This window comes from Cibotium barometz, chromosome 5 (genome assembly GCF_041138505.1).
Source record: "Cibotium barometz isolate CiBa-2024 chromosome 5, ASM4113850v1, whole genome shotgun sequence".
In the NCBI taxonomy this organism is placed as follows: Eukaryota; Viridiplantae; Streptophyta; class Polypodiopsida; order Cyatheales; family Cibotiaceae; genus Cibotium; species Cibotium barometz.
In genome coordinates, this window is record NC_141050.1 from 27,735,204 (window position 1) to 27,807,292 (window position 72,089).

Genomic DNA, 72,089 nt, shown 5'->3' on the forward strand with positions numbered 1-72,089 from the left:
AGCTAAATAATTTTGTTGAGCTTTGTCCAACTTTTTACTTTCAAATGCAATAGGTTTCCCCACTTGCAAGAGGATTGTGCCTACTGCATTGTTACTTGCATCCATCTCTACCACAAAGGGTTACTTGCATCCATCTCTACTACAAAGGGTTGATTCAGATCGACCACTTTTAGAACGAGAGCCGTAGCTATAGCTACCTTAAGTTTTTCAAAACTTCTTTGCTAGGAATCCCCCCAAATGAAGGTCTTTTCCTTTCCTTTAAGCTGATTTGTCATCGGAACAACTATCTTAGCATAATCTCGAACATACTTTCTATAGAATCCACATAAACCAAGAAAAATTTGTAATTCTTCTAAGTTTGTGGGATGTGGCCATCTTAATATGGCTTTGACTTTCACTGGATCCATATGAATTCCATCTTCCGAGAATATGTGTCCCAAGTATTAGATTTCTTTTACAAAGAATTCGCATTTGCTCTCTTTGGCATAAAGTGAATGCTTCCTCAGTAATTCAAATACTTGCCGTAAAGTGTTCGAGATGTTTTTTCTTGGTGCGACTATAGATCAGGATATCTTCTAGGAAAACCACAACAAATTTTCCTAAATAAGGTTTCAAGACATTGTCCACATGAGCATCATGAATGTGGCCAGAGAATTAGTTAAACCTAAGGGCATGACTAAAAACTCGTAAGTTACCAAACTTAGTTTGAAAAGTAGTCTTTTGGACATCCGGTTCCCGAATTCTCACTTGATGATATCCAGATCGTAAATCAATTTTTGTAACATACTTTGCCCCTTGGAGTTGATCTAATAACTCATCTATTTGTGGCAAAGAGTACTTATTCTTAATCGTGATTGCATTCAAACCACGGTAGTCTACGTACAGTTTCATAGACCCATCTTTTTTCTTCACCAATATAATTGGTGAAGCCCAAGGCAAAGTGCTTGGTCAAATGAATGCACCTTTAAGGTATTCTGTTAACTGTTATTCTACTTCTTGTGCTTCCTTAAAACTAAGCCGATAAGGAGGCTTACTTAGTGGCTTTGAGCCAAATAATATGTCAATTGGATGCTCAACATCTCCGATAGGCGGTAATCCTTCCAGTTATTCATTTGGAAACACATCTTTAACTTGTTATATAACAATTGCTTTAAGGATTCATCAACTTTTTTATTTTTAACATGCTTTGGTTGAAATAAATCATGTAAACACTATGCTCACTTAAACCTCTTATGTTTTCAGATGATGTGGAAAAATAAAAAACATCATCAAGAATCATGTAACACAAAAAGAGATCTTCTACTTCATTAGCTTTTACAAGTCAATTGAGTTACATAGAGCATATGAGAGGTGAGGAGGGTACATCATGTTCACCTTGCAAACACACTTTATTACCATCTACTTTAAACTCAACAGAATTATGTAAATAACTTCTAGACAAAGATGGACCAATGTTATATGACCACTCTTCGCTCGTGACCTAGAATAACATCTGCTCGAGTGATATGCATAACGTGAAAATCCAAATGCATCTCATGACCTTGAATGACCAATCCCATACATCTTTATCATAACTGCCGTTAATAAAAGAAACCACATACTTATGGTCACTTGAACTTTTCAGCAACTTTAATTTCTTGACTAAAGTATAGTTCAAGAAATTGTGCATGGCACTATCATCAATCATAACTTATACCTTTTGACCCTTAACATGACCATACATTTAAACCAACTCATGTGGTCCAAACGTTGGCACCTACATCGATGACATGACACAACACTCATGAGTAGAATTAGCATGGTAAACTTGAACCTCTCTAAACTTTTGAGAATTCTCCAAAGGGAGCACTGAATAGTGTGCACTTGCTGCTTGAAAAATTTATGTGGTCCCTTAGACTTCTTAGATTGGTTGTTCTTTTGGTTAGGTCCCTTCCTCTTATTTTGACCTTGATGCTTGGAACCCTTGGACACATTAGGTGTCCGTTGTGCAGTCTGCGCACGGTTTTTCTTTTCGACGGTGTCATCAAAAATCTAGGCAAACTTAATTTTTCGACGGTGTCATTGAAAATCTGGGCAAACTTAATTGCTTCTTCTAAAATTTTCAGCTCATTTTGCTTAACTTGATTCTTATAGTCCGAGTCTAGTCCGCGAATAAATCCACGAATCTTTTGAAAGTCATCCATTCCTTTCAGCTTAAGAATTATTTCTCTATAATTGGAGATGTACTGAGTCAACGTGAGATTCCTCATCTCACAATTGTCCCACGCTTCCCAATTTACGATCCATCTCATTCTCAGGATGAAATTCTTTCATAAACACACTTTCAAAATCAGCCCATGTAGTAGGCCGAGTTCCGGACTCTAGGCTCATCCACCACTTATATGCTTTACCTCCTAGAGTTAATCTTGCTTCAAGTGCACGTATCTCCTTTGGAGTTTGGCGCAATCGATGCAAATCCTCTCTAGGCTCCCTAGTGCACACCACCACGTGTCCTCTAGCTTGTCTGGATAAGGCCTTGTATGGGTAGAATGGGTCCTTGTGAGGGTAGGATGAGGCCTTGTATGAAAATTAATTGTGTGTCTGGAATAGTCATGGAGATACATTATTTACAATAGTTAAATTAGTTAAGAAGTAAAATGCTATTTAGAGATCGAGGACATTTATTTTGAGAAATGGGATGTTATGTTGAAAATCAATGCTCGAATCTTGTCGTGTTGACTGCATGGGTGCATACCAGGTTATCGCTACATTTTAAGGCCCCATTTATAAGGAGAAGCCGATGTGTTATAGAGTAGGCAAGACCAATTTGGACGCCAAGGGAGGCCATATGTGGCTAGATGGTAAAGAGACAGCTTTGGTAGCTTGGCCAAATGGTAAAGAGGAGACACCCTTAGTTAGGCTTAGCATATCTTGACATGTAAGTGTGTGATGATATACCCATATCAAACTGCACCAAGGGTAGAGGGAGATCTTCTTGGGACACATTGTCCTCGGGTTGTGGGGACAACCCACATGACCTTGAAAGGGTACGTCAAGGACATTGGTCTCTTGTTTAGTCTATTATTACCCTACTCAGGTAATGTCATTGATTTGGTTGAGTTGAACTCAATGGAGGAGGGTGGCTAACATGGGCATACAATTGCCCCTTAGAGTTGGTAACTTTCATCATATTCAAATTATCAACTTTGAGATCTTCCTTCATTACTATGTGCACTCTTCTTTCATGATGCATACAATCCTTTGTCTCAATGTTTTTCCACATTGCCATCTTAGCTCCCTCTCATAGGAGGACATAAGTGAAAGGTAATTGGCATCACTTGTAACATTGGCTTACATTTGTAATTTAAATTATCATCCATCTCTTCTTGTTGAGTTCTTATTTTGTGACTATCCTGCTATTTGTGTTTATACACAAGTTGTATTTTCTTACAATTTCTTATTATTAATTTAAAAAATTCTATAGCATTAGCATCAATATTTACTACTAATTAGGCTCTCCATATAACATCTTCTTCATTTATTAGCAAAGGAATACCATTCATGTTGTGCTTAGCTCAAATTTAAACTCTACTAAAACTACTAATGTCTTTTTCCTTAATTGAGGTGGATGTATAGCAAAGGAGCAAATCTCATTTTGTTTCTCTTACACCTTAGTATGGACATAGGTTGATGTCCCTTGGGTAGCCAAGGAAATGTCACACATAAGTAGTTGGATTTTGAGAGAGGTAGATGATTACCCCATAAGTGTATGGGTAATAATAGTGCCAAAGTCCTAAATAAGTATGTGGAGGTGAGCAACATGCTTTGCGTGGATCTGGATCTAGAGACTAGCCTTTCTTGAGGTGGGTCTAGGGTTGCCAAGATTTATAGGCTAATACCATGCATGGTATGGGGGGATGCACATGGTGGTAATCTAATTGCACGGTGGTCTTGTGATTTGAAGGCCTCATGCTATGGTGGTTGCATGCATCACTCTCCCGAGCTGAGGTGTAGCGCATTAAGAGCAAGCCTATGGTTGGGAGAGGTGAGTCCACATACTTCCCTTGTCTGCTCTATGTGTGTGCATGTGTGAGCTCTTGAAATAGGAGGACAATCATGGGTCGATATCACGGGGATGTCAAAGTTGGTATGAAATACTCACGACTGTCCATATTGATTTGCAAATAAATCCCACATCCCAAGAAGGAGAAAAGGGGGATGGTGATCTTGCCTCTTAAAGGAGCGAAGAGCATTCTTAACTAGCCCCTTCTATTCTCAAAGGAAGAGAGGAAGTTGAGGTTTAAAAAAAAGCATACATTGCCTAATGGTAGATTGAGTCTAATGGCAAGATTGATACAGTTGTTTTCGGGCACTGCATACATTGCCACATGCATCTCAACAAGGAGAATTAGCATGTGTTCCCATTGGTGTTGGACTAGACCATGGATAACAAGCAAGCCCCTTCCTTGTCTTGCTACTAGCGGGAGGCCCTTCTCGCAGAGGCTAGCAGACCTCGATGTGAACACTTTTTAAGACCGCCGAAAAATAGGACCAAAACACATTTTTTTAGTGTTTTGGAAATGAGCAGTGATAGCATCAATTTTCCCCACCATGATAATAAGTGAAAGAGTGCGAGGAGCCCTAGGTTGTGGGTTTGAATCTTGTTCAATGCACCCATATTCATTCACATTCTTACACTTGCGGGCTTATGTATACACAAAATTTTGGCACGCTCGACTCTCACACATAAAAAAATTGTGTAAGAGTACCAATGTTGGAGTGTGAGGATATGCACGAGGGTGTCCCAGAGAAATGTAAACATCATGAACGGCCTATATAAATTGCCAATTCATGTGGATCCCACCATGTCGCACAAAAGACGAGAAGAGGAGCTTGGGATCTGTCCTTGATCGGTGGCCTAGCCAATGTGGGTTGGTCTTAGGTATAGTCTTCTTTTCTAGTGAAGGATACTCGATACGTGTGGACAACTTGAATATGGGTGGCTAATGACTAAGGGTCCATTCAAGAGAGAGGGAGAGGACCCACATGGTGGGTGCCCAGTCACAATATAAATGGAATGGAGGGACTTGCTATTTCTCGTTGGCATCCATGTCACATAGACGTGTAAGAAATAAGTCTGATGAACAACCATTGAGATGTTGCTTTCCAATGCGTAGGTTGTCTCAATTGAGTGGACAACTTGTGAACCATTAAATAATCGTGTCGTGGGTATATAGCAGTGCCTCCTACTAGCGTTCATTTGGGATATTGTAACACATAACTCTTGGGTAGGCAAATTGGTGTCATTTCCCATGGTGAAGAGCATTCTCATGGCTTATTGGATGACGGTCATCCATGTTAACTCACAATGGAGCTGGACTCACACACACATAGTGCACCAGAGAATAACACAAGGGTGTAGAGTGTGAGAGAGAATGGCTAGCACAAAGCGGAGAGATATGAAACTCTCTTTGCAAGTATAAAGAAGAAAGTCTAAATGAGTAGCAACCCTAAACAATGGATGTGGTTGCTTATATACTAGCTCACGGAAAAACCTGATGAGATAAAAGTTCCCATGGCATCAGTTGTACTACATGGCCTCAATGTAGTACTACCACAAATATCTAACAAAACCCCCTATAGAATAAATGTGAGGTTTACAAAGATTGCAGATTAGTCTCTGGAAGGGATGAGGCCCTCAAGCTTTTCATGTGATAACGCTTTAGTGAAAAGATCTGCCACATTGTCCTATGTACTATAATAGAAAAAATCTGGCTACTACCATTGCACTTTGACTCTGTCAGTGAAAATTGGAGTAGGGGTGTCTGGACACAAAGATCTTCCATCAATCTTCTCAACTATATACATTCAACTGTCACAGTGAATGCTGCTCTGTATTCAACTTCATAGGATGAGGCTTCCATAGTTGGTTGCTTCTTGCTTAACTAGGAGATGTATGAGTGTCCAAGAAAGAAGAAATTTTCATATGAGGATTGAGTGTATCATAGTCACTTGCCCAATTGAAATCAAAGAAGGCCTACATCTCTAAATCACCTCCCTTGGCATAGAATAATTCAAGGTCTTGAGTGCCTTGTAAGTATCTAAAGATATGTTTAACTCCTCACCAAAGTTTAGTGCCTGGGTAATGCATAAACTTTGAAAGTTTTGACACACCAAATTGAATGTCTAGCTGTGAGTTGCACAAATATATAAAGCATCCACCAACAACCTGATCATACGTGGTTATGTTGAATGGTTCTCTGGGATTTTGCAGACTAAGCTTTAAACCATGTTCCATTGGTGTAGAGTTTGGTTTGCAAATTTCCATATTGAACCTTTTGAGCATTGCCTTGATGTACTTTGACTACTTAATGTGACTACACACCATTTGCTATATAAATTGCATATCCAAGTAGTAGTGCAAAAGACCAAGTTTTGACATCTCAAGATTTGAGGCGAGGTTAGCCTTGAAAGCCTATAATCAAATCCTCATTGGTTCTTGTTTAATGACATCAACATAGAGAATAACAACAAGCAAATCTTGCTTGTCCTTTTTGACATATAAAGTGCTTTTTATAGGACTTAAAATCCTTGTCCAGTAAAAAAGGCATGAATCTTTTGGTACCAAGCCCTGGGGGGATTTGTTTCAAACCACATAAAGCTTTCTTAAGCTTGTATACCTTCTGTTCTTGATCAGGTTAGGAAAATTTAGTTGGTTGACTCACATAAACTTCTTCTTAGAAATCACCATTCAAGAATGCTATTTTTGATGTCCAATTGTGCACTCACTTTCCATCCATGGTGGGTTACCAAAATAGTAACAAATCTGATAGTGGTCATACAAGAAGTGGCGGTAAAAGTTTCATAATAAATCCCTTTATGCTAGGCATAACCTTTTGCAACAAGTCTCTGGCCTTGAACCTGTCCATAGATCCATTAGCCGACATTGTTAACCCACTCAGTACTAATTGATTTTTTAAAGGTAGATCCATTGTAAACCCACTTAGTATTTCTTTCTTAAAGGCAGATCCATTAAATCCGAAGTACCAATTTTTTGAATGTTTAAATTTTATCCTACATGGATTTAACCCAATTTGGATATTCTTGAGCCTCTTCAAAAGACTCAAGTTCATCTACATCGTGTAGAGAACTATGAAATGAAAACTTAGTAGTATCTACTGAAGAGAAGGGTTTAGCACCAATTTTGATTCTACTATACAAAGGAACATACAAATTTCTATCATGCAAAGTGCTTCTAACTCATTTAGGCATAAGCCTAGACTTATTGATAGCAGATAATTTGCTATCATGCAAGGTGCTTCTAACTCATTTATAAGACTAGGCTTATTGATTTTCTAGTCTTTTGGATTTTACTACATCTTTTAGCTGATCAAAAGCTAGTGCATTAGTTTCTTAAGCACTCTCCCCTTACAACAAACGAGGATCAGTAGAGGCAAAATCTATTGAGTATCAACAGACACTGACACCAGTAAAACAAACCATCAAACATGTCGCGAGAATTGGCATAGGTATGCTTATTAAATTCCATCATAGGGAATAGACAGAATCCTCATCAAATAGAACATCCCTATTGACAAAAGAGGATTATAGAGGCGATAATCTTTGGTTTCTCAAAACTATAGCAAAAAAAATGCATTTCACTGTCTTATTATTAAGCTTAGTCATGTTTTGTGCTGGTTGGGCATATGCCAAATAACAAAAAACATGCATGTGTTTAACCTTATGTTTTTTGCTGAACCAAGGTTCATAAGGAGTGATGGTTTTCAAAGGTTTATTGTAGCACTTGTTCAGCACATAGGTAGCACAAAGAGCTACCTCTATCCCAAACACGTGTGGAAGTTGCAAACCTTTAACCAGACATCTAACCATCTCCATGAGAGTCCTGTTTCTTCTATTAGCAACACCATTTTGCTATGGTGTATAAGGAGTTGTGCATTGATGCTTAATGCTTTTTTGTGCTAACAAGTCTTTGAAAGCATTAGATGAATATATCCCCCCTCTATCTGTAGGGAGGGTTTATACTTTTAAGCCAATGTCATTCTCAACAAAGGCAAGAAAGTATAAAAAATGAGAAAAATACCTTTTGGTTTTGCTTTCGTGGGATAAGACTAGCTGAATTTGTTGTAATCATCACAATGAATGTGAGAAAGAAAAGATATCTTCCCAAAGATAAAGTTCACATTAGACCACACACATCACTATGTATGAGCCGCAATTTGTGGTCAGCTCTAACCGTTGTATTTTTTGGGAGAGGCAGGGAGGAAACATCCTTCATAAACATATTTATGAAGGAAACATCCTTCAAACATATTAGGTGTGGGGGATCAAGTTGAGCCAAGTTCTCTAACATCCCGCACTTTTGCAAAAGCATTAATTCACCAATCAAAGTATGGCAAAACGTAATATGCCACAAGTGGGCATCGTTCATTGCATTTGAAGTGTCTATCGGACAAGTATCATCACACTTGTTATACATGTCGAATTTGTATAAACCATGGCTAAGAGTTTGAGAGCACAATTTGCATATCATGTTCTCTATCATGGAGAATGCATTTATCATCTTCAAATTCAACATTAGGACCCTTTCTTTGCTAAAGTAGGTATTGAAAGTAGATTCTTCTTTATGCCTGGAACAAAAAGCACATTTTAAAGACAAAGATTCTCACCACCAGCAAAAGCAAGGCAGATTTCACCAATACCTTTAACTAGATAGGAGGCATTATTTGCACACATAGATGTGTGACCAAATTGTGCAAACTACTCTATTATTTTGACCAAAATTCTTTGTGAAGTAATGTTCTTGGAAGTGCCACTATGAAGATACTGAAGTACTAATATACTTGGAAGCACCACTGTCAAGATACCAAACTGCCTGAAGCAGCTGCACTAAGACATTAATCATGGTTGGGATTAAAGCTGCAAACAGTTATAAGTGAGAAGTCTTCAAAGATGACATTTACAGAGTCCTCTTTCTTGGGAGCTGGTCTTAGATCGCACAATTGAATCATGTTGAATCCCACAATTTATAGATTTGAAATAGGTGATTACAAAAGTTAGATGGCCTATTAAACTAGACTTGAATCCCATTTAATCATGGGATTTAACACAAGTGAATCATGCTAAATCCCATGATTTACGCAAAAATTATGATAAAATAAGTTGGATTGTTGATTGAATTGGTCCTAGACGATCAAATTAGGTGATTGAAGAAGTTGGATTGGTCAATTCAATTGGTCTTGGATGATCGAATCACACGATTGAATCATGTTGAATCCCACAATTTAAAAAGTTGAATCGTGTGATTACAAAAGTTAGATGGCCTATCAAACTAGACCTAAATCCCATTTAATCATGGGATTCAACACGAGTGAATCATGCTAAATCCCATGATTTATGCAAAAATTGTGATCAAAGAAGTTGGATTGTTGATTGAATTAGTCCTAGATGATTGAATTAGGTGATCGAAGAAGTTGGATTGGTTGATTGAATTGGTCCTGATCGAATCATGCAATTGAAGTTGGATTGCCGATTGAATTGGACCTAAATGGGCAATTATAAAGGTTAGATTGGGAAATTGAATTGGATTTTGTCACCAATTACAAAGATTATCTACCATGTGTCAAGCTATGGTGAAGCAGTGACTTGACAAAAATGGCGGACAGAGACTTGATAGCTGGATTGATAGAGTTGGACACTACAATGACACATACACTGATTGTAGAAGATGCATGACACCGAATGTCAATGCCTTCTACCACCTACAAGGTAATAGTGCTATTTGGAGTTGTGACAACACTTAGAAGCAAAATCAATAAGCCGCCTATCACACCTTGCAGAGTCTACAAACACCTCACTATTTGAGATGATTGTTAAAGCCTTTGAGATGATTGTTAAAGCCAACCACTATTGGAAGAAGCCGCTTCCTTCACACTTGGAAGTAGTGAACCACCAACAAGAATTGAGAGCTCCAATGGAAGCTTGAAAAACACTAAAGCTCCAGTAAGAAGAAACTTTAATGGTGAAGAAACTAAGATCTAATACGAGTGTTAGCTCACAGTGGAGCTGCGCGCTCACACACACACACTGTTCAATGAGAAGAACACAAGAGTGTAGAGTGTGAGAAAGAATGGTTATCTCAAAGGGGAGAGACATGAAGCTCTCTACAAGTAGAAAGGAGAAAGTATAAATAAGCGACAACCCTAAACAATAAATGTGGTTGCTTATATACTAGCTAATCCTAAGATGTCTGTTTACACTTGGATGGCCATGGAAAAACCCTAGTGGGATAAAAGTTCCCATGGCATCAGTACATGGCCTCATTATAGTACTACCATAAATATCTAACAATCCATGTGCAACATTGATTTACAGGAAACAAGTGTTTGATGAACAACCATTGAGATCTTGCTTTCCAAAGTGTAGGTTGATAAGACTCAATTGAGTGGACAACTTGTGACAATTGTTAAAGAATCATGTTATGAGTATATAGTGGTTCCTCCCACCAGTGTTCATTTGGGATACAATAACACATAACTCCTAGGTAGGCAGCTCGGGGTCATTTCCCATTGTGAACAAGTATTCTCATGTATAGTAGGGCTTTATTCTCTATGGATTGCCACTAAGAAGGAGACTTTATTGTGATATTAGTGGCTACTTGTGTGACTTTAGGTTTTTTTTAACATCAATGATCCTTAGAAGGAAGCTACCATAGTTGCTCTAGCGAGAACTAGACATGGCTTAGATTAAAATGGCAAGATTAGACAAGTTTTTGTTAATTTTTGTGAAGTTGATTTAGTATATATTATACAAACCCTTTAGGTGGGGAACCATAGAACATAAAGTGATAAGCCCCTTAACAATCTTGATAAAGTACCGATTACAATATGAAATACCAACAATCTTGATAGACTACCAATTATAATCGAAAATCCATCCAAAAAAAAAACTCACAAAAACTGAAGTATAAACAAACACAACATCATCTATAAGCATGTGAGGATGTAACAGCTCAAAAAGACAACCAAATCAGGTAATGATGCTCTCATAGAGAAACTTAGTAGTTGCCATGGCATCTGCTTTTTCGTGAAGCTCTTGCTTTAGCCCATTTAATATGTGGCAACAATGATGAAGCATGCTTGTGTGCCATGTGCAGCAAGACTAACAGGGCCAATGAAATCTAAGCCCCATTTTTCAAAAGGTTGGTTGACTCTGACAAGATGCAGTGGCATCATGTCCTTCTTTTGTGCCCTTGCACAATGTTGGCACTCATCAAATCCTTTGACAAATAGTGAATAATCTTTGAAGAGCCTGGGCCACCAATACCCCGATTGGAGTATTTTTCTTGCCATAACATCGCCTGCAAAAAGTATCTACGCCAGCTATCCCCTGGTGTGTTTGTTTGATGATGTAAGTATTCATCCTCCCTAGGGCAGCGTCTTAATATGGCATCCTTACCACATCTATAAAGAGTTCTAGCAATCAATTAGTAAGGTTATGCTTCTTTAAGCAACTTGCGGGCTAGATCTTTTCTTAGCTTTTTGCCTTTGGAAAACCATTAGCTAGAAAGTTAATGATTCTCTCACTCCATTCTAGAAGAGCCTCAACCTTGAATAGTGTAGCATCCGGTAACTCGTCATCAACTCCAATTAGTGCTTCACCATTAGGTATGTGGGATAGATGATCCACCATGACATGTTTTTTGCCATGCCTCACAACTACTGTAAAATCAAACTAGAAAAGAATCAATAACCACCTTGTAATCCTTTCCATGGAGCATGGTTTGTTTACTAGATACAACAATGATTGATGATAAACATATAAAATAAATTTGTTAGCAAGAAGGTAATGTCGAAATTTCTTTACAGCATAAACCATTGCTAACCCTTCACACTCAATGGTGGTGTAATTGATTTCAGCCTCATCTAGTTGCCAACTTGCAAAACTAATAGGATAGTCCAATTTATGTTTCCCTGGCTGTGCTAGGACACATCCAATTGCAAAATTAGAGGCATCAATGTGTACATGAAAGATGATACCACAATTAGGTGTTCTCAAGAGACTGGAGCACTATCTAAGGCTTGCCTGAGTGCATCATAAGCTTGTTAGCACTCTCTCCCCTTTTCAAGTCTAAAACCAATCCTAGTTAGGTTTGGAAATCTAGGCTTGGTAAACTTCAAAGCTTAGGTTTCATTCCATGTGTGAGGCTTGGGTAGGCACAAATCTTATATATGCATGCCACTTTATGTCCACATGAGCTTCGAGAGGATCCACATAAGCAGCTTGCCACCTCAGCTTGCCACCTCCACCCTCCATGTCAACATGGTCAACCTAGTTGACTCCCCACCTCATCATCCTAGTCATCATTAATGCCACATCTTCTTGCCACCTTTGCATGCCACCTCGCACTTGGTGACATGGCATGCCACATCATAGAATTGCCACATCAACCGTGCCACATGTCAAGAGAATGCCATGTGTCATGCACGCATGTGACACGTGGCACCTCCTTCCTACCTCTCCTTTTTTTTCAAAAACATATTTTTGAAAAAGTTAATTTAGTAATTTAGAGAAATAGAATATAGAATTTTAAATAATAAAATATATATAACTTATTAAATAAAAGAATTTGAAATCACTAATTTTAAAGGATTATATTTTGGGATTAGATCAATAATATTATTATTAAAGTTCATATTATTTAATTTAAAAAAATAAATTTTTTAATTTAATATTTCTTAAATTTTTTATGTAGAATAAACCTTTGAATAAAATTTAAAAAAAATACTTTATTAAAAAAAGCAGTTATATAATTATAAAATAAAAGATATATATAAAGATATATTTATATATTTAGTAATGATAAATATTTAGACTTGTTAATAAATATTAATAATAATATTATTTTTTAAGTGGATAATAGTTTATCTTTATGTTTATCTTAATTATCCAATCAATCTTAGATAGGAAATCCAATGAGATTTGAAGTGGATAACCTGTTTTTCCTATATAATCACACATCTCTAGTACTATCCCACACTTATCTCTAGTACTATCCCATCGTTGAGCCTTTATAATATTTTCTCTCTTAGCTTCCTTGAGAATGGGTTCTCAAAGTCGTAGGAGTCGGAAACGTGATAGGACTAGACTTCCCCCCGTCCACCAAGTTCAAGAGGAGGAGAGGAGAAGGGTATCTCGTGAGAGAAAGAGAGAGTGGAGAGCACGTCAACGAGCAACACCTTCCGTTTTGGCGATGATCCAAGCCTTGCTCCTCCTCTTCCACTTCCTCTCCCTCCGCCCTCTTCCCCCCCACTACCCCTTAGTTTAGATAATCCAAATGAACCCGTTCTTCCTAAGTCTCCTTCTCTTCTACAAGAACCCACCCCCCTCCTTTGGGTGCCCCTAGTTTGGATAGGAAAGAACTATCAAAGTCAGGGGCACATCGTCGTGCCCATGCAATCTTCCATTCCTATTTCAAAGACCTCACGCCTTCATCACAGGCATGTGTGCTTGATGCTTTGATTGATCTGCCCAACATGGCCAACTGTAGGGCGCTTTCTGACATTGGAGGTCGAAGAGAGAGGAGAGCTGGCATGGCGGTGCTACAAAGTGTTTGTCATTCCTATATAGTTAACAAGAAGAGGAACTCTGCATACGCTTTGGCTGCTCGTCGACGGGCTACTGTGGCAGCCATAAGTAGCTCCCAAATGAAGGGTAAGCTTAGTGCCACATCTCGCATCTTTTCCATAGCACCACACGCACTTAGAGTTGGGTCTATTAGGCGACAAAGTTTAGATGCCAATGAGGTTGGTGCTTTGTGGGCGAGTAGTGGTCGTGTAGCTAGGCATGATCGCCTACTAGATGAAACCACTAGAACCTTGATAGAAAGTTTTTGGGAGGAGAATTGTTGTGCCTCGCCAGTTTTCAAGAAAGCTTTGCGTAAAAGAGTGACAAGAGGAGTGTTCATTGAGCACGGTGCTTGCTTTCTTGAAATGACCCAAACTGAGTTGTATTCTCAGTTTGTGGCTTCGTATCCAGAGCTTAAAATTGGGCAAAGGTCATTTGAGGGGTGTAAGCCTTGGTTTGTGAGGTACTCACGTCAGCGTGACACATGTTGTTGTCGCTACCATGTTGAGTTCAAACTTTTTTATGATGTGTTTCGTTCTCTTAGTGGGCATAGAGAGTTGCCTCGTAGTCCTCGTGATTTCATCCACTCTCTTTTGTGTGCACGCATGGAGGATACCCAGTTCCATAGGATGCCTTGTGTGGAGAGCAATTGCACATCATGTGGTTCACTTGCACATCTACAGATGGTAGATCTTGATGCAAGTGACCAAGAGATAGTGGCATGGCAACGTTATGAGTATATGACACACCAGCTCCAGAGTGGTGGACAGTCCAGGAAGTTGCAGTTCGTGGATAAACATACACCACGTTGTCACTTCACAGCCACATTTAGGGAGCAGATCTACCCCTATATACGGCACAGTCATTGTGCCAAGTGGCAGGATCGTTAGTTCCGAGCATGCCTGGCAGAGTTTCCTATTGGTGTGGTCGTCTTTGTGATTGATTTTGCAGAGAACTACACCTTCACACCTTTTCAGGAGATATAATCTGAGTATTACTTCTCAGAGCAGGTAATGGTTATATTTCATAATATTTGTTTCGTGTTTGAGCTACATTACTTATTTGATTTTTTGTGTCCTAAACGTCTGTATTGCTTACCTCACCAGGTTGCTATTATGGTCCACATTAGCTATCGACATGCAGAGGCTCATGTAGATGGGATAGCGAGTACCTCTGAGACCCGTGTCATTATTCGAGAGTATCATTTCTATATCAGTGATGAGTGATGAGTGATCGTTCACATGATGCACATTTTGTGCAACACTGTTTTCGTCTCCATGATGATTTTTTAGGAGATTGTGGGATCATACGTAGCTAGCGATAGGTTTGGTTGGATGGTTGTGGCGCACAGTTCAAGTCATCACGACAATTCTATTGGCTCTACAGGTAGTACTTATGGTTCTCTTACATTTGCAATTAAACTAAATTCACTAGAATATCTTAAAGAAAACAATAACTAAGACTATCTTTTATGGATTTATAGGTGGCATGTACAGTCTAGTATCCCAGTGATTTTGTCATTCTTTGAGACTGGTCACGGGAAGGGAGAGCATGATGGTGCGGGCGCGTGTGTGAAACGTGCCCTGAGGCGTCATCAGCTGCTGCGGCAGGATGCTCAGCGGTTCAGAGATGCGGGCCACGTAGTCGAGTGGTGCTCCCAACATTTGTGTGGGAGTGCAGCATCATCGTATCCCAAACGTGATGCTCAGATTGTCAGGAGATTTTTTTGGCATGTGGATGGTGGCATAATTGACCGTAGAATCTTGATAGTGACTAAACTCAGACTAGCTGGGTTAGCTCACTTACATTGTACTTAGATTTTTTGGGAGTGACTAATCTTAGAATAGCTGGGGTAGCTCATTTTTAAAATACCTTGATCTTTTGAGTTAGCGGCTAAACCCAGAGTGGTTGTGTTAGCTCACATTCTGATGTACTTAGCTGATGTTTATATCATTATGATTTTTCTCATTATTGAGGATCATTGCATTTTAGTTGATGTTCATGTTTTTTTGATTTTTTTACACTTTGGCTATCATATCGTTTGTTGAAAATCACCATCACCATGTCCCCCCCACATGCTTGCAAAGTTTGGTTCCCATCAGAGCATGTTTGGGTACGATGGTATGGGGAAGGCCCGGATTTTCCATGGCCTCTTAAGCACCAAGAGACTTGAAAAATCCGCACTGGGCGCTTATTACCAATCCAAACATACTCCGATTGTGACCAAACTTTGCAAGCATGTGGGGGTGGGTGCCCCCCACATGCTTGCAAAGTTTGGTTCCCATCGGAGCATGTTTGGGGACGATGGTATGGGGAAGGCCCGGATTTTCCATGGCCTCTTAAGCACCAAGAGACTTAAAAAATCCGCATTGGGTGCTAATTACCAATCCAAACATGCCCCGATTGTGACCAAAATTTGCAAGCGTGTGGGGGTGGGTCCCCCCCACATGCTTGCAAAGTTTGGTCCCCATCGGGGCATGTTTGGGTACGATGGTATGGGGAAGGCCCGGATTTTCTATGGCCTCTTAAGCACCAAGAGACTTGACAAATCTGCACTAGGTGCTAATTACCAATCCAAACATGCCTTGATTGTGACCAAACTTTGCAAGCGTCTGGGGGTGGGTCCCCCCCACATGCTTGCAAAGTTTGGTCCCCATCAGAGCATGTTTGGGTACGATGGTATGGGGAAGGCGCGGATTTTCCATGGCCTCTTAAGCACCAAGAGACTTGAAAAATCCGCACTGGGCGTTTATTACCAATCCAAACATGCCCTGATTGTGACCAAACTTTGCAAACATGTGGGGGTGGGTCCCCCCCACATGCTTTGCAAAGTTTGGTTTCCATCGGAGCATGTTTGGGTACGATGGTATGGGGAAGGCCCGGATTTTCCATGGCCTCTTAAGCACCAAGAGACTTGAAAAATCCGCATTGGGCGCTTATTACCAATCCAAACATGCCCCGATTATGACCAAACTTTGCAAACATGTGGGAGTGGGTCCCCCCCACATGCTTGCAAAGTTTGATTCCCATCGAAGCATGTTTGGGACAATGGTATGGGGAAGGCCCGGATTTTCCATGGCCTCTTAAGCACCAAGAGACTTGAAAAATCCGCACTGGGCGCTTATTACCAATCCAAACATACTCCGATTGTGACCAAACTTTGCAAGCATGTGGGGGTGGGTTCCCCCCACATGCTTGCAAAGTTTGGTTCCCATCGGGGCATGTTTGGGTACGATGGTATGGGGAAGGCCCGGATTTTCGATGTCCTCTTAAGCACCAAGAGACTTGAAAAATCTGCACTGGGCGCTTATTACCAATCCAAACATGCCCCGATTGTGACCAAACTTTACAAACATGTGGGGGTGGGTCCCCCCCACATGCTTTGCAAAGTTTGGTTTCCATCGGAGCATGTTTGGGTACGATGGTATGGGGAAGGCCCGGATTTTCCATGGCCTCTTAAGCACCAAGAGACTTGAAAAATCCGCATTGGGCGCTTATTACCAATCCAAACATGCCCCGATTATGACCAAACTTTGCAAACATGTGGGAGTGGGTCCCCCCCACATGCTTGCAAAGTTTGGTTCCCATCGGAGCATGTTTGGGACAATGGTATGGGGAAGGCCCGGATTTTCCATGGCCTCTTAAGCACTAAGAGACTTGAAAAATCCGCACTGGGTGCTTATTACCAATCCAAACATGCCCCGATTGTGAGAGTACCCTAACACAACACCCAACACATCCATAATAATTTCAAAGAGAATCATCCCTGTGCGCTTTTGCCGCACAGGTCGTAGCTGGGGACTTGCCGGACACCGTATGCGAGCCACGAATGGCTGCAAGCATACAACCAGGAAGGCAAGCTCAAAACAGAATGCAAAAGGTGTGTCACTCACCGCTTAACCGCTGCCTTGAAGGATTCCCGCGTCGCAGCCGTGAAGGAGGAGCCGCCGTCGCCGCTCTACCGCCTCTCCGCCGCCTCGCCGCCGCCTCGCCGTGCCGCTACACAGTGCGCTCGATCGCTCTCTCACTCTCTCTCTCTCTCTCTTACACACACGCAGGAGAAGGAAACCAAGGAGATAAGGCAAGAGCACTCTTGTATTCACAACACATGAGAATGAGGATTTTAGGGTTACATTTGACTCATATAGGTGACTTGGCCGTTTACACTTGGGCACCCATACATGGCCGGCCGACCCTAACCCTTATCCTACTGATATCCAAGGTGCGCCTCTCATCGGCGATCACCCAATCCCTTCATCCTTAACATATGGTGCCGACAAGCCCGACCCATGACTCAGAATATTTAAATTAATGACGTAAAATATAGTACGTCGCCATGTCCGCCATGGGTTAACATGCCCCCCTTCCTGATGTAGATTCCGTCCTCGGAAGCTATGGTATGGTAAGCTCGAGAGGGTGTTGTGGTAGACCGTCTGCAAAACAGGGAAGTAGAGTGAAGGTATGCTGGAATTCAAAAGATATAAAGTGTATAAATTCAAGCATGTGAGACCACAATGGATGTTGCTATGAGAACTTAGTTTAAGGGTCACATGAGTGAGCTAGTGTAGCAAATTAATAGGAGTTTAAAATTATTGAAAGGAATTCAAGAGTTAGCAAGGTGTCAAAGGTTAATCAAGGTTTATAACTGGCCTAAGTCAAGGAAAATAACCAAGCTTAATAAATAAACAGATGACCACACTGTGTCTACTCTAAGAACAAGTTAATACCACAAGCCTTGGGACACAAGAAACATCAGGGTTACAGGAGCTTTTTGCCTTCTTTTAAAAAAAAAAAATTAATGCACGTGATAATTTTTACACACAATGGCGACCTTCCTAAGGCAAAACTAACATCGATCCTGGTACCATGTTTAACACAAGGCATTATCCAGGAATCTATTAGCTTACTTTAGGCAAGGCTACCCCCTACCAACCAAGGCATCGGTCTGGAGTAGAATACTCCTCGCCTACCAAGTATCAATAAGGCGATAGGCCAACATTAAAGCACATCATAGACTTGTATTGCCATTTATTGTAGGCTTTTTTTTTTCTATAATCTATTTCTTTTGATCTTTGCTCCTGAACTATAATTTGTCTTGCATCCTTTCGACAAAGGGGTAATAGCTATGTCCTAGAGGTCAATACACACATGGCCAGGTGTCAAACATTAAGATGGTTTGACCCTAGACCTAAGACAATCCTATTCCAAGGTTAACTAAAGACGTCATGCTGCCTAGGAATATTTCCAATAAAGTCAAGCTCATTAATGATTTACACTAGCATGCAAGCAACTTCAAAAACTAAGTAGTACATTGACAATTTCCACGTGGTCATGCATTATAGTTTATGCAATTGATTGAATAGTAAAAACGAAAGAGAGTGGGTATGGAAGAATTACACCTGTAATTGGAGATCTCCTTGATTTGACGAGACAGCTTGCAATTTGATGTAGATATATTTTGATGAACGTTGTAGCAGTCTCAGGACTTGAAAGCAAACCCACCTCAAACTTTTTAACCTGTACAATCAACTAACAAGCACTATACCTCGAGAGGCACATCAGTGTGGAAAATCAAAGACTCGTTTAAAGAATCCAAACTAGAAAAAACTTGAAAACACTAACCTACCTACCAGTTACCACACTACTACTGAGGATACGGTAAGAGGATGTTGTAGAGTCCTGGCTCTAGCCCTAAGGCTAAGCCTCTATCCGCATCATCCAAACAAATAAAGTCAACCTCAGTAGTGCCATGAGTTTCATCCGTCCATTCATCATTATCAGATATTTCCTTTTCATTTTCCCATCCAAATAAACTCATCAAGAATGTAACCATGCGAGGATAGTCATCTTGTGGAAAAGGAAAGCATTGGGCTATCGGGGATATTTCCTCTACGGAGTAGGGGTCAGTCATGGTCAATAGGCGAATTAGCCATTCTAATTCCTCAACATTTTCCTCTCTGGCTAGTACATCTATATGATCCCATTCAGTTTCAATAACAGGATAGCACATGTGAAATATCTGAGAAAGGTATAGATGATACCTCTCACCAAGGGTGGGAGTGGATGAAGTGTATGATGATCGTGCATCTGCCATATCTGCAAACACAGATATAGCATCAGTAGGTTTATGACAGGTCAATCTAGTTCTTGATTGTATATACGGATATCTCTGCTTTTAACGTGCTCTTGCTCTTTTTACTATTTTTTGCTTTTCTTTTTCTTTTCTTTCTGTGTATGAAGCTATATATATACATTCCCTTGAATTTGGCAATTACATGGTCAGGGAAGAAGGTTAAGGAGGAAGCATTAGAATGTCGAGCGTGAGTACATGCTCTCCCTTTCCTTGGGTAGATCATATTATTTGCAATGATGTTGCAGCCTCTTGGAACCAATTTGTCCAGCGGGTCATAGGTTGTGATGTGGGCAGATAGCTTTTTATGACCCTTGTGGCCACATCCAATTGTAGAGATGGTAGTGTACGCTCCCATTGACGAATGGAGGAAATGGTTTCCGACGATACTATTACAAGGGGAGACGTAGACTCATCGGTTTTTTGTTGGGTGTTGGCAAGAGTAGGTGTAGAGCATGTAGAAACTTCTATATCAGCGTGTGCCTGGCATGAGGAGCTAGAAGCTTCATGTGGCTCCCCCCTTCCTGAGCTAGGTGGTAATGATCGATATCGTTTGGGAATCCAAACTAACTCTGGAAGAAGTGGTGTGGAGCACTCTGTTACCTTTCCCTTACCACGATCTTGAATTATCGTTGGGGTGGCAACAATTGGTTTGCAAGGTTTTACAGGTGATGTAGAGGGATTCAGCTTATGTTTAGGGACCCAAATCTGGTCATTTCCCTCATAGTACCCTTGGGCTACTAATAATTTTTTAGGGATCCATCGCGATGTTACATTGCCCTTTCTCGGGTGGGTAGCTGCTTTCCTTTTACGAGGCTCCTTGGTGGCTGAACGAGATTGAGCAGGGGAAGTAGCTGTTAATGAAGCTTTGGGGACCCATTTGTATGTACTCTTTGGCATAGTAAGCGAAGCTTTAGGGACCACCGTGCCTGTTTCCACTCTTGGCGTTGAAGCGTTAGAGGGGTGGCCAACAATTGAAGATGGTTTTGCCACTGGACTTTGTGATTTTTCGTTATCTAATATTTGAGTGGATGACTTAGGTGCAGGATTTTGAGCGGTTAGACCTAGTGTTGGTTCTTGCGTTGTGACTTGTCTAGTTGCCCAATCGATATTGCACTTGGTGGCCATCATCCATTTGCGCCCTAAGATTACAGTCCCTTCCATGGTACCAGCAGGCATAACCAAAAAGCTTTGAATTATGGTTCCCTTGTCATAAGCAACCGGAGTGTGCAGAATTCCTGATACAGGGGTTTTTTTCTTGTTGATTCCTTGAAATTGGATAGAACTCTTGGTTAAAGGTGGTTTTCCCAGTTGACACCACACACCATATGATAGCAAATTGTGTTGAGCTCCTGTATCCAATAATGCATTATACAGCACCTCCCCGTAAGGACTCTGTAACTCAATTGGGTATCTTAGAGGTGGGTCAGATTCCAGTGTATCCTCTTCTGCTTCCTCGAAAAATACTTGCGTAATTCCCAAGTTGGCTTCTCGTTGTCTCCTAGCACGCTGTTGACGTTCCTTGGCTTCGACTCTCGCTTGTATCTTTTTAAGCTCAGCATGTTCTTTAGCTGCCTTCTTTTGATGGATTGCATGTAACTCCTCTTGGCTCAGGGGGTCATAGTACCTTTTGAATTTACTCCCATTAAGGAATCCAATGGTTTCAACTCCGTCGAGAGTCTCCACTCTAATGGTACCTTGCGGGGTAATTTCACATACTCTATATGGTCCCTTACCAGCATATTTGAGCTTTTTCTTTTCGTTTCGCACTCCATACATCAGGACTTTATCCCCAACCTTGATGTCCTTGTCCTTTAGATGGTGATCAAACCATTTTTTTCTTCTATCCTTCTCCACAAGGGCATTGTATACAGCCAATTGTCTTTCTTCGTTTAGCCGCTCAAGGATATACAGACGCTCTGCTAAAGGATTACCATCCCATCCCTCTTGAGTAGCAACACGAAGACTAGGAATGACAAATTCCCACGGCATGACTGCTTCTTGGCCATATACCATTTTGAATGGTGTGCAATTAATAGCCACTTTGTACGCAGTACGATAGGCCCATAAAGTTGTCGTAAGCTTTAGATCCCAATCCGTGCGATGAGCTTCAACTGTCTTTGTCAAAATAGAGATTAAAGTCTTGTTGGTACTCTCGGCTTGGCCATTCGCTTGCGGATAGTAAGGAGTAGATTTATGATGGGATATCATGAAATTTGTTGTGAGCTCCTTAATCACTTCATTTATAAAATGCGTACCATTGTCGCTCACAAGTTCCAAAGGACAACCGAATCGTGTGATTATATTTTCAAAGAGGAACTTGGCTGTTGTCCTCGCATCTGCCTTACGTGTCGCTTTCGCTTCAGCCCATTTGGTCATATAGTCAGTGGCCACAATAATATAGCGAGATTGTGTGTTTCGGGCCGCTGGACTAATTGGACCTACAAAGTCTAAACCCCACTTTTCAAATGGTTGGTTTACTTTGATCGGATGTAGGGGCATCTGATCTTTCCTCTGGGGTTTCTTATATCGTTGGCATTCATCGCAACCCTTCACAAAGAGTGATGCGTCTTGGAACATAGTGGGCCACCAATACCCTGATTGTAAGATCTTTCGCGCAGTTAAGTCGCCTGAGAAGTGACCACCGGCTACGCCCATATGTGCCTCTTGCAAAATGTATAGATACTCATCCTCTCGAGCACAATGCCTAAGAACGTCATCCTTTCCTCTTTTATAAAGAGTCCCGGCTATCAGGCAATAGGGTTCGCATTCTTTGATTAGCTTTCGAGCTAGATCTTTACGAAGCTCCTTGGGTGGAAAGCCATTAACCAAAAAGTTAACAATCTTCTCACTCCATTCAGGCATTGTCTCCACCATGAACAGGGAAGTGTCAGGTAAGTCATCATCAACCCCCGTAGGAGCCTCACCATTAGGTATGCGAGACAAATGATCAGCCATAACATGTTTTTTGCCAGGTCTCACAACAACAGTGAAATCAAACTCAAGAAGAATCAATAGCCATCGTGTGATTCTTCCTGTGGAGCATGGTTTGTTTACCAAATACAACAATGCTTGATGATCCACATAGAAAACAAACTTGGCGGCAAGGAGGTAATAACGAAATTTCCTTACTGCATATATCATTGCCAACCCTTCTCGCTCCGTAGTGGTGTAGTTCATCTCAGCATCGTTCAACTGGCGACTGGCAAAGCTAATGGGGTAGTCTAGCTTGTGTTCTCCAGGTTGAGTTAACACACACCCAATAGCAAAGTTTGATGCATCAATATGCACATGGAAGAGTAAATCCCAGTTAGGCATTCTCAAGATTGGAGCACTCGCCAAGGCCTTCTTTAATAGCTCATAGGCACGATCACATTCTTCGGTCCAAATAAACTCGATGAGAAGCTTATACAATGGTCGAGCTATCTCGGCGAAGAAGAGAATAAACCTTCGATAATAACCAACGTGGCCCATAAAGCGTTGGACTCCCTTGTAGTTGGTGGGTGGGGGTAATTCCAGAATGACCTTGATTTTACTCTCGTCAGTGGAAATCCCATTTTTGGACACTATATGCCCTAAGATAACTCCGTGTTTAACCCAGAATTGGCATTTGAAAGGATTCAAGGAGATGCGATATAATCTACACCTTTCAAATATTTTTCGTAAACACATCAAGTGCTCGTCCCAAGAGGAATGAACACAAAGATCATCTAAGAAAGCTTCACAGAAGTCCCTTAGATATTCCTTAAAGGCCGTGTTTATCAATCGTTGGAATGTTGCAGGTGCATTGGTCAAGCCAAAAGCCATGACGCGAAAGGCAAACACTCCAAACTCCGTGATAAATGCTGTTTTAGCTTGGTCCTCGACTGCAATTGTGATCTGATTGTAACCCGAGTACCCATCTAAAAAGCTATATGCCTCCTTGCCTGCCACTCTTTCAAGCACATGTTCAGAATATGGCAAGGGGTAATGATCCCTTCTGGTGGCTGCATTAACCTTTTTGAGATCAACGCACACTCTGAGTTTCCCATTCTTCTTTGGCACGATGACTATCGGAGAAACCCATTCTGAGTGCTCAATAGGATATATGAATCCACATTTTACCAGCTTTTCAATTTCCTCTTGTACAATCTTTGCGTACTTAGGATTCATTGGGTAGGGACGTTGCTGGACTGGTTTAGCAGTGCTAATCATTGGAATCGTGTGTTGCACCACCGAGGGTGGAACACCCTTCATATCATGATATGTCCAAGCAAATATGTCCTTGAATTCTTTAAGAAGCTTCGTAAGTGCAGCTTCTTCCGCCTTGTTGAGGTCTTGAGCAATAAAAACTGGTTTAGACTCCTCACCCGGATCTGCTAAGTCTATCTCCTTAACTACCGCAGGGCCATCGTAGACACCGCTACTCCCATTGGTAGGCGTTCGTTGGGCTTTTGTGTAGACTACTTTACGTGCCCCTGTGGTGGTGAATGATTTGAAATGCTCGGGTGCGGGATGTAAGTCTACTGGTTCTTGTTGTGCCAGGCTTTTTTCTTTCAATTCCGCTTCCTTTTGTTGTTGAGCCAACTCTTGGTTTTGCCGCCTTCTTGCAGTACGACTTAGTTTCGGCTTCTCTTTGATTTCTAATTGGGCGACGTCATGAGGTTGCGGAATACACCACATGATACTTTGGAGGTATTGTCCCCAATTATCCGCTATCTTTCGATGAGCATCAATGGCTCCTATATAACTAAGCCATTCTGCAGTGGATCTCTCCTTATTTATTGCAGTTCGTACATTAGCTCGATAGCGTTGGCGCTTATGTCTCGTTTTCTTCTTACCAAGTTTTTGATTTTTGTTTCTATCTGATTCGGACTCACTTGGTCGATCTTCACTTTCGGATGAACTGCAGGAGGTCATTGTCCTAGGCCTTGAGCACCTTGCTTCCACATTTGGGTGAATATTTGATTCATTTTCCCCATCAGGCTTAGGGTCAGTTTCTTCTTGAGATTCATACTCAGAGTTGCATTGGTCAGAGTCTTCGCTACTTTCAGTGTCGGTGGAGTTTGCCACGTTCTCGCCATCAGGAGTCAAGTGCATAACACCTATCATGTTTATTGGCACTAACGGTGGCATATCTTGCCCCTCAGGTGTTACCCAACTTGTGCCTCTATTTCCCCATGTGTCTATGGTTGCCGCTAGGTGTACCCAATCCACGTTATCCGACTCAGTCATACCCGGTAGGACATCCATATAAGGAGAATCCTTCCCATCATCAGTCTCTTTTTTGCATGTATAGCAATACCTTAATGGGGCGGAGTGAATAGTGGTATCCGATCGATTATCAATGATAACCTTGCTTCCTAAAGGATGTGCACGACCATTCTCAAGATCAACTCGAATGACAGAGTCCTGGAATTGTAGATAGACATGGTTTTTCGACCAGTCATGCACCATTTGTGCTTCCCTCATGAAAGGACGTCCTAAGATCATTTGATATGACATAGGATGCTTGGAGAAATCCATTACAATGAAGGTATGTTTTACCTTGTATCCCAGGACCTTGATCTTAAGGTCCCTTAACATTCCAATAGGTTTAGCTATGGTTCCGTTTGCTATCTTAACCACTATGTTTGTGACTTGAGGTGAGGCCTTCCCATAGATTCCCAACAGTTTTTAGTCACAATGCTCACTCCAGCACCACCATCAAGGATTCCCTTTAGAGTTAATCCCTTGGTAGTAATGGGGAGGGTGGCATTAGATTCGTCCCCTTCAAAGTACTGTCCCAACTTGTTAACAGGTATTTCAACGACCGAATCTTCATCTAAGTTGGGTTGTAGATCCCAATGCTCCCCTTCATCTTGAAGCGTGTCGGGTCTATCCATATTTGCAAATTGTGGTAACCCCGCCTTTAGTTCTCCATTGAGAAATGCCCGAAGAGCTAAGAATAGCTCAGGGTCTCCGTATAATTTGGATATGATCGTGGTTCTGATCTCAGAGGACATGAAATCCATTAGCTTGGACACATTCAATGGTACTTTTCGAGACATCGCCCCTTGACTAGGGACTGGTGAAGATGGAATCACTTCCTCTTCGATGGGGTCAGGCATTCCCTCACTAAACATTCTTTCCAGCAAGAAGGGTGTTTGCCCACTTCCTGATGTCCTATCCTCACTTCCTTCCCGAATGATACTAGGTATCGCTAACAGTTTATGGTTCCTCTGAGGTTGAACTTGCGTAGGAAACACTGTATCTGGAATTTTGACTTTTCTCGGGTTTGGTTCCAGTTCTCTTTGTGTTTCTTCCACCAAACCCCTTAAGTGTTGCACTTGTTCAATCTCCTCAACTGGGTTTGGGTAAGTACCAATCTTTTTCTTGAGGGTTTTTGGCCCACGTGGCTTGTCTTGGGGAGTCTCAGTCAGTTTGGGAGGTCGAGAGGGCATTAACTGACTTGGTTGTGGGGCCGAGGAAGTTTCCTTCTGTTTCCCCTTATTTATGTACTCGCTTGATTCTCCTTCGTTGAGCTCCCGAGTGGGTTCCTCCCTTAAGGTAGTGGCTTTGGTCCCCGTGGTTTCTATTGAATCAGAATCATCTTCAGGATCATTCATATACACGGGGTCGTCTCTTGTCCCTATGTTAGTCTTTGAACTGGGCTTGGAGCTCGTGGCATTAAGCGATCTCTTTCGTCGTGTTTTCTTTTTCTTTGCCTGAGTGATTGATGCAGTATCCCTCTCTTCAAGAATGTAGTTTTGATTTTGAAGCATTGACCGTGTAACTACATTCGCGGGTACAACGGGTGTGGTTCTTCGTGCTTGGTTGGTGACCTCAACCAAATTCAATGGCGTAATCTTGGGTGCATTAGGATTATGTGGACATTGAGCGATCAAGTGATCTATGCCACAACGATTACATGTAAGTACCGGCATTCCCGATGTGCTCCCTTGATTTGGTTGCATCTGAGTAGCGATCTTTTGTAACCTATTAGGGCACTCCGCTACACGATGCGGTCCACCACACTCGTAGCATTGAAGAGGTGGTCTCCTCGCCAAGGTATTAAGGTTTTGCCCCCTTGTGGCGAGAGCAGCCGCTTGATATACAGGCTTAACTTGCCCGAAATGATCCTCCATGTAGTACTGGGGAATCATTTCAAACGTATCAATCCCGTATGGAGCAGTGGAGTCTATCTCCTCTTCATAATCCCCACACGCACTATGTGACTCACAACCCATCTGGTTTACAGGGGTAATCCTTGGATGTGGAGGTTGTGGTCCTAGCACTGGCGGTGGTAACGGCACAGACTGGACTACATTCGGATTCCTTGGAACTATGTGTTGTGACGGTTGCTCGATAGGTTGTGCAGGCATTAGCGCGGGTACTTGAGGTGTGTTTGACCAAGCTAGTGGTGCCTGGTTTGCCAACATTCGCTTAAGTGTTAGGCAATCTTTAGATTGATGGCCATACTTACCACATGCATTGCAATTCCCATTGAATTTGACTCTGAATGTGGGACATTCACTCGTGCTATGTGGTCCTAAGCACACCGAACACCATTGTTGCTCTCTTCTTGGGTACATATGGCTATTCTGAGGAGCTTGATTACCCCTAAAGTATTCTTGGAGAGCCCTTCCCACTCAAGGTTAAGCCTAGGGCTTTACACTTATGCAGCTCATTGTGCTCTTCCAAGGAATCACACACGTGTTCAAAGACTTCAATGTGCTTCCTAACATCCTCGTTACCACTGAAGTTTTGAGTGAGCTTAGCCACTTGTACTGCCTTGCTTCTAGGTTCTCTCTCAGGCATGCCCCGCATGTTTTCTGCAATGGATCGTCCGATCGTCTGAGCAAATGCTGCGAGATCACCTAAGTGAGCAGGCATAGTTGGTGGAGGCACTTCTGGGATAGCCTGGCTGATAGGAGTTGGCGTTGGTCTGAGTAAGTTGGCAAATGATGTAGGATATGACATGTGGCTAGGCCTAGCTCCTCTTGGATAAGGGTTGTGATAAGGCAGTCTTGGAGCATACGCCATTGGCATACTAGGAGGCGTAGGAGCTACATGGGCATGAGTAGCAATAGGTACATAAGGCCGATAGGCACTACCATGCACTGTTGTAGGTACTATTCCACTAGGTAGTGGTGTCGTACTAACTACAGTGGTAACAGGTGCACTTCCTGTCATGCTCATCATTGGGGTAGGCATTGTGGATTCCCTAATGGAAAGTTGAGCCAAGGTTGGAAAGCTAAAGTTACTACTTGTGGGCTCAACCTGCATTGAGACTCCAGGCGAAACAACATATGAAGGGTCTATGGGACTAACCGAGGGAGTCTCCAATTGTGATAGGGTTGGTTGTTTGGCCTTGCCCGTATCCAAAAACCTCATAGGGCCAGTGGAAACTAGGTCCACTCCCCTATTTTACCTCTCAATTTGGATAATTCTATGAATAACATCACATATCATTTGCTGTTGCTCCTCTAGATTAGTGGCGCTAGATGTGGATCGTAGGACTTCTAACCAACCTACATGGTATGTGTAACCCGTGTATAGGTCCGTTAGAGTCTCTGTGTGTAGATCATATTCCCAATTTTCATTGAGAAATATCCCATCTAGACTTGGTGTGCCAAATGGTTCTCTTGAAGTGGACGCAATGTCACTTCTTATGGATTGGCTTCTAGGGACCTCTACTCTAGGAAGAGCATCGGAATGTGGTAGCTCAGTAGGGCCCTCATTAAACGAAATGGGTAGAATATCCACATGGACACTCTTTGGGAGGGTAGGGTCTACATAAGATGTGAATGGCGAATCTACTACCCCTCCTTCCTCATTTACTTCGCTTGTCGCATGTTCAGAGCGTGTAGCTCTACTAAAGGTCTCTATTAGACGACTAAACATGCTAGATCCGGGTTGTGGGGCCCACACTGGCATGTTTTGGCTTGTCTCCTCAGGTTTCTTGGTAGGGTGCCCTTCCATGGCTTCTGAGTCAGAGGACGAGTCACTATCCACTATTCGTGGATCTTGGGTTGCACTCCCTTGGGTTCCAGCCGAAGGCCAAGATGCCAACGTAGAGGGATGGTGTGAGCCTGCGTAAACTGAAACACTTTCTAGTGGTTCAGGCTCTAGCACCCGACCAGAACGTAGATGCATGTGACGTGGGTACCCTACGTGCGTTGTAACTACACACAAGTGGTTTCTTAGGTGTTTCGCACCCCGTTTTTACTTGTTTTTGTGTTGTTTTTAACCCGTTTTTGACCCCCTTACTTACAGTCGAACTTGGGCTAGGGCGTGTGATAGCTCAAAACGAGCGTATCGCTCAAAGGGTCCTAGCGTGCTTTACAGCACCGTGTTCGCCTATCTAGAGCTCCTGTAGTCCTCAAAACAGTCCGTTTCCCTTGGGAGGAAGGGGCAAAAGCCTATTTGCTTGTGGAGGAAAGGGTGAGGGCTTTATCCCACATGCTCACTTTACTCCTTGGGGAGTGGGCTACATATAGGGCACGACTTCCCATAAGCTCTCACTTGAGAGAAAGCTATGGAGGCTCACTCTCCTATATATACATATCAAAAGACCGAGGCCGAGGCCGGGGTCGGGGTCGTGGGTCAATTGGGGTTCTTTCTTTTCAAAATTTTTTTCTCCAATTAGAAAATCTTTCCTCTCCACATGTTTGGTTCTTTCTTTGAAAACAAAATTTAATTTTTTCTTTTTTATTTTTTATAATTTTTTTTATTTTTTATTTTCTGTTTTTTTTTTGTGAGATAAGTTCTCTAGGGTTTCCTTAGGGTTCAGCCTTGGCCGCGGCGCAGTTCGCACACACAGCACAGATCTGGGGATTCAGTAATCCCTCTCACACGCAGAAACCAGATAACAGAACGCACGCCCACATGCGGAGCGAAAATATAACAAAAGAAACAGAAATGCAACACAGAAACACCTTAACAACAAACACACAGTCGCTTTCCTACAGTGTAGATTAAACTTCACGCAGCAGCCGAGCTGCAAACTGGAGCTTGGTGCAGGGCAACTCCCCGACAGCGGCGCCAAAAATGTGCGCTTTTGCCGCACAGGTCGTAGCTGGGGACTTGCCGGACACCGTATGTGAGCCACGAATGGCTGCAAGCATACAACCAGGAAGGCAAGCTCAAAACAGAATGCAAAAGGTGTGTCACTCACCGCTTAACCGCTGCCTTGAAGGATTCCCGCGTCGCAGCCGTGAAGGAGGAGCCGCCGTCGCTCGCCGCTCTACCGCCTCTCCGCCGCCTCGCCGTGCCGCTACACAGTGCGCTCGATCGCTCTCTCACTCTCTCTCTCTCTCTCTTACACACACGCAGGAGAAGGAAACCAAGGAGATAAGGCAAGAGCACTCTTGTATTCACAACACATGAGAATGAGGATTTTAGGGTTACATTTGACTCATATAGGTGACTTGGCCGTTCACACTTGGGCGCCCATACATGGCCGGCCGACCCTAACCCTTATCCTACTGATATCTAAGGTGCGCCTCTCATCAGCGATCACCCAATCCCTTCATCCTTAACATATGGTGCCGACAAGCCCGGCCCATGACTCAGAATATTTAAATTAATGACGTAAAATATAGTACGTCGCCATGTCCGCCATGGGTTAACAATCCCAAACATACTCTCACACATCACACATGCACAAGATAGCCTCGCCTGAAATCAAACAAAGATGATCTTCAATGCTCTAGAGAGACAAATCAGCCAAACTTTGCAAACATGTGGGGGTGGGTCCCCCCCACATGCTTGCAAAGTTTGGTTCCCATCGGAGCATGTTTGGGTACGATGGTATGGGGAAGGCCCGGATTTTCCATGGCCTCTTAAGCACCAAGAGACTTGAAAAATCCACACTGGGCGCTAATTACCAATCCAAACATGCTTCGATTGTGACCAAACTTTGTAAGCATGTGGGGGTGGGTGCCCCCCACATGCTTGTAAAGTTTGGTTCCCATCGGGGTATGTTTGGGTACGATGGCATTGAGATTTTCAATAAACAATATGATAGCCAAAGTGTTAAAAAATTTAATAAAATCAAGAACATCAACTAAAATGTAATGATACTTAATAATGAAAAAACTCATAATGATATAAACATCAAATAAGTATATCAGAATGAAAATGAGCTATCCCAGCTAGTCTGAGGTTAGTCACTGCCCATAAATCTAAGTACAATGTAAGTGAGCTAACCCAGCTAGTCTGAGTTTAGTCACTATCAACGGCAACCCAATCAAAATCATCATCTCTAACTGTCGGTCTACGTGCACGTCGAGGCTGCTGTGCACGTCGAGGAGGTTGTGCCAGCCTACGGGAGTCGTCGAATGTCTGCGGGGAGGTCTGTCTCAAAGGCAGGATCGTGAGCTGGTGCCGGTGTACTCGGGAGCTCACGAGTCCCAAAAGCTGCTATAGCCCTCTCTCTCTTTCTACGTCGTGCTAATGCAAGACGTCTCTGTCTGTAAACCCAAAATCTATAATCTGCAATGGTACGTGTTTGCTTCTCTGCTCGTATAAGCTCCTCTGCTATAAGGACACGCTGCTCATGAGAAGCAGCACTGCTGCTAGCACCATCACCCGAGGTGCCACTAGGACCAGCACCACCCACACGCTCATATGCTATGATCTGGCTCTCATGTAGGTCTCTCTGGTATGCATCAAACTCATGTGAGCTCCACTCAATCTCTGGAGGCACCTCGGGCTCCTGATCTCTATCATCGAAGACGTCGAGTCCCAAGTCAATAGCTGATGTAAAATCAATAGGCCTACCAGTCCTAGCATCTACTCGAATGAGGCCTGGGTGAAGATCATCAATGCCCAAAACTCTGTATGTCGCTAGGTCGACGCGTGCACGGCAAGAGGGACATGCTGAGAACCGTACTAGCTCCTGGGTGATGCAAGCCAAATGGAAAAAATGTCCACATCCTAGGGCATATCCACCAGTAGTGTCAATGTCCTCGATACATAAAGCGCAGCACGCATCACGTTGGAAGGGTGGTGCATCCTGAGGGAGAGGTCGTCGAAAAACCTCTATATAACAGGCCGGCACTGTCACGTCCGAGGATCTGCGAAACTCTCGAACATGCAGCATCAACTACTCTGCCTTATGCTGGGCAATCCGCTCCATAATCTGGTGATGCTGTGCCTCAGCTCTAGAGCTCTCTACCTCGGTCCGAGCCTACGCAAAAAAGTAAAGCATAAAAATAATTGATTAGTCTCTCTCATTAGGTATTACTTAAAGAAATTTATAACTTAGGACCTTAATTATAACTCTTTTACGTGCAAGAGAAACCTACCTGCTGGATGTCGGACTCTCTCAGATGCTGTGCCTCTGTAGTAGCTGCCTCTGCCGTCTGTAATGCAGCTCTAAGGCGGTCAATCTCCGCTCTCGCCTCTACTAACTCGTGAGTGAGCCTCTCAGTGGTAGGTGTGGGACCCTACGTGACACAATCAACCATGGCGCTCATGTAAAAATATAGAAAAGTACATATAAACATGTAAATAAATGACTAAAAAAACTTATGAAGTAATAAATATGTAAATACCTCGACATCTGTCGTCGGTATCGATCGTGAGAACAGGCGTACCACATGCTGGATGGTCTCCGTGTGGTACTCCGTACGTCGATGCCAACCTGGGTGCCAAGAGCCTCTACTGTCGACATAGGCACAAACGAAGGATCTGAAGGAGCTACACAAAGGGCTGGTGGAGGCCGCCTACCCTGGTCCTGGAGACGGCCCCGGCCAGCACCACCACCCGGCCGATGGCTAGTGTAATCCACCTCCTTCCCTAAGACAAACTCCGCATATAATTGCTTTGCGAAGTATATGGGAATCTGGCGGTTGTTCGGCATCCTCCCATATGCGGCAACATATCGACTATAGATATGTGCCGCCATACGAGGATGCAAACACCGCGAAATAGTAAGGGGCTTGTCCGCCCCAGGCCTCATCTCACGACTATCGAGGAAAAGATCTAAATAGGCTCCATCTCTAATCGGACCAAGATCACAGACCTGACGATATGTCAGGCCATGTGACACAGGAGCAGTGCGATGGTGGGCTATCCACTCATCCACACAAACAATATCGTGAAGGCTACGAAGGGACGAAAGCATCGCCTCCAAGTCTGCCACAATATGTAATGTAGACGGTGTGTCTCTAGCACTCCTACGGATAGCCGCTAACTCACGGTCTATCTCCGCGATGAGGTCCACAATAGACGAGCGGCCCTCCTCGTGACTCCATGCTAAAACCTAAGCCTAACACAAAGGTCCAATGTGAAAGGGTCCAATGTGAAGGGTCTAATGCTTAGTGCTAAGTAGCACTAATGAAGCTATAAAACAATGCTAATGGGCCCACTAATGCTAATCCAAATCAAGAGAGCAAGGAGAGTGAAAAAGACTTCTGACAAAATGAGGCAAAAAAAAAAGTTTTCCGGTTTTATAACCTCGATCGAGGTTCGGCAGCATCATGCAATTTAGGGTTTGTAAGATGTATGCTCTGGATTTTAGGGTTAGTGAAACATACGGCCAAGATACACACTTAATTTTAGGTTTGGTGAAGGATCGACGGCGGCGGCTGAGATTTGATATTAGTATCTCGTTCGAGGTACATGGACGGCTTTGATTTTAAGTCATTACCACGACCAAGGTATGTCGACGGTCGAGATTCATTATATACCTCGATCGAGATATTTAAACGACTGAGATCGCATCTTCCAATGTGCCTAAATGGACGGTGGAGATTGCGTCTAGGTATCTCGAACGAGATATTTGGACGGTGGAGATTGCATCTACGTATCTCGAATGAGATATTTGGACGGTGGAGATTGTATCTCTGTATCTCGAACGAGCTATTTGGACGGTGGAGATTTGATCTCAATATCTCGTTCGAGATACGTGGACGGTGGAGATTGTATTCCTTTACCTCGAACAATGAATGGTCGAGATTCGATTTAGATATCTCGTTCGAGATACGTGGATGGTGGAGATGGGCTAGTCAAATATGCTCAGGGGGATACAGCGTGGCCGTGATGTGGATCTGACTGGCATAGATATCTCGATCGAGATAATGTGGTGGCGGTGACATGTAATGGTGACATGGATGATGACTGGAAACCCGAACCTGCTAACGTGGCATTATTTGGTATCTCGATCGAGATATGTCGATTTAGGCTTGGGAGGCACGTGTCGTGTTTTAATTCACGGCGATATCACGATCGAGGTACTCCGCCTGAGATGCATGGATGTCCCAATTTTAGAGAGAGTGAACGAAAGTGAGTACCCTCATCTTGCAACCTCCCCTTTGTCTTGGAAAATAGTCTTTGAACGAGGAGTAACTTGTATGACATACCACCACTTCTTGGCATGTATGTCCGGTTGAAACAGAACCTATTAATGAATAACAATGAAGGGGACCGAGTATTAAGCTTGAACGTATAATGTAAGTGTGGAATGAATCACTTTTAATAATGATGTACCTATTCACAATATTGAGGTGGTATGAAGGGTGTCCGTCCTCCATTGTCAAAACTTTGTTGAGTCGCTTGTCGTTCGTGATCCCACTTGGATGCTTTCTCACACTTGCTTGAGAACTGTGACACACCACATCCTTGAACCATTTGACATTCAATATATGAAGGTATCAAATACATAAGGAAGAGGGAGAGAGTGAAAGAGGGGGAGATAAGAAAGCAAAGGAGAGGGGGCCTAGTTATAAGAAAGTGGGAGAGAGATTGGCGGGATCGATCTTTTTCCCTCTCTCTCCCTCTCCTGCTCTCTATACGTACATAAATACAAAGAGGGAGAGAGGGAGGGCATAGAGAGAGGAAGAGGGATAGATAGAGGTGGAGACAACATGAGGGTGTGTGTTGAAGGACGAAGAGAAATAGAGAGAGAGGTAGAGAGAGAGTGTGTGTGTAGAGGGAGAGGGAGAGTATGTGTGTGTAGAGGGAGAGGGACAGGGAGAGAGAGAGAGTAGAGGGGGAGAGAGTGTGTAGAGAGCGAGAGTGAGAGAGGGAGGGAGAGGGAGAGAGGGAGGGTATGGAGAGAGAGAGAGAGAGAGAGAGAGAGAGAGGGCTAGACAAGGGGAGAGAGCGTACGGTGGTAATGAGAGAGAGAGAGAGAGAGATAGACTATGTAGCAGGAGAGTGTGTTGGTTGCACTGGGTTGGAGGGGGAGAGAGAGCATGAGGGGGGGAGGGGTTGGGGGAGAGAGAGCATGAGGGGGGGAGGGGTTGGGCTAGGCTTGTTATGGAAATGTAAATTGTGAAATTATTTGATATTTTATGTGGTATTTATGGTATGCTCATTTGCTACACGATTGTGATTGGCTACGCGCAAGAGCGTGGAATAGTGGTCACATTGTGATCGGCGAATAAGCAAGATTTAATGTGTCTTGTGTTTTTGGTGAGCAGATCAGTGCTGCACGGAGTAATGTGGGTACAATGGATTTAAGCTGGTGAACGGCCGTTGGGTTTTGGTGTGCGCTGATGGTCGCTTGCCCATAGTTTCATTTAATTAAATTGCTACAATTTGAATGTAAATAGCCAAGCTTGGAGACCAAGTAACTTTTTGATATTAATAGTCCAAAGTGGAATGTATCAAGCTATTCTTGAGCACTTGCTTTTTGTTAATACAAAAATACATGCATGAGGAAGCGTGCTCACTCATGCATGGGGGAGATTGAACCCACTATTTTGTCATGCATATTTTGCTTTTTATGTTCTTCTTGTTTATTTGACTTGTAGACAAAGAGGTGAAAGAGACAAAGGCAAAGATGATTTTAGTAAATTTTCAATTTAATTTGAAGAAGAATAAGTTTATGGTTATGTATGGTTGAAAGAAGGCTTGTTTTTAACCATTGGACAATAAATCTCCATCATTCTATTGTCCAAAAGGTAAAGCAAGGTGAAAAACCATTAGTGGGTTTATGAAAACCATAAAACCACCTTTAAATGTCACTAATCCTCTTCATAATCCATCTTTATGAATGAAATCAGCCCATTGAGGTGATAGCTTCATAATTGCTAAGCTTATCCTCTGTTCAATTTCTATAATGGAGGGCTCTAAATTTTTATTTCCCCTTCTCCAAAAACCTATCGTGGTCATTTCTTTTTCTTGAAGAACAAAAGGAAAAAAAAAGTTCCCTTTTTATTTTTTTATTTTTCTCTAAATTAATTCACTCTCCATCCACAGCGGCAACTACATGATTGGATTTTTTTTCTCTCTCTCTCTCTCTCTCTCTCTCTCGCTCTCTCGCTGTGATTTTTTGTTGTTGTTACTGTTATCTATTGCATGTAGTGCGAGCAGCTAATAAAGAACCTTTATTTTCTTTTAAAAAGCTTAATGTATAAGCTTTAAAACTAATATTTTTTTTAAAAGAAGAGAACTTATGTGCAGATGGCCGGCTGCAAAAGCCATGGCCAGCTAATAAAGCTTTATTTTTTTAAATTTTATTTTATTTCACTTCTCCTTCGGGCGGAAGGCCGAGTTTTTTTTCTTCTTTCTACGATGAAGCGATGCTCACTGTTGGTTGTATATTAAGCTTTGCTTAAACTTAATATATGGTTTAAGCGATGCCCCTTTTGCTATCGGGGTGGGTTCGCAGACCGTGTGCTTTACTTTAAAGCTTTAATGCTAAGCTTTATTTAAAAGTTTATATATATATATATATATTTTTAAAAACAAAACTTTTATTTCTTTCATGCGCTGATTAGTTAGACTATAGCAAGCCATGGAGGTTTGAAGGTAAAAAAAAAACACACACTAAGGTTACTTAAACTTTACTATACAGCTTTAGATTAAAGTTTGGGCAAAGGTTTATTTAGGGCTTTAAAGTCTAAAAGGTTACAAGTTATCTCCTAAAGAGCTTATTTATTTATTTATTCTACAAGTAGATATTACTTTTGAAAATTCACTTTTGGGAGCTCACTAATGGGCTTTTCCCATTAGCTTGGCCTTTGGTAAGTAAGCCATGTCCTTTCTTTTTAAATTGGCTGTCTCCGGGCTTTATCCGTCCTTAATGATTCACATCTCTTGGAGTGTTAAAATTGTTTTTGAACAGATAATTTCAATAACACCACAACGATGGAGGTCTGTATATATTCACTTCCTTTTATAAAACTTTTTCTCATAAGTATCTCTATTATATTTTTACAACCTAAGAACCTAATTAGTAAACCATAGATTCAACATTAAGATTAGTTCAAATTCAGTAACTGAAATAAAAATTTTTAAAGATAAAGAAATTTATGCTCCTACATATTCCCAAAGGTCCATGATGGGAAGAGATTTCAATGGACTTTATTATTGGTTTGTCGACTACGTCCTCTCATAATGACATGATATGGACCATAGTTGATGGATTTAGTAAGGAAGCATTGCAAGAAGACCCTGTCTGCCCCTCAAGCTGATAAGCTATTCAGTAAGACTATCTTTCCTCACCATGGCTTTCTCAAAGTCATTCTCTCTAACTGGGATGGCCGCTTTTGGAATCATTTTTGGGTTGCTCTATTCAAGAACTTAGGTTCTAAAATGGACTTTACATCCGCTTTCCATCCAGAAAGCAATGGCCAGAATAGCACTATTATGGATCTTCTTAGATCCTACACTATTGACCGACCCTCTAATTGGGATCAACATTTGCCTCTACTTCAATTTGCTTACAACAATACCCCCCATTCGGCTATTGGTCGAGCTCCCTTTGAAATTGTAAACTTCCTGTTCCTGTCTCTACCATAACTAGTGATGTTCCAGTTGGCTGACACTTTAGCTCATGACCATGTTACTATTCTAGCTGAAGTCACTGAATCTATTAAGCGAGCACAATTGAAATAAACCACTCAAGCCAACAAGAAACGACAACCAATGAAATTCAAAAAAATGATCTAGTTTGGCTTCACATAGAGAAAAGATGCTTAAAGAATATTACCAAGCATCCTAAGATTAAGTTGGCTCCTAGATTTTATGGACCGTTTATAATTATCCAATAAATCAATGAAAATGCATTCCGTTTAGGCATTCCCACTCACTAGAAGATACATAACTCATTACACATTAGTTTATTGAAGATACATAACTCATTACACCTTTTAAAGGCCCCACTCTTGTTAACCCTGTTATTGATGCCCTCGAGGATGACTCTGACGTTCTAGTACCTGAAAGTATTATTGACCATGACTAAACAACCACCCGTACTGGCACTGTGTATCATCGTTACTTGGTGAAGTAAAAGAATCATTCTATTGAGGAATCACAGTGGATTCCTAAAACATTGCTTACCCTATACTACCGACACTTGATTCTAGCATACCACTCACATTCACATTGATTCTTTTATGGACACCGATTCGCCGCCGCGACTGAGGCAATGTCATAGTTCTTTCACATGTTTTGGTGCCGATTCGTCGACTGAGGCAGCATATTCATTTAGTGTCGACTAAGGCAGCATATTCATTTGGTGTCGATTCGCCAACTGAGGCAACACATTCATTTAGTACCGATTTGCCAATTGAGGCAGCACGTTAGTTTAGTGCCGAGTCGCCAATTGAGGTAGTATGTTGATTCGGTGACTGAGGCAACACTATAGCATGAGGTTGGCCATCCTTACTTTTATTTATTTCACACCATTGAGGACAGTTTCTTTTTAACGCCACGGTATGTTATGGAAATGTGAATTGTGAAATTATTAGATATTTTATGTGGTATTTACACTCATTTGCCGCACGGTTGTGACTGGCTACACGTGAGAGCGTGGAGCAGTGATCGCATCGTGATGGGCAGATCAGCGAGATTTAATGTGGTTGCCCATCCATAGTTTCATTTAATTAAATTGCTACAATTTGAATGTGAATAGCCAAGCTTGGAGACCAAGTTACTTTTTGATATTAATAGCCTAAAGTGGAATGTATCAAGCTATTCTTGAGCACTTGCTTTTTGCTAATACAAAAATATATGCACGAGGAAGCGTGCTCACTCATGCATGGGAGGAGATTGAACCCACTCTTTTGTCATGCATATTTTGCCTTCTATGTTCTTCTTGTTTATTTACCAAGTTTATGCTATGGCTATGGAGGTTAATTCTTAGCAGGGCTGAGCTGGGGAGGTGGGGGGAGGAGGTGGGTTGGGCTGGGAGTAGGGAGGAGGGGTGTAAGGTCCCTCCATAGCCATGTATGTGTCTCTTTTAATATAGATTTCAATAAGGAAAGAGAGTGCACTTAGAGAAGAGTGAGACAATAAGGCTAGAAACATTAGGAAAGTGTTAGAATAAAAATATTAGCTCCAAAAATCCTAAAAGAAATAAGAAGATAAGAATAGTTCTATTAAGAGATAAGTATTTTCAAAAATAGAAATTTGAATTTAGGTGTCCGGCTATACAAGCACAAGAACAGGGTAGCCTCAAGGCAGGGAGAAGTTGTACCTATATCTTAATTTAACCAAGATAACAATCCATTTACTCAACTAAACCATAGGACTAGAATCCATGTTACCTTCTTAAGAAAACAATCCTTTTCACAAAGATTTTAGTATTTCAACTTGAGATTGCGATAACATTCTTTATTAAGGCATATACTGTTGTTTAAAAGAATACAAACTTTAACTAGTAAATCAATCAAATAGATCACTATTAACAATTAATAGAGAAGCTGGGGCCATACCTCAACCCCTAAGAATGATATATAATTGAAAAATAAAATATATATATACCTTATAGAAATTTATCGTTTATCGTTGTCTTTGCTCGTTTTAATAAGGGTTTTAGAACTTGATATATGAGAATAGAGAGTCTTCTAATACCTTCTCTTACGATTGAAATCATCCGATCATCCCCAAGCTTTATCTCCTCTTACTCGTACTCTGACTTTTCTCTCTTTCGAAGATCTATGGCAAAATAGCCTTTTCTTGCAGGGATACGGCATACTATTCTTTTTTTAAAAGAAAAGCTATGGAGTTTTGGTCTCTTCCTTCGAAAGACCATAGCAATCTAACCTTCTCTTCTAAGAGATCAGATAAGAATGAAGGAATATATACATCTCAAGCTCTAGGATTACCTTGAGGCTACTTGTTGCCTTCTTACAGTTTTTCATGCGTGTAGAGACCCTGACAGAATCAGAAAATTGTTTCGGCCATAACTCTCTGATAAAAACTCAGAATATGGTCATATAACCAGTCAAAAGAACCGGAAGGCATCTAGTCTACAAGCTTGCGTGAGTAGAATAGGCAAAAACATCTGTATAGCCGCAAACGTGCCATCTTTAGAAACGCATTGCGTTTCCACATTTTTAGTATGCATGGACTCTAAATATATAAAAGTACTCTAAATACGACCTCCTATCACCTAAATTCAAATTTCTATTTTTGGAGATACTTATCTCTTAATAGAACTATTATTGTCTTCTTATTTCTTTTAGGATTTTTGGAGCTAATATTTTTATTCTAACACTTTTCTAATGTTTCTAGCCTTATTGTCTCACTCTTCTCTAAGTGCACTCTCTTTCCTTATTGAAATCTATATTAAAAGAGACACATACATGGCTTGGGACGGACCTTACAATCTCCCCCACTTAAAAGATTCGAGATGTCCTCATCTCGCGAGCTGGGGTAGTATCTAAGTAAATTCTCCTGTCTCTTTCGAAGTGGTGTCTCCACTAGGTAGAAATCTTCTTTTATCTACACATTGTTCCTAAAGAGTCCCTTATTTCATGTGTTTGTCTTGTTTTGTTGTGCCTCCAAAAGGTCTTTATTATTCAAAAGTTAATTGGCCTTATTATTCTAAGTTCATGCATCCATATACCTCTCATATGATATGAACCTTCGAATTCTTTATTCTATATCTCCATGTAATATGGTACTTAACAAATTGTCATAGAAAAATGTAAGGGAATCAATCCTTTACGCAATCTAACCTATGATAGCAATTTCATAATCTTAGTATCGTCTTGTAGAATACCTCTATTCATCATGCACATTACTTCACATGAATCTTGCACCAATCCTCTTCTATTTACTCATAGAAATACTTGTTGAATTCGATTATCTTTAATCCTGCTATCCCTATTTCTTGACCTAATCTTGCTTTAGCTCATGATTCCTTGTAGCCAAGGGTGGGCTTGACATTCCTCTTGAATTAGGAGACCTCTTCTTGATTAACATGGAAGGACTCATGTCCTTCTCGACACTTTCTATATAAAAAAAAACTTTATCATAGTCTCTGGCTATAATTATGGCTTCTAAAATAGAGGATGGTTTTGCATTCTTGACGAGGTTATTCAATGAAGATTAAGCTTCCAAATGAATCAATGGAGAAGAGTTACCTCATCCATCTCTAGAGCAAATTGGAGAAGTTTAACAGAAGTTTAGTGGTATTCTTTTAGGGTCTTCCTTCCTTGGGTTAGCTCCAAAAATTCATTCATTTTATCCTCTCGAAAGCCTGGAGGACAAAACCTTTCTCGAAGGTGTACTTTCATGGCATCCCATAACTGATTCTGGTTCCAGTGGTTAGATTGACAACAGTGCTTTCCAACTAATTTGGCATTTCTTACGATTTTTAGACGCGAGCAAGAGTGAACTTGCTTTTTTCATTGTATCCATTAAAAGATCAAAACTATCAAATACTTATCATAGCACCACATTTAAAGGCAGTCAGGATTAACACATTTGAGATCTTCATTTTTTGAGAATTACACATCTGGTGCCTTGGGATTGACGCAACCAAAGATTATCAGGATTAACACGTTTGAGATGATTAGTTTTCTGAAAATTACACATCTAGTATCTTGGGATTAACACATCTAATAGCATGATCCTTTGGGAATTACACATCCGATGGGTTCAAGATCTTGGATGATCGTCCTAGTGTAAAGCATCCAATGGATGGCATTCACACGTCAACTATTCAAACCTTAATGGAGTTATAATCTTAATAATTTATAATATGCAAATTAATGAGATATATCCTGAAAATTTCTCACTTTTGGTCTATACTTCTAGTTATTCAGTTCACTGATCTCTTAATTCGATCACCCTATGTTTTTCCTCAAAAGGTTTCTTCCCCAATCAAATTCTCAAATTTATTGTACAAATATCTTGCGTGTGCACCCCCAAGATACAAGCACAATTTTATAGGATGATTGTCTCAACATGTGAGGATATTCAAACCACTTCTATGGCTAGTAGAGATGATTGATTCGTCCTCGTATGATAAACAATCACTTGTTTTAATCCCTTGATAGTTAACCGTTGAAAAACAAATCCTAGGAACTAAGATCGGCTCTGATACCACTTGTAAGGTTCCCCCCCTTCCAAAATAGGAGAAACACTTAAGATAGTCTACTAAGTCTTAGCTTGGAGAAAATTTTCTACTCGTTCGACACCTTGACCATGTAAAGATTCAAGGATACGATTTGTGCGTGTCATCCTTGCGCAGGGGCCATGCTAATCTTCTCTGTATCGTTCCAATCTTCGGGGATCTGATAAAATTGGAATGATACAGAGAAGATTAGCATGGCCCCTGCGCAAGGATGACACGCACAAATCGTATCCTTGAATCTTTACATGGTCAAGGTGTCGACGAGTAGGAAATTTTCTCCAAGCTAAGACTTAGTAGACTATCTTAAGTGTTTCTCCTATATTTTGGACCGGGGGGGGGAACCTTACAAGGGGAGAAGAAACAGAGGACATGGGTATAGAGAGAGAGTGGTTGTCAAAAAAACTCGCTCCAAAACCCACTCTGTGCCCATCCCCCAATGTGACATATCCATTGCAAATATAGTTCAGGGCAGTTCATCATGGTTGTATTTAATTGTTATTTTTATCCCTAAGAAGTTGCTATTTGAGGCGATTGCAAATTAAGCACCTTTTACTTCGGAAATGAGAAAACTGAATTCAAAATTGAAATCTTAAGCACCTTTACCACCATCGGTAGGGCTTTTTTCAGAGTTGAAACGAGTAAACAAATTGAAGTTTTGCAATCTAGCAGCTTCAGACCAAAAGTAGCAGCATTCTGGGATGTCCAAATGATGGATGGAAAGTCCCAGGTGATCATGAGGTAGTTCCAAACAATTTCACTAAAAAAATCCCTGATGGCTCAACGAATGCTCCTAGGAGCATGCACGATGGGCCTCGCACCTAATGACCCCCACCCGAGTGACATATGGCACCTATGAACACCTCCCCCAAACACCTGAGAGTTATTTCTAGCCAATATATGCACGCATGCATCCACAAGCGCCTTCGTCTCCCAACACCCTGGACAATGGCCGCTATGCCCCCCGGGCATGTCTCCCTACATGTACCCCCCTATGCCACCTCCCCCCCATGTAGACCCCTTTGACACCCCCCTAGATAAGTGATGCTCCCTTCCTGATGCACCTACTGCCCATGAGCCTTGTCTAGGTGGCATCCCCACCTAGATGCACTTGCCCCCCTTGTTGGCACTCTCTCCTTATGCAAGCACCCCTTCCCCGCACCTATATAAACCCCCCTTCCCTCCTCTTAGAGGTACCCCTTAAGAAGACGCCCATAGGCTAGGCTCTAGGACATGTCCTACAACTTTTCTCCCCTCTCCCCCACATACACCCCTCCTGGATAGGTGGTGCTCCCTCCCCGATGCACCTATCACCCATGCACCTTGTATAGGTGGTACCCCCACCCAGATGCACTTGCCCCCCTACTAGCATTCTCTCCTTGTGCAAGCACCCCCTCCTACTAGCATTCTCTCCTTGTATAGGTGGTACCCCCACCCAGATGCACTTGCCCCCCTACTAGCATTCTCTCCTTGTGCAAGCACCCCCTCCTTGCACCTATAGAGGTTCCCCTCGAGAAGAAGACCGTAGCCTAGGCTCTAGGACATGTCCTACGACTTTTCTACCCTCTCCCCCCCTTTTCAAATAGAATTTGCGAATAGACTTAAAGCCGCCATCATAGCCTCCCTCAGTAGCCAAGGCTACCCATACCGAAGCCCCCTCCCCTAGCCTCCCCTTGAGAGCCCTCTGGCGGTTAAGGACAACCCCCGCCCCCAAAGCCCCCCCCCCCATATGAAGAGACTTAAAGGTGAGCATAGGGTTTGTTCTCACCAGTGAAGCTTTAGGATTTCGAGCGAGTTTTGGCGGCCCAAATGAACTTCATTTCCAAATCTGTTTGATCCACTAGAATCCTCTCTCTCTCTCTCTCTCCTAGTAATCCCTAGCATTTCACACCCACCTCACTCTCTTTCTATTCACCACAAATAAAGGTACTAGTATGGTGTCGAAACGTTACCAAAATGAAGAACCGTGTGACATCCATGGCAGAAGTGAGGAGGAACACGTCCATGCAAACGACTTCACTCCTTCCGAAGTGAATCATCTTGTAAATGACAAACTAGGTTGGCCATATTTTTAATTCCTTTAAATATAAGCAATTTTGTCCTTTTGGTCATAAAGTTAAGATTTTTAGCACCCAATTAGGCTTAGAAAGATTACTTTATTATTGGATAAACATACAACAATAACGACTAGCATCATAGAAGTATCGCATCTCACTTTTTAGTTAAGTAGTCTAAAAAGATTAAGATTCCAATGTGGGAAATTGCTTCTTTTCTCCTCGTAAATACGTGTCCTGAAGTAAGGCTAATAGGTAAAACTGTGAGCGAGTAATCTTAATCCTAGAGTTCTTTATGATTCTCTTTTTATATTGACAAGGACAATTAGCTACGGAGATCATTGTTGTCTGATGTTGTTTTCTATATTACCACTTAATGAATTGTTGAAAAATAATGCTTAGAAGATAATCTTTTCGTAGTGTCAATGGATATGTTTGTTGCTGGTTTCATTGTTAATCTATAGGTACATCTTCTCCTCATGTTAGCTAACTTCACTCTTGCTTATGTAGCCGGTTGGAGCCCTATGCCATTGGGAATTGGGTTTTTTCCACACAAGGGTGGACACGTGTTGTTACACTGTGTGGCAACCTATCGGACGACAAAGCAGGAGAGCTATGGATCACCACCCAACCATAGAGGGAATGAGGGTAAGGTTCTCCACCCATTGTCAGGTATATATAGTGGCGGCTTACTTGCCCACACATATTCTACTGACTGTGGAACTATGCCCAGTCACCCTCTCCCTTGAACCCTGGCTCGCTCGCTGCCCACGATTCGATGGGGTGGTCTTAGAGTCCTCCCTGTAGCCACTACAGGCTATGTAACATTACTCCCCCCTTAAGATGAGTTTTTATCCGTGAAAATGAACTTTGGAAAGTTCTTAGCTAGCATACTCAAGTGCTCCTACATAGACGCCTCATCCCGCGATCCTTCCACTTAACAAGTGTCTCTCAGTTTTTTGCAATCTACTGACATGAAAAATAGGATGAACTTGAGAGCTCTCTGGTAGCTCAAGTTTATACGCTAATCCACCAACCTTCTTAAGGATCTTAAAGGGACCGCAATATCTAGGTGAAAGTTTTTGACACTTTCTTATCTTTAAAGTCTTCGACTTTCAAATATACAAAGTCATCTTCTTCAAAGGCTACTTCTTTGCAACCCTTTTCTGCATACATCTTTACACAATCTTGTGAACAACGTATGCTATCTTTTGTCTCCTGCATTATATCTTGCATGTCTTTAAGGAACTCCTTGACAGATTGTAACTTCCTTATCTAGCCCTACGGCTATAGGAGATCTCGGCTGGAAGCCATACATCAGCGTGAGTGGACTAAATCCAATCGCGGAATGTTTCAACAAACTATTATAAGCAAACTCCAAATGTGGCAGGTACTCCTCCCAATTGGATTTCTTTTTATGGACGTACGCACGAAGCATGTCTTAACACTTGGTTGACTCTTTCTGTTTGATCATCAGACTGTGGATGATCAGCTGTACTCATAGTCAGAGTAGTGTCCAGCTTTTTGAAGACTTCTCTCCAAAAGTGACTATCAAACTTCCTATCACTATTAGAGACTATATCTACGAGCAGCGGGTAGGCCATATAGCTTTTAGAGATGTTCGAGAACAACCTAGCTAACTCATGAGTTTTTACCATTTTTTAGGTAGGTATATACTTGACTATCTTGTTCAATCGGTCAACCACTACCCAAACCGAATCATTTCCTCAATTCATTTTAGGTAAACTAGTGATGAAATCCATGGAAATACTTTCCCATTCCCTTTGGGAATATCCAGTGAATGCAGCAAACCTCTAACCTTGAGGCGTCATGTTTATTGACCTGACACTTCTTGCATTTTAGTATGAAGTCCTAGATGTCTTTAAACAAACTAGGCCAGTACAATTATCTTTTTGCATAGGTCTTTTGTATCTTGGGATGACTAGCACTCGGACTATCATGACTTTCTATATTTGGGCCCAAAAATCGCCAATAGCTGGTATGCAAACTCTACCATTATAGAGCAGGTACTCATTGTCTATGGAATAGTGTCTATACTTTTTCCCTTGACAAACTTTATCACCCCCAAGTGAACTAGTGTCAAATGGTTGTGAAGGGTCTACCCTCCAGCTCTTTGTCTTGTTATAGAACCCAAGGGACTTGTCTAGTTGCTTCAGACTAGCACTCGCTCCTCTTCTCTTGAAGAAACCTCGACTAATCTCTCCAAACTAGTACCCCTTTTTGACGAGGGAGGTGGCTACTGCTGTATAAAATGTGGTCATGTATGTTACCATATTATAGTAGTGATGTGTGTGAACACACTTAGGACCGCCGGGGCACTTTTTCCCTCACTAGGAGGTTTTTTCCCCCGTGCATTGTATATACGCCCATTATCTTCTAGGGCTGGTTATCTTTCATTTTTTGGCACTCATAATACACTACTGTGTTGTGCTCAAGCTTCCTCATCTTCTTGAAGTTGTGTGTGCATTCCTGCAACCCTAATTCCAACAATTGGTATCAGAGCAGGCTTCCTCCTCCCGGGCAGCATCACCGGCACCTGCCGCTTCATGTCCTCCGATTGCGACGAGGTTTCACGAGCGTCTGCAGGTTAGTATATGCCGTGGGACAGCCCATAGGGCTTGTTCGTTTCAGAATTTTGATCTGAAGTCATTTCGCCCTCCGTTTTTGCATTCCAAGTACTGCGCAGGAAAAATCGTCCTACTGTGCAGATTTTCTGTCAAGATTAAAATCTGCAGGACAGGTGCCCATTCGTCTGTTTTGGGCTGTGCTACATAGCACAGGTCGATTTTATACAGGTTTACCTCTTACAGACAGCATTTACATCTAGTAGTACAGTCATTGGCCATGGCTGACAACAATGATGTATTCCGCATGTTGGCTGCTGAGGATAAGTTGGATGGCACCAACTATCCATTGTGGGCATATATGATGCGACATGTATTGGTAGCAAAGGGGTTATGGAACATTGTGCAGGGTATTGATGCACGTCCTATTGTGGCTGGGAATGCTGCAAACACATCAGAAACAGGTACTGTTGATGATGGTGCAGGCACAAGTGCTGTAGCAGCTGTTCGAGAACCACCACTTTCAGCAGAGCAGATTCGTTGGGATGGTAGAGATGCGCAGGCTCATGCCTTGATTGCGCTGTCTGTCAAACGTACCATTATCCCACATATTCGCTCCTGCAGGACTTCTAAGGATGCTTGGGATGTACTTGCCACATTGTATCAGGCAAGAAATGAGGCTCGTGTTGCTTATCTCCGAAAACAGTTGGAGAGTGAGCATATGAACGAAGGTGATTCTATGGATAGCTTTTTGACAAAGATCAAGGATTTCAAAGAGCAGCTCATTTCTGCAGATGAAATCCTGTCAGACAGTTCACTTGTGCAGACTGTTTTGAATGGTCTACCAGACTCTTATCAGGGTTTTGCTTCCACTCTTCGCTTGATGATGAAAGGCAATCCCAATGCCTTATCATTTGAGGAGTTAGTTTCTGTTTTGCTGCAAGAAGACCAGTCAAGGCAAAACAGGAATATTATGCGTGTCGCAGATCAAGCTTTCGTTGCTAGTCAGAGAAGCGGGAAAGGTAAAGCTGGCTTTTCTTCTAGTAAACAGAAATCTGCAAATGCTGCGCAACCAAAGAAGGAAGACAAAGATGAGAAGAAGGGTGACAAACAGAAGACATTTTGCAAGTACTGTAAGGGAAATGATCATGTCATCAAAGCGTGTCCTAAGCTGGCTGCGAAAGAGGCTAAGAAGAAAGAGGCTGGTATGGCTGTTTTGCAGATGCCTCTCCTTCTAACAATGAATCTGCTAATGTTGTGCTAGATACAGAATGGGCATTCAATGCGCAGTGCAGTTATGACCCATCTTTGCATGACACATGTATGTCTGCAGTAGATTCAGATGTATGGTACTTTGACAGTGGTGCCACTAAGCATATCACCTCGCAGCGCAGTTTATTCACTTTCCTTGAGTCTGCTCCCACAGGGAATACTGTCACTTGTGCCAATAACTCCTCTTATCCCGTTGAAGGAGTTGGACAGATTGTGCTGAATGTTGCAAATGGCAACACCTTTACACTTTTTGATGCATTGTATGTGCCAGGGATCAAAAAGAATCTGCTGTCAGTCTCCGCATTTGCCAAAACAGGTTTGGTTGTAAAATTTGTGGATGACAGATGTACTGTTCATGATCTCTCTTGTGGTGACATCATTGTAGCATCTGGTTCACTATGTCGAGGGCTGTATAAGCTCAATATGGATGGCAAATGTGTAGAGGATTCAGCATGTGCTATTATGGATACGCAGGCTATTTCAGATGCAAAACTGTGGCATGCACGTTTTGGTCATCTGAATTTTGCAAGTTTGCTGCGCCTGCAGAAATCTGAAATGGTGTCTTCTTTGCCTAAGCTTGAGGCACCTGTCAAGCATGTTTGTGAGGGCTGCATATTGGGTAAAATGCAGCGTGCTTCCTTTCCCAAAGATGGATCAGTGAGAGCTGAACGCAGATTGCAGCTTGTTCACAGTGATGTTTGTGGTCCCATGCAAACTCCATCATTTGGAAACTACCTTTACTTCGTGACTTTCATTGATGATTTTACCAGGCATGCATGGGTATATCCTTTGAAGGCAAAGTCCGAAGTGTTTTTGTGCTTCAAACAGTTTTTGGTTATGGCTGAAAATGTGTCAGAAAGTAAGATGGGCACCCTCCGTTCAGATCGAGGGGGGGAGTATATGTCTTCAGAATTTAATGCATTTCTGGCTGAGCGTGGGATAAAACACCAATGTACAGTGCCGTATACACCACAGCAAAATGGTATGGCTGAGAGAAAAAACAGGTCTCTCATGGAAATGGCAAGATGTATGGTTAAGAGTCAAAGTCTACCACATGGTTTTTGGCTTGAGGCTGTCATGTGTGCCACTTATGTACTAAACAGGTGTCCCACCAAAGCATTACAGGTTGTCACTCCATATGAGGCTTGGCATAGCCGCAAGCCATCTGTTGGCCATTTACGTGTTTTTGGTTGCCTGGCATATGCATTAGTGCCTGTGCAACATCGCAGAAAATTGGATGACAAAGCTGTCAAATGTATTTTTGTTGGATATAGTGCTGAGAGCAAAGGCTATCGTTTGTATCATCCACAGACAAAGCGCATTTTGGTTAGCCGTGATGTTGTATTTGTGGAAGATGCAGTTCAGCCCTTGGTTTCATGTACTAAGGAGACAGATATCAGCTCACGTGATGTCTATGATACATTGTTGCCTCTTTTCAGTGGTGCACAGTCAAGTGCAATACCTCATGAGGCAGTTTTTCAGCCTATGCAGGTTTTAAATGATGGCACAGATCAGCCTATATCTGATGCAGATGTGCATGATGCACTTGAGGATGAGAGACAAGAGATTGAGGGCTCTAGGAATATGCCTAGATGGCTGGTGCAGACTTTGCGTGACAGCAAGTTGGATGCCCCTTTGTCTAGTCGCACTCGTTCTGGCTCTCATGGTGCCTCTTATGCGTCAGATTGTTATGCATTGGCTGTTTCTAGTATGTGCGATGAAAGTGAGCCTGTTTCATTTGATGAGGCACAAAGTTCAAAAAATTGGATGGCTGCTATGCAAGCAGAATACGATGCTATTATGAAGAATGGTACATGGTCTTTATGTGACTTGCCCCCTGGCAAGAAGGCCATTGGCACTAAGTGGGTATACAAATTGAAGCGTAAGCCTGATGGCACAGTGGATCGCCATAAGGCTAGGCTTGTTGCAAAAGGTTATGCTCAAGAGAAGGGCATTGATTTTGATGAGACTTTTGCTCCCACATGTCGTATGACCACTGTTCGTAGCATCTGTGCATTAGCAGCTCATAATGGTTGGAATGTACATCAGCTGGACATAAAGACTGCGTTCTTAAATGGAGATTTGCATGAGGAGGTGTATGTATCGCAGCCTCGTGGTTTTGTTCAAAGAGGGCAGGAAAACAAAGTGTGCAGGTTAAAAAAGGCTTTATATGGTTTAAAGCAAGCTCCACGAGCTTGGTATGAAAAAATACATGCATATTTGACTGCACATGGGTTTCAGAATAGTCCAACAGAAAGCACTTTGTATGTTAAACGTGTGGATGGTGTACATCTAATCATTGCTCTCTATGTCGATGACATGCTGCTCACAGGACCAAATGAGAGTCATATTGCTGATTTTAAGGCTGATTTGAATGCCTCTTTTGAGATGTCAGATTTGGGGCATTTGCATCATTATTTGGGGATACAATTTAAGCAGTGTGATGGAGGTATTGCTTTGTGTCAGACAAAGTATATTGAAACATTGTTGCGGAGATTTGGCCTTGAAGACTGCAAGCCTATTGCTACTCCAATGGAGACAGGTTTGAAGTTGAGTCTTCATGATGCTGGAGATCACTTTGATGTCACACTCTATCAGACAGCTGTTGGTTGCCTCATTTATGTATGCATTACGAGGCCAGACATTCAGTTTGCAGTCTCACAGGTGAGCAGATTTATGCATAGCCCAGGCATTAAGCATTGGCAGGCAGTGAAGCGTATCTTTCGCTATTTGAGTGGTACTCGGCATCTTGGGTTGTTTTATCCCAAGGGGGGATCATTGCCGCCAGATTTACATGCTTTTTCAGATTCTGACTGGGCTGGTTGTTATGACATACGCGTGTCCACGAGTGGTTTTTGCTTCATGCTTGGAAGCTCATGCATATCATGGTTGAGCAAGAAGCAGCCTACTGTGGCCACTTCTAGTTGTGAAGCTGAGTACAGGGCAGCTTTCACAGCTACGGTTGAGTGTGTGTGGCTCAGACGCCTTATGGCTGATTTGGGTGTTGGGCAGCCATCTGCCACCACCATCTTCACTGACAGTCAGAGCGCATTGGCAGTTGCGCGGAACCCAGTGTTCCATGCTCGTACGAAGCACATTGAGGTGCACTACCATTATGTCAGGGAGAGACTCTCTGCAGGAGAGATCAGTTTGGCTTATGTGCCAACACAGGATAACCTTGCAGACCTTTTCACAAAGGCTCTGCCTCGTGAGAAGTTCGAAGCTTTTCGCAAAGCTTTGGGCTTACTCCCTTTTGTGGATTCGTCCACATAGCTAGACACTTCCCTATACATGAGTGCTAGCTCTTGTTCACCGCATCACTCCAGGGGGGATTTGTTACCATATTATAGTAGTGATGTGTGTGAACACACTTAGGACCGCCGGGGCACTTTTTCCCTCACTAGGAGGTTTTTTCCCCCGTGCATTGTATATACGCCCATTATCTTCTAGGGCTGGTTATCTTTCATTTTTTGGCACTCATAATACACTACTGTGTTGTGCTCAAGCTTCCTCATCTTCTTGAAGTTGTGTGTGCATTCCTGCAACCCTAATTCCAACAATGTACAATGTGCCATACCTATAAAAAAGATGAATCGTGCTCACATAAACCACATAGTAATTCCAAGAGTTCACTCTTAAAGATGGTGAAACTCAATTTGTTCACACCATCGGCGTGCAGCTCAATGCATTCGGTACTATGTTAAATTTACCTCTCCGGTAAACAGAGTGTAAGGTCAAAACTCCTGTAGGATCTTCGCCCATCGAGCTTTTCTACTCTTTATCTCACTCTAACTTGAAAGCCATTTGAGACTTTCATGATCCGTTTGGACCTCAAACATAGTGCCATACAAATAATGTTGCCACTTTTTTAGAGCATGAATAATAGCAAGTAACTCCCGCTCGTAAGCCGATTAGTCTCCACCAAAACAAATGGTTCATTGGGGCCACAATGCTCAATAATGGTGCTGTCATGATAGCCACCTTGAGCTTCTCAAAACTTCTTTGTTTGACGATCCCCCCATTGAATAGTTTTATTCTTTGTCCTCAACTCATCGGTTAATAGGTCTACAATCTTTGCGTAGTCCTTTACATATTGTCGGTAGAACCCCGACATACCTAGAAAAATCTGTAGTTCCTTGAGATTTCTAGGTTCAAGCCATCTGATAATGGCATCCACCTTGTCAGGATCCATCCACGTACCATTCCTGGAGACAATATGGCCTAAATAGTGCATCTCCTTAGCAAAACATTCACACTTGGATTTCTTTCCAAATAGCTTATTTTCCTTAAGGAGTTTGAACACTGAGCGCAAATGTTGTAAGTGTCCTTTTAACTTACTATATATAAGTATGTCGTCAAGGAAAACTACTAAATTTTTTTCCAAATATGGACGTAAAACCTCGTCCATCAGCGTTACAAATGATGTTGGAGCATTCGTCAAGCCCAACAGCATGACTAAAAACTCATAATGTCTAAAACGAGTCCTAAATGCGGTCTTGGGAATGTCATGTTACCTTAACTTGGTGATACCCCGATCTAAGATCAATCTTAGAAAAGTATTTTACACCATTAAGTTGGTCAAACAACTCTTCAATGCATGGGTATTTGTTCTTAATCGTAATTTACACGATAGTCTATGCACATCCGCATCGTAGATTGTTGTTGGAATTAGGGTTAGGGTTGCAACAATGCACACACACATGATAGAGAAGCTTGAGAGCACACAAACTCACTAGATTATAATGAACAAATGTGTGCCAGATACAAAAGATAAGTACACACCCCAAAATGAGTAGATAAGAGGGCGTACATACGCACGGGGAAAAAACCTCCTAGTGAGGAAAAAGTGCCCCGACGGCCTTGAGTGTGTTCACACACATCACTACCATATAATGTTACAAATCCCCCCTAGAGTGATGATGTGAACATGTACAGGGTATGGCCGATCAATCCTGAAAAGGCAGTATGCCCAAAGCTTTACGAAAAGCTTTGAACTTTTCACGAGGAAGAGCCTTCGTGAATAAATCTGCCATGTTGTCATGTGTAGGCACATAGACCAAGCTGATCTCTGCTGTAGAGAGTCTGTCCCTGACATAGTGGTAATGTACCTCAATGTGCTTAGTGCGAGCAATGAAACACTGGGTTCCTCGCAACTGCTAATGCGCTCTGGCTATCAGCAGTGAAAATCGTAGTGCTAGAACTGTCCAACACCCAAATTAGCCATAAGACGTTTGAGCCACACACATTCAATTGTAGCTGAAAAAGCTACCTCTTGTACTGAGCTTCACAGCTGGAAGCGGGGCCACTATAGGCTGCTTCTTGCTGAGCCATGATATACATGAATCACCGAGGCAAAAGCAAAACCTACTAGTGGACACTCGTGTGTCATAACATCCAGCCTAATCTGAATCACTAAAAGCATGCAGCTATGACTCACCCCGTTTTGGATAAAACAATCCAAAATACTGAGTGCCCTATAAACTTGCTTATTAATAGCCAATGCTTCGTACCTAGGCTATGCATAAATGTGCTCAACTGTGAGATCGCATGCTGTATATCTGGCCTTGTGTTGCATACATAAAGAAGGGATCCAATAGCTTGCTGATACAAACTAGCATCAAAAGACTCTCCTGCATCTTGAAGACTAAGTCGAGTACCTGTCTCCATAGGTGTAGCCGTAGGTTTACAGTCTTCAAGACTAAACCTCTTCAAATAGCTTCTGTATATATTTAGACTACAGCATAACAATGCCATCATTGCGTTGCATAAACCGAAACCCCAAATAGTAATGCATTAGGAACTCAATGGAGTTTTTTTAGGCCCTTTAATTTGCCATTGCCTAATGGAGGTGATTAAGAAATAGACAAATAGGGAGATTACATGTGGACTGAAACCAATGGTTTGTAAGAGCCTAGAAGGTAGTGGTCAAACTTAGAATAATAGGCTAAATAGGCTCTTTTTTAATTTTTAAAATCACCTAAAACTCAAAAAATTTATACATATATGAATTTTTTCTCTATTTTTTATAGAAAAGGATAGCTGCAGCCATCATTAAGTAAGGTCTCTAAAGTGATAGAGGCCCAAAAATGAGCTCCCATCATTATCTTGCATTCAATGCACATTCCCCTTCACTTTCCACTATCCCTCTCTCCCATCTTCCCTCCAAAACGCTCTCTCTTCCCCCTTTCTCATAGCAGGGGGTTTTTCACTCTCTAGACTACTTCTTTTAGCTATCTACCTCTCTCTTCACTCACAAACCTAGATCTATAGCTATGGAAGCTTGATCTGCAACCTCCTCTTAGAAGCTATGGAAGTTTGATCCTCACTTACATTTCCTTCCTTCATCCTTCTACCTTGTCCAACCTCTTTTTACAGAGTGTAACAGCAGAGCCAAGCTATGGAAGCTTGATCTGCAACCTCCTCTCAGAAGCTATGGAAGTTTAATCCTCACTTACACTTCCTTACTTGATCCTTCTACCTTGTCCAACCTCCTTTTATAGAGTGTAATAGCAGAGCCAAGCTATGGAAGCTTGAGTTGCAAATGCTTTGGCTCTCATAATCTTATTGTCTCCTCTCACCCCCTCTAATATCCTCTTTCAAAGTGCAGTAATAGCACAGCCAAGCCCTTGGAACTTGCTCTACAACTCCTTCTCTTATGTACATCTCCCTAGTCTAAGTTTTTTCCTCACCATTCTATTTTCCTTTGCCATCAAGGTTTATAATCTCCCTAATATATACATCTGATGTCTTCTTCTAAATCTCGAAGGCCTCCGATCAGTATTCAATCTCTCTCTTGTAGCAGTGGTCAAGATGAGGATGGGCACTGGAACATCAAACAGTACAAGAAGTGGAATTGGATTACGATGCAGCCTAGTACAAGAGGAACCCACAAGGTGTCAAAGCGATACGTTGATATACAAAGTCACCATTGGAAAGGGCGGATATTGGAGCTCAAACAAGATCATGATGGAAAAAAGCTAGCCAAGGTCCACCAACATGTTTACAGGGCAACAGAGCTGACACTAGCAGACCATGACCAACGTCAACGATTTTCTGCAAATTGTAAGTCATTTCACCACTTTATATTCTTGTTTTTAAATCAATTGTGTGCTAATAATGGTATACTGAGCACTGCTTTGATTGTTCTTGGGTTCCTCTGCGTAGATATTTTTCCCTCAAACTATAGTGAGTGGGAGCCTATGGAGGCAATTTCAGGAACCTTTGAAGCATACCATGTGGAGCTTGGTAGTTTAATCTTTGGAGGGTGTCCAGCTGCACAACTTCTTGCACGAAACATCTTCTTCTATGAGGATACATGTGGTTCCCACGACAGCAAATGGTACTAGAAAATTAGTTCCAGAACCTACACCAACTCTCACATCTATTGAATGGCCAATTCTAGACAATGCTTCAGTGGGCCATGGCTTGTTTGCAGATCGAAAGCAAGGTGCAAAATGCTATGAAGTGCACATATGGATCTCACAAAGCAACCATAACCTGCTTCATACCTCTACACCTCTTTGTGTACCTGTTCCGTACAAGTGACACACATCGCACCCCAACTTTATGGATTGCAAAGGGGGAGAGAGCTCTCACTTGTTTCTTATCACCTGCATGGGATAAAAAAGTTGTTCAACATAATGGAGACACCATTAGATGCAGAGTAATAGTTGAGAAGGTTGTGATGCGCTACCATATTGCCAAGCAACAGTTGTCCATTGCGTTTCCTTACAGGCAATGGAAGCTTACAAATGGAGAATGGGAGGCGTTAGACTCCGACACAACCTCTACAGAACATGGTGTGCTACATATATCCATGCAAGGTGGGGATGTAGAAGATGTTGCTGTGAATGACTGGTCCCTTGCCAACTTACGTGACTACTTAGTTCTTCGATTCTCACTGAGTGGTGATTTTGCTTTGATAATCAATGGAAGAGTAGTGCGCAAAAGGCAGGAACGATCTTTTCTTTGTAGAGAAATTACTTTCCCTGGCTGTGTAGCTATCAAACAACCACTGGATATGTAATCTTGGATTGAAGTAAATATAATTTCAAATTTTTTGCCTCACTGTCTTATTAAGGTTTTTCAATTGTCTTGTGCAAGTTTTATTTTTTTGTGATAGTGTAAGGTTGGTCACACAAGCATCTGTGGCTTGAGCCACTAGTAAATTAGAAATGACCTTGTGATATGGAAGGATACGTTCTTGCTTTCGCATACCATTTTTTTAAAATTTTTTTGTACTTAAAAATTTTAAAAGTTTTTAAAAATTTTATAACAAGGTCGCCCATTTATAAACAATACTTTACTCATTTTCATCAATTGACAATTACCGTTCTCTCCTAACACTTGCTCTCAATTTCGCACACCTTTCTGTATCACACACTCTCTCTTTCGTGCAATCACTCATAGTCATGGCACCTCTACTTGACGCACTTATTGCACAGCTAGGAAAGCTTGAGCTACTTCATAGGGTTGACGAGATCGTCCCTATGTTTGAGGGAGCAATTGATGTACGTGCAACAATGCATCTACACGCGGATGCTTTTACAGATGTCATTGAGTATATGGATCAACACATGAGCACGTACTCCATCATGTTTGAGGGTGATGAGGGCCTATGGGTTCCGGTTGACCTCATCAAGTACATATTCAGGGAAGACAAGAATTTTAGATTCCGCCTATCAAGGTTTTTAAAATCCCTCACAGAAAAGGACTACAGGAATGAGGAGGAAGACTTGCTCTTGGATCTACAATTGGGAAACATCGGCACTTCTTTCGTGAGCTGGGACATGGTTTTGGTCCTTCTGTTACAAGAGGGTGTGGCGAAAGAAAGTGGCAAGGAAAAAGAAAAGGGCAAAGCAAAGCTAAGCTAATGGAGCAAGTCCAAGAGGCCCATGCTGAGGAAGAGAATGTTACAGAACAATGGGAGGCCTCAATGGCATTGGTGGCTCTACAAGAGAATGTCCCCGAGGAGGTTCCGGACCTACTTCTAGAGGGCGATGAAGTACTTGAGGAGGTCCCAGACCTTGTTGTCATGTCTTTGCATCCAATCATTATTGATGGGAAAGAATTTTTGTTTCTGGATGACACTACCAAGACACTCGGGTTTCGCGAGGATGAGGCACTGTCTATTATTGGGGGTCAAGACAAAGGGAAAGTGAAAATCTCTTTTGAAGATGACAACCTTACAAAAGCGCTTACATACGATATTGGTAGCAGTTCCTTGGAAGATGTAGTGGCCAAAGCGCTCGTTGAAATAAAGCAAGATGTGCAATTCTATGAGAGCGTAGTTGCCTTTGAACCACACATGCCCTTGATTGCTGGCGATGCTTAAGACCAAGGAAGCATAAACTTGACAAATGAGCAACTAGTTGCAAGTGACGATGCAACTGAGGTATGTCCTAACTTCTTAGTTGTAAAGCAAATTATTTTTAGTTGTATCATTTCACGCTTCCTGACTTCTATATTGACATGTTGATAGACTGCTTTTGAAGTGGACAAGTTTGCTATGCGCGTAGGAGGAACGCGGCCAAAGTCAAAGGGTCGAGATGCATCTCTTTGGCACTACATACCTGCCCTCAGAGCCAACATAGTACGGGTTTTTCATTTAGACTCTTCAGAGATCGCCTATGCCGAGCTCCTAAAATGTAAAGCGCTTAGTGCAGTCTTGTCGGAGGACCCCTTAGCCTCAAACATAAATAAATGTATTTTGGTAGCTAGAGAAGTTGCCTTGTATTGCTTTACGGGCAAGCATCCCGGCTCAGTTTTAGGCTATTGTGCCCTTTCTCAGGCTCAAGGAATCAACGAGCCGAGTGATATATTCCAAAGCTTAGGCCAGAAACCAGCCTCTAGAACTCTCTCTCTTGAGCTCTTCCAAGAGCTTATTAAAAAGATGTAATGCAAACTTCTCTTCTAAGTTTAATATTTTTTTTTTTATTGTGCATTGTAAGTTGTGATTTTTCCTGGCGTACTTGTGATATACCATTTCAAGCCTCACAATTTCAAGCTTTTGTTCATGTGTTAATAGAAAATATTGTTTAGGATTCATTTTAAATGTGATCGTGATTAAAAAAAGTATTTCGGGATTGGATTAGAGCGGTACAAAAAAATGTTGTATTTATAGATGTATACACACTCACATATATATATATGTACATATATGTATATATATATACATATATATATATGTGTGTGTGTGTGTGTGTGTGTGTGTGTGTGTGTGTACCTATATATATATATATAAGATTTTGGGACTATTAATATATATATATATATATATAAGATATATATATATATATATAAGATATATATATATATATATATATATATATAAAAGATATATAAGATATATATATATATAAAAGACATAAGATATTATAAGATTTTGGGACTATTATAAGATATATATATATATATATATATATATATATATAATATCTTATATAAATATATAAGATTTTGGGGCTATTAGGGCACCTAAAGGGCCCTATAGGCATCCCAAGACCAAAAAAAATATCAAAAAATATTAAAAAATGGCCATGTGCTCTACGGCAGGAAATCTGCATTTTGACCTGGTCAGGCGATTAACGCGCCGTAGCGCACATGGCATTATTTATTTAATTTTTGATTTTTTTGGTCTTGTCAGGCTCATAAGGCCCTCAATAAGGGTCTCTAGGTGACTTTATAGACTCTACCTTTTTTGTATATATATATATGTGTGTGTGTGTGTGTGTATATATATATGTGTGTGTGTGTGTGTGTGTGTGTACATATATATATGTGTGTGTGTGTATATATATGTGTGTGTGTGTGTGTGTGTGTGTTTGTGTGTGTTTTTTCCTGTGTGTATAGTGCTTTTATATTTTTTTTAATGAAATGTTCATTGGCACTGAGCATACAAAAAAAATTGGACTCAACAAAGAATTTAACACAACTCAAAAAGCTTCCATTAATGTTTGAAAATGCTATGGAAGGTAAAAATGTTGGAACTTCTCTTCTATTCAAATCGGAGAATTTATGGAGGAATTTGGGTTTCGAATTCCCAAAAACCACACGATTATATGGCCAAAGAGGATAGGCTGCGCCTAAAATCATCCCAAGTGCCGCCGATGTGGCCTACAAAGGATTTTGGAAGTTTGTAGGGAGAATTACAAAGTGGGTTAGCCTATTGAGGTAGAAGGCTATGCTCTAAACGTAGGTGTAGGGCTAGGACCATATCTACAGGCTTCAAAGTGACTCTCTTGGCATGTACCATACACAGCACTGAGTCTTCAAAAACGGAAACTACAATGTCTTCAGCAGCTTCTTGAAGAGCTTCAAGAGCTGTGCTCTGTATGCGGTCAACCCTGTCAGTAAATTTTTCCATTGTTTCTCTCACCAGTCGAGAGAATGGTGCCTTGGGGATGAGAAGATCTATGCTTTTCTGATATTTCCTAATCTCTCATAGCGCGACTGTCCTTGGCCTCCATTTTCTCTTCTTCTTTGTAAACCGGTGGAGGCGGTGGTGGTCTTTGATTTTCCCACGGTGGTTGTTCAGACCTGAACTTCTTTTTCTTTTGTGCACGCTCTTCCTCTTCTAGCTGGTCTCGAAACTTGCCCTCCATTCTTTTGCCACACGTCTTGACTGGACGTCTGGATGTTGTGGCTGCTTGTGTGGCTGTGCTTGGCTTGCCCTCCTTGCGTCCTCTTTGAGCTGCTGTCTCTTTTGCATTTCTTTCTCCCAATCCGCCCTCACAAGAGCAAACTCTTTGTCAATGGTATCTTTCGTGATGCCATAGGACAAGAGCTCGACCTCCTTGTTCTGTAAGATAACCTCTAGCTGCTCTAGGTGTCGGCCTCAATAACAATCTCGGGTGGTTGCCCTTGACCTTCCTCGGCTTCTTTTCGACGCCGCTCTTCTTCCGCTTCTCTACTAGGCTCTGCTTCTTCAGCTTCCTTCCTGCGCTGCGCTTCTTCGGCCTCCTTCCTGCGCTCTTCTTCTCTCATCTCCTTTGCCTCTTGCTCTGTTACTATAGGTAGATTTGTCCTTTTTGCTGTAGCAGGTAGTGGGCCGAGTTGATCGAAAAACCGCTCGTCTTGCTCCTGTTCTTCTGGCATGGCCTAGGTATGTACGTGTGCGAGAGATAGTGGGAGGGCAAGAGAGAGTAGAGCACAAAGAAAAAATTGAAATGTGGTGGTTATAAATGAAAAATGACTTAAATATGTCTATAAATATATTTTTTCAAAACTTTTAAAAAATTTAAAAACACAAAAAGATTATAATCAGAGAGTTTAAGCCCATGAGGAACCACACCGACACTTGCTTGCTACCCACTGTCGTAGTCTCTCCCTAGCATTTGATCGGTTGTATCCTTCAGTTCTTCTTGCATTAACAGTTTTCATTATTTGACGCCTAAGAGACAAATTACCGCGAGATTTCTGCCTTTTTTTGCCAACCAGAACGCGATAGAACCAGTTGAACATTTCATGGAGCGCAGTACTCTTGACTTTGCCACCACCATGGTTGGCGAGTGCCCGTAAAATACACGGCCTTTGCTTGGTAATGTGATTTCTCCATGCCTTGATTGCTCCAAAGTGCTAAAGAGCCATATCTATCGAGAAAGTATGGCCCATGTGCATACAATATATGCTGCATAGAAAATTACAAAAAGTCAACAAACAGTATGAAGAACATACTACAAGGACACAAGAAATATAACATTACCATGTAGTGAGTAATGTGTGTTTCTCCCCATGCCTCGACCATTTCTTCTGTAAATCTACAAGTGGCTTGTTTAAGTGCCTCAATACCATGGTCATCCAGGTGAGGTCGCTCTAGAAGATCGACCATTTTATCACACACCTCCCATACACGTGCACGTTTTAGGCCAAGCCTGGCATCATTTCCTTGATATGTTGTAACATCACATATCTTCTTCCAAATTTCAAAGTTAGTGTGGCTATGAGAACCCAAGTGGTTTGATAGCAAGTGTCTTGCCTTTGATCCACCCATGCAAATTTTATTAGGGTTGTCTTGTGTAGGGTTTGATTTTCTGTCCTTTGTCAAGACCACTGCTCAAGCATGTAGTCCAATAGAGGAAAGTACACCCTCTAGTGCACGTATTGACTCTTCTCGTCGCGTCGATCTTCGGGCTTCATGTTCCAGACATAGTTTATGTGGAGCATCAATAGCTTATCCAAAATCCTGAGTCTTGCATGTAATGTGCACACATGCACTTGACATAGTGGAATGTCCAAGATTGGGTTCCAAGCATTGTCCTCCTGGTCATGACTAGGTGGCTTGCTCTGGTCACAACTTAATATGCCATTATGACATACCTTTGATCCTTTCCTCTGTTTAGCATTAAAAACGATTGCTTTTTTTGCACCCACCTGTTTTCTACTTTTGCCTTTGCTAGGTTGTTTCCCTTTTACTCTTGAGTCTACTGCTGTCTTGGAATGACAACAGTAAACACATGAGAATATAGTATTTGCACCTGTTTTACAACCCAACATACACTTTAAGGCTTTTAGATCGCCACCCAAGTGCCATTCAATGTTAAAGCAGCCTATCCCGGGAACATCAAGCTTTTGACCATTGACCTGACAAGAGACGACATGTTGAATGCCAGACCGTTCAAAATACCACCTCAAGGTATCATGGTTCTCTTTTGGGAGGACCCATGCTGCTTGCCACCAGATGTTCTTCTCTGATTGAATGCCGTAATAGTCTTGCTTATGCCCTTGACCCCTATTATTGCTGTTTTGACTTGCATCCAACTCTTGGGTCTCTAAAGGATTTCCTATAAGTGCTCGGCTCATCAAGGTTAAACTAACACGCTCCAGTCTTTGACCTTTAACCACTTGACATTCATCCAGCTTCAAGACAAACACGACATTTCCACCTGTCTCTTCAAGTGTGAGGCCATAGTACTGAATCATTGCTTTTTGTAGCACTTCCATGTCAATATAGACATTGTTATATGCATTGTATTCAAAGGGTTTGTTTGTTGGCATTGGCATAATATCCTCCACCCACTTGTACCCATTAAACATGGATGTAATATCACCATTAGCACACTTCTTTGCCATCTGTAAGCTATAAAGTGCTGGAAGCAAGGATTGCGTAACTCCCTTTGCTCGCAACCCTAAAGTGATTGACTTGTACATTGCTCTGTAACCTTTCTGGCTAATACCTGCTGAGTCACATATATCAAGCGTCTCTTTGGGTGTGACAATTTCTTTGATTTCCTTCAAGAAATGTCAACGAAGGGTCTCCCGCAGCTTATCATTACCAGAACCTGTTATCATTTCCATGATATCCTTCTCCTAAAGGACATGCTGAAGAAGGGAGACATTAACATTGTCCTCAGCATTGTTACATCCTAGTATAGCTGTTGCACATGCCCTACAATCGCAAGAGTCACCCATGAGAGATGCTTTATTCATTAATTGCTTCTCAAAGTTGCTATAATTCCTACAAAAAATTTTACCTGGTTGTTTGAATATGCCTCTTGCATGCGCCTGCTGTCTTAGAAAGTAACCCAACAGCTTTACGTTTTCTTTGCCTTGCATGATATCCAATGGGAAGGTGAGTGAAATGGTGAACACGACACCAAAGATTACGAGTGGAGTGTTGAAGACGAACATAATTATCGGTAAATTGATTTATTGTGCGCACACGATCCGCTAAATTATTCTTCTGCACCTTAAGCTCCTTTGAGAGCTCTTTAATCCTCTGCATCAAACTATTGATCTGCTTAGTCGACGCTGCTTGAAGCTGGTCGAAGGCAAATTGTGTTTGCCTCTTTCCAGCTGCCTCATCTAGCCACAACATGTGTAATCTCCTACAATAGCCAAGAAGCCCATTGAAACCATCACCAACAAACTTCAAAAAACTTGTAATGCTTTTGAATGGTGGAGGGACACCAGATATTGGATCTGGTGGATAAAGATTTCCATCAATCCAAAGATCAATGGCCTTTGCTCCTTGCATTCGAAGCTAATCGTATGAAATATTGGGTGCAACATGCCTACTGCGTAGGGTTGCGTATTCTGTCTCCAAATCAACCTGAATGCGGATCTTAGAAGGCTTATTGGTTTTTGGTGATGTCTTGTAGTGCCATCTACAAGAAAGTAGGCTTGTAAGCTTGGGTTGAATAAGAGTGGAAAGAGCAGGATATGGAATCAAAAAATAATGGGAAGAATGGAGATGAGGGTTGCTTCTCTAGAGCTGCATTGTGGATAGAGAAAGAAGCTGCAAAGGGAGCCAAAGAAACATAGAGAGGGTTGGCAATGGTGAGAAGGAAATGCAAAGGAGACAATGCATCATGGGAAGCTTCTTTAGTGCAAGCTATGGCTGCTAAGCAATATAGAGAGAGAATACATCATGAAAAGGTTCTTCTGTAGTCATGGCTACTACTGTGGGTTTGGAGAGAGGACCAAGTATTGTAGAGAGAATGCTCCTGGTAAGCTTCTTCCTTGCAAGCCATGGCTACTACTGTGGGTTTGGAGAGAGAAGGCTCATTTAGGAGTACAAATCTGCTAGCTATGGAGAGAGGACCAAGTATTGTAGAGAGAATGCTCATGGTAAGCTTCTTCCTTGCAAGCCATGGCTACTACTGTGGGTTTGGAGAGAGAAGGCTCATTTAGGAGTACAGATCTGCTAGCTATGGCTTTTGGAGTAGAGAAAGATGCTTTTTTCCATGGAGAAGGAGTGCAGGGCATTTTAGAGAGAGGATGTAGAGAGAGAAAGAGATCTGGTGCACACATAAAAAAGGGGGAAAGAAAGTGACGAATTTTTGGAATGATTGGAGTTCGAAAAGGTAGAGAGGCTATGATAACTGACTGACAGCCCAAAAGTAAGCATTAAAGTCACCTAGGTGGCCAGATCAAAGAATATCTCCTTTTTTTTATTTTTCTTATTTTTTTGTGAAAAATCAAATATATGCTTTTAGGACTAGGCCTCTAGGCTTGGTCAAAGATGGATTAGCATTTTAAGCATTTCACTAAACGTCCAAATTAAAGGGCCCAAGAAGACTCCATTGAGTTCCTAATGCAACGGCCCCAAATCTGACATCTCAAACGATGTCTGTCTGCAAATCAGTCTTAAAGGTTGAAATCTTATCTATATCGGGTCCTATGAGCAACATGTTATCAGCGCATAAACCTGCATACTCTAGACTCTTCTCCTTTCACAACAACAAAACAGGGAGGCTGTGACACCTCCTCATGTAAATCACCATTCAAGAATGCAGTCTTAATGTCCAATTGATGTACATTCCACCCATGATGTGCTGCTTTGCCAAAGCAAAATGAGATACCTAATGGTCATCATACGAGATGTGGGTGCAAAGGTCTCATCATAATCAATGCCCTTTTGCTGGGCATATCCCTTTGCAAAACAAGTCTGGCCCTGTAGCGATCAATGCTACCATCTGCTTTGTATTTTAACTTGTAAACCCACTTAGTACCAATGGCCTTCTTGCCATGAGGTAGATTTGTCAAATACCATGTGTCATTCTTGAGTATAGAGTTATACTCATCCTGCATAGCATGCATCCAATGATCATCATCCTATGCTTCCTCAAAGGAAACAGGTTCCTCCTCATTACATAAAGTAGAAATGAGAACATGATCCACATGAGAATAATTTGCATGATGAGAACCTACACCGAGTTCTGCTAGGTAAAGGAGCGGCCAACTTTCTATCCTTCAATGTCTACACAAGCCATTTTGGCATACACCTAGATTCTTCTATGGCTGCTCTCTCCTCATCCACTACATCCTCAATAATTGCCTCATGATTTTGCACCTGCAAAGGCTGAATTTAAGCACTTGGTTGAGCATTCAATTGCTTTACATATGGCTGCCCTCCATTAAACAAAGGTAGGAGCGAATCAAATATGTCCTGTGAGCATACATTCTTCTATTTTTTGCATGAAAGCATGGGTTGAGAGCTGAGGTTTCGACACATCTCTACTTACCAAAATCCGCTTTGAGGCTGGATGGTAGAGTCTATATCCCTTGCTTTCTAAACTGTATCCCACAAATATGCATTTAACTGCCTTATCATCAAGCTTACTGCGTTGTTGCTCAGGCACAATAGTATAAGCAAGATAACCAAAAACATGCAAATGAGCCATAGAAGGCTTCGTGCCATGCCAAGCTTCATAAGGAGTTTTAGATTGCAAGGCCTTGGTAGGGCATTTGTTCAACACATAGTTTGCGCACATAGTTACCTTTAACCAAAAACCATAAGGTAAATCTTGGGCTTTCACCATACATCGTGCCATCTCCATGAGAGATTTGTTCTTCCTCTCAGCCACACCATTTTGTTGAGGTGTGTATGGCACTGTACATTGATGCCTTATGCCTTTTCCAGCTATATATGCATGAAATTCCTTGGACATATACTTCCCCCCCTCGATCTGAATAAAGGGTGCCAACTTTCCAGCCATATATGCATGAAATTCCTTGGACATATACTTCCCCCCCTCAATCTGAATGAAGGGTGCCAACTTTACATTCACATGCATTTTCTACAAAGTGTCTAAAGCACATAAAAACCTCTGACTTCTACTTTAATGGATACATCTGGCTATATCTAGAGTAATCATCAATAAAAGTGATGAAGTAGAGATATCCCCCAATAGATGGTGTCCTCATAGGACCACATACATCACTATGTATAAGCTGTAATTTCTTAACAGCTCTCATAGATCCATCCTTTAGAAATGATGCCCGATGCATTTTACTAAGAATACACCCCTCACATACATGTTTAGCAGGGGTCTCTCCAAAGGATGCCCGATGCATTTTACTAAGAATACACCCCTCACATACATGTTTAGCAGGGGTCTCTCCAAAGGATGCCCGATGCATTTTACTAAGAATACACCCCTCACATACATGTCTAGTAGGGGTCTCACGACTTGGCAACTCAGACACCATATCATGCCTTTGAAGGCGTAACAAACTACCATAATTCAGATGGCCAAATTGTGCATGCCATAATTCTGCATCACTCATAGCACGAGTTGTAGAGACTGAGCAAGCATCATGCTGCAACTTCTCAATACACCCATCTTGTATAGGCCATGAAAAAGGTACCTGAGGCAATGATAGAATAACCATCATTTCTATCTTGAACTGTACATCTGTCATTCACAAATTTCACCGTCAAGCCTGGCAAGGCTAAGACTGAAACTGACAACAAGTTCTTCTTAATGCCTAGCACATATAAACTTTAGAAAGAGTAAATGCGCCCCCATTTGCAGCAGTGAGCACAACTCTACCAACTCCTTTGATAGGATATAAGGAACCATCTGCACATTTGAGTTCCTGCACTTGGGACAGATTCCAGAGATGAGAATAAATTTTTTTGTGAAGTAATGTGCTTACTACCACCACTGTCAAAGTACCAAGCATCCGATTCTACCACTGACATGTATACATCATGAACAGAAGGGTCATAACTGCAATGTACTTTCCATACCCAATCATCTTAACCAAATCTTGCAGATTTCGTCTTCTCTACACTTGGTGCACATGCATCAGCTACAGCCATGCCCGATTCTTTCTTTTTCTCCTTCTCTAGCCTTTTCTTGTACTCATTTATGTAGTGCCCTGGTTTCCTGCAATAGTGACACTTGCCCTTCTTTTTAGGCTTATCACCTTCTTTCTCTGCATCCTTACCTGAGGATTCTGATTTTAGCTTTACCTTTGCCTTTCTGATTGGTAATAAAAGCTTGGTCACCAACTCGCATAACAGATTTGTTTTGCCTAGACTGCTCTTCTTACAAGAGTACTAAAACCAACTCATCAAATGTAAGGGCATTTAGATTTCCCTTCATCATCATGAGTCTAAGGGTCGAGGCAAAACTCCGATAAGAATCTGACAATGCATTGAGAACTGTGGGCACCAATGTACTATCAGGATATATCTCATCCATACTAGCAAGTTGCTCCTTAAAATTTTTGATCTTGGTCAAGAAGCTGTCCATTGAGTCTCCCTCATTCATATGCTCATACTCCAACTGTTTACGCAAATATGCAACACGTGCTTCATTGCGCACCTGGTATAATGTAGCAAGTGCATCCCATGCCTGTTTTGAAGTCTTACATGACTCAATATGAGGAATAATGCTTCGCTTCACAGAAAGTGCAAGCAATGCATGTGCCTGTGCATCTCTTCCATCCCATCTCGTTTGAGCAGTAGTGGGAGGTACTGGTGGTGCATGTGGAGGAGCCACATCTGTATCAAATTCTACTTCAGATGCACTTGCAGCACCTAGTTGCATTGGTAGTTGTGAAACAGGATAAGTTTCACTACCACTGACCACATTCCAAAGGCCTTTAGCAACCAGTACATGCCTCATCATATAGGACCACAATGGGTAGTTAGTCCCATCAAGTTTGTCCTCAATAGACATGTTGAATACATCACTACTACCAGCCACCATGACTTTCTACCAAATGTAAAATCTTTCAATACACTGCAAGTACTCAATATTCACTGAATACAACCCTGGATGGCTACCAACTGACTCAATCACTTGCAAAGTGTATGAAAAATAACACAGAGTAGAGAATATAGTATTATTGGCGAAAGTATGATGGTCGATATTGTTGAAGACACTGTAGATGCTGCTGCACACCAAATCTTTACCGCTACAAAACCTAAACACCCAAAATTGAGCAGAATCAATCCGAAATGACGCCCCTCTAGAACGTCTACAGAAACCTTGTGGTGTCCAAAACACGTCGTGAATCCAAATTTTTTTGTATACTTCGTATACAACACACTACAATATACACCTTCTTCTCCTAATAGGGTATCTTAATCAGAGATAGAAAAACAAGGTTATGAGGAAGGAGGCAGACTACTAGATCAAGTGTCAAGGAACTTAGCTCTGATACCAATTGTTGAAATTAGGGTTAGGGTTGTAACAATGCACACACACAAGATAGAGAAGCTTGAGAGCACACAAACTCACTAGATTAGAATGAACAAATGTGTGCCAGATACAAAAGATAAGTACACACCCCAAAATGAGTAGATAAGAGGGTGTACATACGCACGGGGAAAAAAATCTCCTATTGAGGAAAAAAGTGCCCCGACGGTCTTAAGTGTGTTCACACACATCACTACCATATAATGCTACATAGACCCATCTTTCTTTTTTACGAAACGAATGGGTGATGCCCATGGTGAAGAACTCGGGCATATAAACCCTTTCTTTATAGAATCGGCTAATGTGGCAGATCTTTACACGAAAGCCTTATTTTGTGAAAAATTTGAGGCCTTCCATAAAGCTTTGGGTCTCTTCCCTTTCAATGATGATTGACCTGCAATCTTTGTAAACCTCACATTTGTACTACAAGGGGATTCGTAAGATATTTGGTAGTACTACACTGTGAGGCCATGTACTTACGCCATGGGCACTTGTATCCCACTAGGTTTTTCCCGATGGCCATCTAAGTGTAAATGGGCATCTTGGGATTAGCTAGAATATAAGCAATCTTATTCATAGTTTAGGGTTGCTTCTCATTTGTAATTTCTCATTTTGTACATAGAGAGCTTCATCTCTCTCCTTTAAGCTTGCCAATCTCTCTCTCACTCTTCACCTTTGTGTTCTTGTCTCTTTGACCATTGTGTGTGTGTGTGAGTTCACCTCCATTCTATGTGTGCTAAATACCATGTAGAAAGGGAAATAGCTTGTGTATAATAAGAGTATCAATGGCTCCTTTTGCTCCCCAAATAGGCACCCCATGTTTTTTTTGAGCAACACAACATTAGTAAATGTGGAATATGCTTTTTTAATGTTTTTTGGTAAGGCTTGAACTTGAAGTATGTCTTTGAGAATCTCCAACTAGACCTTAGTCCTCTCAAAGTCTCTCAAGCCATTTGTGTCACTCTCTCTCTCTCTCTCTCTCTCTCTCTCTCTCTCTCTCTCTCATGAAGAGGTTATTTGGAGTTGCACACATGAACTATATGTCATAGCATGGTGCAGGGGTGAGAGGAGATAGGTGTGTCCTGGCTCAGTGCAGGTGCAGTGGTGAGGAGAGCAAGAAGCTCAGGGCAGGGAAAAGGCTGCCACATGTAAACTGAACTGCGTAGCAGCTTTGAGCCATTTACATTCGCCTAACCACACGTAGGTCATGATGAACAACTTTTATCCTCAAAATGTTGTCATGTAGGACAAACGTGTAGTGATTATACAAAGCCACCCCATAAAGACCCATGTAAAACCACATCTAAATGAGAAACCCGAGGTCAACCCCTTGAGGTACAATAATTATAGGTTTATTCACCTTACATCTTCCATGGTGCATGCACTGTCATCACATCATCAAATCTATCTGTGGAACTATACCAAAGGCTCACACTCCCTCCTCACATCTTCCATGGTGCATGCACTCCCATCATTGCCAAATCTATCTGGATCTATACCAAAGACTCACACTCCCCCCTCTTGATCTCAACAACCACCAATGATAATGTCTAACCATTTCAGATCACCATGATTCGTCATGCCATGACCTTGAGAAACACTTCCCTCACTGTTGAAGAAAATAATGAGCAATCCAAGTTCCTATATATGAAGTTTGCACACTCCCATTTCTCACAATCTATAACTTCTATTAAACTCATAATTATCTACACACCACCAACTCCAATGATTGCCAAGAGATGCATATGTACATCCCATGCTACACATTGGACGTAAGAAGAACATCTCATGCTACACACCACACCAACTCCAATAATCACCTACTAAGAGATGCATATACACATCCCACGCTACACTTTGGGTGTACAAACTACATCTCCGAGCTCCAATTCTCATCCATAGCTATCAACATTCTCCTCATGATCGCTAATGGTAGACATGCAGCTCACCTAGCACCTCTCGACCAAGCACAAGAGGCTCCCAAGTGGAGCATCCAATTATCCAAAGAAAGCTCGCATGAAAAATCTCTAAGTATGAATGTTCGAGTGTTCGCACTAGCCTTTCATCACCTCTCGGCCACCCATAAGGTGAAACTAATCCCAGCTAGTGTAAAAGTTACATGCCTCAACTCATTTAACTCCAATTTACTTTGGGCATAATGCGTATGAACAACCCTTATTCGTAGCATATGTAGCCTCATCAATTTGTTCGACAATCTCTTCTTGTCTCTCCTTGGTTGCAAAAGTCTCTTGAAGCTCTTCATTAACTTTATCTTTATTCTCACTAACCTCAACATTAACTTGCAAATCAAGAATGTCCTTAGTCTCTTTAGTCCTATCACTTGAAGGCCTTGAAGATTTTTGCAAAGCTGAATCATCGATGTGATCTACCGCCACCATGTTGTCTTCATTATTTCTAGCATTTGAATCATGAGAGTTGATCTTTCATGATGATGTTCTAGTTGAGCAATGTTATCTTCGTCTTTCCCTTCTTTGTATATATCTGTAAGATTAAAATAAAATGCTATTACTTTTAGGATTTAAATAATACACCAAGGATAATACTAGTCATTTTTATATCTACACATATACTTTGTATCCAAACTTAGATTACTCAACATTGAGTGATGTACCATAATGAATTAGGAACCATATTACATGCCCTTTCACATAAGGGTCAAACTTGAGTTTGAGCCTCCCTTACAAGGGCAAAGTAAAGATCGCTTAACTTGAGATTGTGCCTTATGTTAGAAGACATCTCCCCCAAGGTTGGACATAAGTGGAGGCACGGCTCAAACTTAAGCTTGAGCCTCACCGCCGCTACACTAGGATATGGAGTAAGTGTAATTTCTTAATAGTAAGTGTGCGTCATCATTTGTATTAGGCTTAAACTTAATTTTGAGCCTCACTGCTACACTAGAATATGGAGTAATTTCTTAATAGTAAGTGTGCATCATCATTTGTACCAGAGTTGGCATGAAATAAAAGATAATTAGAATAGAAATATTCACTTTAATAGAAGAATGTTAAAGTGAATCCAAAAAAGCCAATGTATTAATCAAAAGACTAATAATTATTTCAACAAATCCACACTTTGAACAAGACCTATGTTAATATTAGTTGTTGATAAGCTCCTTTCAATGATCACCTTTCGTTGTACATTCATAAGCACTATCAATGCACTTTTCTACCTTTCTTTGGTTGAGAGCTTGATGGGCTATGTCAGGACTATGGTCCTACGGAAGTCGAACCCTAGCATAAGTTAATAGCTTTCGGAGTCTCGAGAGTATTATTAGTGCTAGCGGGGTTCAGGGGTTAATGGGCGTTAGGGTTTGGTCGATGTGTGTACACATCTAAGTTAGCACGGCTCTTAAGTAAGATGGGCGGCCGGGCTAGGAGGTGTGGACACAGGCTAGGGTTTTGGTATAAAACCCAACGAGAAACCCTAACTCGTCATTATATTGTTGTACACATCTAAGTTAGCACGGCTCTTAAGTAAGATGGGCGGCCGGGCTAGGAGGTGTGGACACAGGCCAGGGTTTTGGTATAAAACCCAACGAGAAACCCTAACTCGTCATTAACCCCTGAACCCCGCTAGCACTAATAATACTCTCGAGACTCCGAAAGCTATTAACTTATGCTAGGGTTTGACTTCCGTAGGACCATAGTCCTAACAGGCTATGAGCATGGAAAGTCTTGTTGACATCTGTATCCCCAATCTTCTCAACGGCCATAGCAACCCCAACATTTGAAGCTTCCATGGCTTTTGCCGTATCCAATATATCATCACCATTCCCACCTTCATCATCATTTTCATGCCTTCCAATATCTTCAAAATTGTCTTCGGCATCCTCATTAAATAGAGCATCATTCCCTTGGTCCTCTTCATTCCTTTGCCGTGCATCTTTAAAGTATATAGCATCCCCAACTTCTTTATCATCATCTGTGTCATTTTTGTTGTCAGTATCATCACCTTCGTCTTCCTCCTCTGTACTTGGCGAGTCGTCAATGTGAAGATTTTGAAGGTTCTCTTTTTTTGCATCATCTAGTGTTTGCTTTTTTGTGCTGCCACTTGCACCACACCACTCTTGCAAGGACGGGTGACCGTCTAAAAGAGCAGAGCACTTTGATTCTAATGCCATCGCTTCCAAATCATCTTTGCATAAAGCAATACATTGTCTCTTCTTTAGCAAGCCCTCCTCTAGCACAA

General features: G+C 41.7%; 2 non-coding genes across 2 annotated transcripts; one reads left to right on the top strand and one right to left on the bottom strand.

Annotated features, from left to right (window-relative positions):
* Nucleotides 1–42,113: 42,113 nt before the first annotated feature.
* LOC147638311 (U6 spliceosomal RNA) lies at nucleotides 42,114–42,221 on the bottom strand. The gene has a single exon (XR_015265971.1). It is a non-coding gene; the product is annotated as a U6 spliceosomal RNA (small nuclear RNA).
* On the top strand, nucleotides 42,182–42,281 carry LOC147638312 (U6 spliceosomal RNA). Its single transcript, XR_015265976.1, has one exon. It is a non-coding gene; the product is annotated as a U6 spliceosomal RNA (small nuclear RNA).
* The last annotated feature ends 29,808 nt before the right edge of the window (nucleotides 42,282–72,089 follow it).